Source organism: Sciurus carolinensis, chromosome 5 (genome assembly GCF_902686445.1).
Source record: "Sciurus carolinensis chromosome 5, mSciCar1.2, whole genome shotgun sequence".
NCBI classification, from domain to species: domain Eukaryota; kingdom Metazoa; phylum Chordata; class Mammalia; order Rodentia; family Sciuridae; genus Sciurus; species Sciurus carolinensis.
The window spans coordinates 166,716,484-166,788,572 of NC_062217.1; positions in this window are offsets into that span (position 1 = coordinate 166,716,484).

Genomic DNA, 72,089 nt, shown 5'->3' on the forward strand with positions numbered 1-72,089 from the left:
GCCCGCCCTCTCTGAGCCCGCCAAGGACTAGGGTGTGGATAATTAAGAGACACACACGTCAAGAATGTAAATTCCTGTGGTTCCCAGCCTAGGAAGGGTTCAGTGGGTGCCCGAGGACAATTGCAGGCTGAGGGACTGAAAGAGCCAGTGTGACTGTTTCAAGTGTTATCAGTTTAATGAACTGCTTATGGAGTGCTAAATGCGCGCGAGTGTAAACGCAGCATCTGGGCCTGTGTTTTATTTGTTGACTTCAAACTGGGTGCTTAGTGTTTGGAAAACGCCAATTAATGGTGTAAAATCAGAATTTTTAATGGGCAGCCAGAAGATTCTTCTGCGATGGCTCCCTAAACTATTTAAAAATGTATCTAAAATATGCACACATTCACATACACACAATGCAAACCACAAAGACTCAAAAGATTATTATTATTTAATTAAAGAAGCCAGAATTTGCTGCTGTGTGGTTGTACGATTTGGTATATTTCTTGCTGGAGGGAAAAATGAAAAGCTTAAAATCAGAAGCACCATCAACACAAATTTCCCAGAAGTTGTTCTAGGAAATTTGTCATTTCTACCCATTAATTCCAAGTTCAGAAAATAAACTGTCTTTGGGACTATTTACTGTGCTTTCATGAGAAAAATTTCCAAGCTAACCCTTGAAGCAATGGAAGCAAGTTGGATTTGAAACAAGTGGAAACATTGTGAAATTGCTTATTTTCTTCCAAAATTTGTTATTTTTCTTCCTTATGTCCTGTTAAATCAGTGCCACTCATTAGCAACCATATTTTTGCATTATATACACCACAGAATTTTTACTCCATGACTGCTTTCCAAATTAAACTTTTAATTTTCCAGGGAAAGTGTAACAAATGTTTAAATCGGTCAGAAGTTAAACTAATGAGAGGAAGGGAGAAAAAACAGCCCAACTTTCTTCTTTCATACTGATGTTGCTTTTTATCTGCTTCATGCATTGGGGACACTTTCATCCCACGTATCTTGAAAGGACTGTTCACACAGCAAGAAGGCTCAGGAGAACGCAGAGCCCTGTGAACCTGGTGCCATTGAGGAGTTCTGACAAATTCTGGTTGAAGGGAAAGGGAGGCAGAACCGGAGGATTTCACTGCAGGATTTGGACGGGGCTGGCAGCCACCAGTGGCATCGTGTGAGAACTGGAAGAGTGTCCAGTCTGGAAGCCGTGTTTTTGCAGATGGTGCAGCAGAGTTCCAGGGTATGACAGGAGCACACCCGGATAATTCAGTGATAAAGTCACAAGGAGACCCCGTATCAATGCTGAGGGTTCTTTAATGAGCAGCTACTAGTCTCAGTAATGGGCATTCCCCAGCCTCCACACGTCGAAGGCAACTGAATGAAACTTACTGCTTTCTGGCCACTAGCAAATAATTCCTTTCCTAAGAAGAGGGTGACCACAGAAATTAATTTCTCAAGACCAGTATGAGCAGAGTGGGAGTAGGGGTCCGGTATCTAAAGAGCAGTTTCCAGAAGAAAGTTGTAAACCTGACTATCACCATGGTAAAACAAATCAGCTGCTCAGGTCAACAAGAATTATATACAGACCATGCCTGCAGTAGCCTGGAATGTTCCTTTTAAGAAAATTTTGGTAGCTTGATCCTGTCCAGAATATTTTGAGAAAGTATGCTAAAAGTATTGTATCACTGGGGAGAAAGAAGAAAAATAAAAGGTATTATAAACTTCAATGCCAAATTAAACCATGAACAGATGGGTCAATATAACCAAACGTCTGAAACACAGACCCTAATAGAGATAATATAGATAAAAAATTAGTACATGGTAAAGATCCGTGAGGAAAGGGAGATTAGTCAATAAATGATGTTAGGACCAACCATGTGGAAAAAATTAGAGCTAATCCTTAGCTTTCCCCATATACCAAAATAAATTCCACATGTATTTAACTGTTATATGCAAGAAGTAACATGAAAGTGGAAGACACAGGTAAACTTCAGATCCTGAGAGAAGGACTTTGTAGATATAAAAACTTTAGAAATAGATTTAAAAGTAAACGATTATTGGATTTGACCACAGAAATATTAAAGTGTCTAGATATCAGTAACACTAGATGATGTTTATGATAAATATCACAAAGAATCCATCTTATGTTTATGTCAAAGGCAATTGCAAAGTGAAGAAAGGGTTAGCAATGTTAAAATGGGCAAAGAGTGATAAATGACAATAACATAAAGGTTTAAGAAATATGTAAAAAAATCTTTAAGTTTATTAATAAAAATATAAACCAAACCAATAATGAAAATTCATTTTGCCCATCAAATCCCTGTAAGATCTGTTCTCTTGCCCAACACTGGTGGGAGTTCACACAGACAGAAACACTGTGAAATAAGAATAGTCATCCAGGGCCTTAAAAAGGCCCCCATGCTAACATCACATCCTCCTGTTTCTGCAAATGCTGAACGAAAAGACAAGAACACAAGGACTTATTTACAGGGCTGTCTGTTTGGGGATTACTTTAAAATGTTAGGCTACTCATCTAGTCTTCAGTAGTAATTCTGGATGATAGAATATCATGCTACCATTACTTTTTTGTAAGATCTAAGGATATGAGAGGACAGAATACTAATGAAGGACTTTGGATGTACAATGTATTTATATTGTTTATTGCAAAAGACTGAACAAAATATCCAAATAGTTTCAGTGGGTTTTGTGGGGATTGGATGTCATTTTAATTTTCTCCTCTTATGAGTTCATTTGTCCCACAGTAAAATCTATTAATTTGGAAAATGACAGAGCCATCCGTCTGATCTTTCCTGGGGGCCCTGTTGGCATGGCACGGGTGAGACAGATGTTTTTCCGAGTTGGTGAGCAGTGAGTCTTCTTTCTCTCCCTGGAAACAGGGACCTTGTTCTCACAGCGGGCCCCACATTCCCCAGGCTTCTTGGGGAAGTGCACTTGCCAGATTCCTCAGGCTGGGTCTCCCAGCCTAGACCTAGAGGGGAGGCAGGGTCTTCAACACCCCAAGGTGCTACGGCCTAATTAGCCATCCACCTCTCAGCAGTGATAGGAAGATACTATCAAATTAAGGCCTCAGGTGGACAGAGGTGTCAGCGCTCTGGGCGTCCCCCGTGGACTCCAGCCTCAACCTTGGCACTGGTGTGCTCCAGCGGTCTCAGCACACCCTGGCTCTGGGTCCCCTCACATCGACTGGGGAAGGACCTCCAGAACCTACTCAGGAGATCAGTGGTCCTCAGGGTCAAGCTACCAACCTTTTCTTGCAAGGAATGTTCCAAGCTGCTGCAGGCAAGGTCTGTATATAATTCTTGTTGACCTGAGCAGCTGATTTGTTTTACCATGGTGATAGTCAGGTTTACGACTTTCTTCTGGAAACAGAACCTCTTTTAGGGTTTGCCCTAGTGCTCCATCCAGGGGTGTTCTGGAGCTGCTCTTGTGAGAACCCGTGGTGCGCATCTCTCTTCAATTCTATTCACCTTGTTGGTAGCTTAAGTAAGATTGGTCTTTGTGGGAGTATTTATACCACAGAAATAGGCAAGTACTACAAATCAGGTCTGTTTTTAATTCATTTCCTGGACATCCTTACATTAAATAAAAATCGACCTGCACACCCGTGGCTGTGCTTAAAGCAATTATCATTTTATTATCTCTTACAGTTTCTGTGAGACAGAAAATGGCAAAGGACTTGCATGGGTGGTTCTAGGTCTCTCGTGCACTTGCAGACAGTGGCTAGAACTGGGAGAAGGGAGGGCTGGAACCTCTGGGGGTGGTTGGGAATCTCTCACTCCTGGTGGTCATGCTGTTTCTCCACAGGGGATGTGGGCTTCCTCACAACATGGCTGCTGCGGAGCAGCCAGAGTACTTGTGTGGGGTCTCAGGGCTCCAGGGAGGGTTCCCAGTTCCCATGGCAGGGTGACATCACTCAGTGATCTTGCCATGAAGTCACAGCATCATTTCTCCTGCTTATCTCTTATGACAAATAAGTCAGAAGCCCACCCAGTCTCCAACCCTGGGTGGTCGAATGAGAAGTTTCTCCAAGAACATGTAGGATAAGGGGAGCTGTGTTTGGCAGGTATAATCGGTCACAGACTTTAAAACAGACTTTGGGATTGACCTCCAAAAGTTTAGCACATTTTTCTAGATACTTGGCATGTGCGACTACTCTTCCTCTGTTGATCGTACATCTGAGTTCTAAGAATAGACAAAAGACCAGCTCCTGGAACTATCCAGGGCAGATAGTTCTACTGGATAATAATCCTTCCAAACAGGAGATGGCTCAGTGATAACCGTCAGCTTTCACAGGAGACCTTCCGTGGGGCCTGGAGATATTTTCAAAAGAGGGTGGCCCAACCCTGCCTGGCTACATCTCAGAAATGAGTGCACAACCTAAAATTAAGGGGACTAAGTTGGTGAGGGTTTTTTGGACTAAAATTACAAAAGTGGCATGTTTTACTACAAAATCTGTCCCATTGCCTTTTAGCCACACTGTACCCTTCTTTGATGACCAACAGAGTATTAGCATTGTCCCAGGCACAAAGAGGGACCAAGTAAATATCTGAGTGATTGGTTGATAAAGTGTTCAGAGTGAAAATAAGCCAGCCCTGGTTCAAGAAGGCCCTTAGGTCCCGGCTGGACTTGACCAGCCATGGAAAAGAACAGTTGGCGCCTTCTCCTCAAAATTACTTAAAGAAATTCCACTGTGTTTAAATTGGAGGACTTGGAGTATTTAAAAAATGTACACTTCTCACGATACGCACTCCTGCGCTCACCCCTTCGCAGACTTCACGAATCTGGATGCCTCTTTCCTCCCCTCCCTGCCGCTGGGGCTGGTAGGGCACGGCAGGGAGGGGACCCGTGCTGCTCAGGGTTCTTCAGGACTTTACGGCAGCACACCTGCCCCAGCCGGCTTTCTCCTCGGGCCATGATCAACCTCTGAGTTCTCAGGCCCTGCTTGGGCAGCTGCTCATCCTCCATCAGCCACTCATCAAGACCTTAACTTATTTTTTTATTGGGACAGAGATGCACCTGGAAGTCCCTATGCATCTGTGCTTTCTCATAATTGAAGCTTAGAATTTCCCCACTCACCCCACCAAGGACTAGGAAGAGCGTTGAGGTTGAGTAGTTCTCGTGGTTGTAGATGTTTCTGCTGACAAGCAATGGCAGAGGCACTTCCTGTTCCCCAAATATATTCCCCACCCCCCCTATTTTTTGGCCCTTTGTAGACAGATGGAGCTCAATGATGAGATCTGACCAAAGAACCGTGAGAGGAAGTTATGTGCTCTACTTCCAGGTCAAAGTGTCATTCCAGGTTGGGGGGTGATATCCAAGCGCCCTCTTTCCCTTCCATGCTGGTTGTGGAGGTCAGATATTCCACAGTACATAGCTGTAAGACCCAGGGCTGTCATCAGCTCCTGAATGACTACATAGAGCACAGCTCCCTGGCTATCCTGCAGACCCTGACGACCCACACTGATCATGGGGTACACACACCTCTGTCACGTTAAGGCTCTGAAGTTTCAGGGTGAGTTAGTTATTGCAAGATATCCCTGTCTAGCCCAACTAGGGCTCTGGCCATGTCCTCACTCAAGGCTGGAACAGGACACAATTGGTGACCCAGATGTGAGAAGCTACTTCACTGGGGACAAGAAATCCCACCTCACTTTTGCTTTGGGGAAAACAAATATGGAACTCTTAATGGCCAATGAATGATGTTTCCTTTGGACACAACACAAGCACAGTAAATAGTTGATTCTTGGCATGTATTAGAGGGTTCGGGATCACCATCGTGTGTGGACAGTCTAAAAGCCAACTTCTGGCAAGCTAGGTAGGCATTTGATCACTCACCATGAGTGAGATGAGTGCATAACCATCAGTGTGTGTGTGTACCTGTGTGCATGTGCATGTGTGTCTGTACATCTCTAAGTGCAGAGGAGTTGAGAATAAAATAAAAGGGTTTTATATCCACCCCATTTTGTAGTTGGCCGACCAGTGGCTCTATCCTGGGAATAGACATGAAACAGCAACAGGTTTTTAGGAAGAGTAAATGAAGGCGACCAGAAAATCAACCCCCAAAAAGGAGAGGGCCCGTCATGTGCTGACAGATTGCGCAGCGAGGGATACTGTTCAAGCACAGGCTGTAACTTCTGCTGGCTGGGCTGGAATCTTGGCTACACCGCTCCTTAGTCCCATGACTTTGGGCTAGTTAGGAGAAGAGAAAGCCAAGGCAAAGTGCTCCTTCCGTGCCCCTCACTGGCCAGCACTTGGTCCCATAGCTGCACCTAGGTGCAAGGGAGGCTTGTAGATGTGGGTCCAGTACTGGGAAGCCATAAACCTATGGGTTCTATAACGAAAGAAGAGGAGGAAAGCAGATACCAGGTCTACAGTTTGCACTGCGTTCCAGATGCCAGAAACCATGCTGGGTGCTTAGTGAGTGGACGGTAATTGTGGGCTGGTACTCTTATCTCCCATCCTGAATGGAGCTGCTGGTACTTTAAGCTCGTTGTAGCCCTGACTGTGTGCTCAGAGAAGTCTGGGCTTCCTTTTGTGCTCAGGTTGAGTATACCGGCTTCCCTTCTCCTTATCAGCTGCCCTGCTTTTTTTTTTTTTTTAATTATTTTTTAATTTTTTACAGACTGCATTTTGATTCATTGTACACAAATGGGGTACCTCATTTTGTCTCTATGGTTTTGCACGATGTAGATTCATACCATTTGTGTAATCACACATGTACATAGGGTCATGATGTCTGTCTCATTCCACCATCTTTCATACTCCCTCCTTCTCATTTCCTTCTACATAATCTAAAGTTCCTCCATTCTCCTCTCACTTCCCACCCCCGTCCCCATTATATATCTTCATCCACTTATCAGGAAAAACTTTTGGACTTCGGTTTTTTGGTATTGGCTTATTTCACTTAGCATAATATTCTCCAATTCCATCTATTATATGCAAATGCCACAGTATCATTCTTCTTTAGGTATGGGAAGAGAACTACCTGGTCCTTCCCAGGACCACAGGTGGCATGTCACGGTGGCTCCTCATCCCTCAGCTCCTGGTTAAGGGCAGAGGGAAGAAAGGGAAACCAGAAGGAAGACCGAGGGAGCTTTGGGGAGGCTGAAGCCTGGGGAGGGACAAGTGCCCCAGTCGCTTTGGTTGCCAGGACTTGGGATGAGCAGTGGGCCCTCCCCAGGTGGGCGTGACGGTGAGGCTGCCCTTGTCCATACTTGCCATCTCTGACTCTAGTGACCCCAGCCTAGCAGCCTACCCCTGTTGCCCGGAAATTTCACCCTGTGGGTAAACCAGAGGTTCTCAAGATGGGACTTGGGAACCTCCATAGTTCTCAAAAGACTATCAGAGGATTCACTGAGGCAAAACTATTTTCATAATGAGACTAAGCTGTTCTTGTCTCTTCACTCCCATTCTCTCCTGGGTATGTGGTGGAGCGCCCCGGGGGCTGTGCACTGTGCAGGGTCTCATCAGAGTGAACCCCGGAGCAATGAGAATCCATCTGTCACCAGACTTCAAAGAGGGTTGAAAAAACGTCAGCCAATCCCACTCTTCTCAGTGGATAAAGGTTTTTAAAAAGAGTTGTTGTGTTTTTAACAAAAATGTATTCCTTATATAATAATTTAATGGATTCATTAATATTATTTTCAACTAATTACTAAATAAATATTTTAAGTATTCATAGTTTTACTTTCTGATATGACAAATAGCAACAGATAGGACTTCAACTCAACAAAAACTCTTGGGGACCCTCAGTGATTTTCAGGATTAAAAAGGTCTTGAAGACCAAATACTTAGAGAGCTTCTACTCCAACCCCAAACAGTCGCACACATGACATGCACTACAAAGTTTTGTGCTCAAGTGGCCTTTCCTATCCAGGCTAAGGGCTGACAAACTTCTTGTAAAGAACTAGAGAGTAAATGCTTCAGGTGTGCAGGGTCTCTGTAGAAACGACTCTAGGGCCTCTGTAGAAACGGCTCCAGGGCCTTAGTCCCTCCATCAGACACGGACAAGGTGGCAAGTGGGCATGCTGTGGTCCAAGGACATTACTTAGGAACACTGAAATCTGATCTTTGTGTGATTTTTCACATCACAAAATGTTATTCTTCTGCAAATATTTTTCTTCTGTCACATAAACACACTTATAAATCAGATGACAACTTTGTTTCCTACCACTCAGATTGGGAAATATGATTATGCGTGCCAGGTCACCGCTTCCCTCAAAGTCATCCATGGCCTTCCGAACCCGTGGGCAGCCAAGGTCAAGGGTGCCACCTGGAGCTTGCTTTTCAGGGAGGGGCCATGTGAGCTGGTGCTTGTGCCTCTGAGAACTGGCAGTGAGGAGCCCAGCCATAGGCAGGGCTAGCTAATCAGGAAAAAGAGAAATTCAGCATACTGAGCTAGAGTCAAGTTGGTAACGGCCTCTGACATTGGGTACACACAGTACTAAGCGAGTGCTTTTTATGAACAGGGTAGGGGGCCTCTGAGAGTTTAAAAAATTAAAAACGTGCATCATATTTGCCATTGATCAATTTCTGCAGAGGTTTCTGGAAAGGATGCACGTGGGAAAAGGAGGTTGGTAACACACAGTGAAGACTTCTGGAGGTGAGGTGGAAACTCACACCTGACACACAGCCAGCCATTCTGGTGGTTTCTGGCAGTTAAGGTCTATGGGGTCACTGTGACCCCAGAATTGGCGACCACTGGACCCTGCTCTAGGGAAATACATGGTTAGGTCCCGAGAGCCTCTGGCTGCCATATCTGTCAGCAGATCCGTACTGAACCCCGCAGCAAGCACGGTTCTAGTTAGGGACCCCTGATGGACCTGCATTGCCCATCCTCCGACATTGAGTGCAGAGCCTCAAAGAAGCTCATCTGACTGGCACTTGGTCCACGAGGCACGTCACGGCCCTCCTTCACTTGGGAACACTAGAAAGCATGTCAACCTTGCTTGGTGGCCATTTTCAACAGTGAAAATCAACAATAAAAAGCACAAAGATGCAAAACATGCAGCACTGAACGGCCCAGAAAAGACCCCGGTGGACAGCAAGACCAAGGCCACCGAAGGTGATTGGCGTCGTCTCCTAACTCAGAATTGATGAGCAGCTATTAATATGAAGTTTATAAAATATTGTAAAGTGAAAACACAGTCTGCCCTCTGTATCCATGGGTTCTGCATCTGTGGATTCAACTAATTACAATTCAAAAATATTTGGAAAAAATTGCATCAGTATTGAATATAGATTTCAATTTCTTATCATTTCCTGAACAATACAGAGTAACAAGTATTTACCCAACATTTACATTGCATCTGGTTTTATAAGTCATCTAGACATAATTTACAGCATAGAGGAGGATGTGAACAGGTTGCATACAAATGTTCTGTTGTTCTATAGAGGGACTTGAGCAGTCTCAGATTTTTGTGTCCCTGGGAGGTCCTGGAACCAATTCCCAGTGGATACTTAGGGGTGACTCTACAGTCAACCCTCAGAGTTCTATTTTTATGAATAAATGTATTTTCATTTATGAATTATGCTACAGACATACTTAGTTTATGATAAAAATATGTTTTGTTTATGGGTAGAAAGAATCTGGAAGGATTATATATCAATAAGTTACCATGTCAAAGAATTAAGACGACAGGTGAATTTAGTTTTGTTCTTTATACTTTTTTGGTGTTTTCTAAATTCTTTCATAACGACAGAGCTACCTTTTTAACTAGAAAAGCATTATTTTTACAACAAGCATTTAGGGGGTTGTTTACTCTATGCCAGGCACTGGGGTAAGTTCCTTAACTCTTGAATTTCTATTTAAAAATCTATCAAACAATAGTTGTTTATATTTCACAATTTATAATAAATATAGAAATCAGCTCAAGATCCCCTAGCCGCCTCCCACAGATCTGGAAGGCCCTGGAGGGCCAGCTCCCTCTGACACGTCTTGCTGACATTCTGGGAACAGGAATCAGAGGCGGAGTCTCTGGCCCAAATCCCCGGTGCTCAGAAAAGTGCTGAAGCCCAAATCTTTCCAGCCAGGGCAGGATTCCTGGGGCTTGGCCACAGAGACCAGGCTAACAGATTCAGGCAGGAATTTTGTCTGCCTCCTCTGTTTTTAAAAGAAATAGCCCCTGCCTAAGTTGGGTTGGGCCTCACTTTATCTGGTTTTCCTCAAAGCTGGAGCAAAGAGGAGCTGGAGCTTCTCAGGGATGGGGCTGGTGGGGAGTGGGCTTCTGGGAGACCAAGTCAGTGGTCAGCAGGGCCCGGCACGCGGGATGAGCTTCGCAGATGTGAGCTCATCAGCCCGAGGGTTTCTCCTCGTAGCTTGCCCCCGGAGCATTGCTTTGTGCCAACCTGCATTTTTCCAACGGTCCACAAATCAATAAATGCCAAAGGGGACAACAGGAGCCGGTTCAAGCTCCAGCCCTTTTTGCACCGTGCCCTTTCCTAGTCCCCGCTGCTGTGGCATGGTGCTGGGCAAGTCCCCAGCTCCCCACTTTCTTCTTCTACTCCACAATTTGAAAACTGCAGCAGCTGCTGTGTTTGAGACCCGAGGACTTGGGTGCAGGACCCATTGTGCCTCATCTGCCCATGTGACAATCGCTAAGTCACTAATCCTTTCTGGCCCTCATTAGAAAAATTAGGTGTAAAAATAAGGTCATGTTTTGATTCCCTGATTTATAAAACACAAGTTGGGGACGTAACGATTCGACCCGACCTAGGTTTGGAACGTGGTCTTCCCACTGAGGTGTGGGTCTTCCACAGCAAAGCCCAGTGCTTGGAATTCCACCTTGCCAAAGCAGAGATAGGACTGACGCCCTGCTCAGCTTCAGCACCAGTGAGCTTCCAGGGAGGCAATTCTGCAGGCCAGAGTGGGGAACCTTCCCAAATCACACCGGGCGGGGGTCCCTCGACCTACAGAGAACAAGTCAGACCCCCTGGGGCCAGCTGATGGGAGCTCCTGGGATCACACTGCAGAATTAGGCACGGTCTGTGGTTCATTTCAGGGAGCCAGATCCTGCAAGAATGGTGTAAATGTCAGTTTCATGGAAATCCATTCTAAAAGCCCGATCAACTTCTCAATCACCTGCTCTCTTCTTTCCTCTCCCAGAGCACCCAAGGCGGTTCTGAGATCAGAGAGCATGATTACAAAGGAGCTGGGGCTCTGGGATGGCCTACAGCTTAATTAGTTCCCTCCCCGCGCTCTCTCCGTGGCTGGCCTCAGACTTGCTGGGTGAGAGTCCTGGCTGCCAAAGAATTCAGAGCAGAGCTTCTCAGCTTGTTAGCACGCTCGGCTTGGTCCCTCCTGACACCGCATCTAGGTTGCTGCAATTAGGCCCAGCAGAGGAGAGGAAGAGCTGAGCGGAACCTCTCTCTCTCTGCTTGTGCATCCAGAGTTGGCTGGGGAGCACTTGTCTGGGCCAGCCCGGGCTGCGGCGTGGAGGAATGTGGAGGGGCAGCAGCTGCAGGAGCTGCACCTGCCGGGCCCAGCCCAGGTCAGGAGGCTGCTGACTGCAGGTGCTGTTTCCAGGGGCATCTGTCAGGGCAGGGGCCAGGCATTGAGAAGGCACCTGGGGCCAGAGGGACCTGTCCCACACACTTCCAGTACCAGCAAAGGGGAGGGATGTCTCAAGAGATAGGGGCTGGGAAGGCCGCTGGGCAGGAGCCCCTCTGAGCAGTACACAGTCAGTTCCCCTAGAAAGGCTTTGGGCTTGTGGCACAGCAAAAAGACAAAGCCATACGACCACACCTGGAGGCCCTCTCAAGAAGAAATGCAAACCCTTAAACTGATTTCTCAATCCGCATGACTTCCTGGTGCCTTAAGACCTGGCTGCAAGAATGTCTGGCTTGAAGTGAGGTACTCTACTCTAAAGTGAACTCACGCCTCTCTCTCCTGGAGAGGCGAAAGACTGGAGGAAGAATCACGAAGGCAGAAAAGAGACCATCAGCTGGGCACTGAGCCTGTCAAGAAGACAATGGAAGAAAAGCCATGTGCCACCTCCCTGCTCCCAACCCATCTCCCTCTGCAGCCAGGCAGGGCTGCACAGGCTGATGTAGGAGCCCAGACCCCACAGAAGGGCATGGGACATGCCCTCCTCCCAGAGACGGGAGAAGCAGCCAAACTGCGACTTATGCGCGTTGAGCTGAACGTCTCCAAAACAGTCTTCTTTCTACAAGTCGACGGTCACTCGTGTCGAGCACTATATGAAAGGCTGTTCCAGGGTAATGGGAAGAATTTTAGTCTGATGGAGTAGGGAGCAGGTTCCCCAAAAGCACATCACACAGGCCTGTCCCACACAAGGAAACCTGCCAAGAGAGGAGGAAACACTGAATCTAAAAGCTCTGAGGCCCCGCATAGATCGCAGCCCCTGTGGCCGGGCAGGGATGCCAGGACCAGCGCCTGCCCTGTGGCTCTGGGGATAAGCTTGCAGGTTCAAGAGGTCCTCAGCGTTCCCATCCTGAGATTCCCACTCACCTGCCATGGGCACAGCCAGAACCCAGGAGGGAGGCTGGGAGCCCATGGCCATGAGCACAGCCAGGCTTTATTCTTTGGTAGAGAGGATTGACGGGAGCGGCAGAGTGTGAGAGAGAACTTCTTGTGGGTGCCCTCCTGTCTCAGAGCGATGACGATGACGCTCTGCCTTGCTCTTCCCTTCTCGGAGAAGCGCCCTCTGTGCTTCCTGCAGCTCTGAGCCTGCTGCGTTATTGATAAATTGCTAGGGAAGGATTTCATCCAGTCCACGCGCAGTGTGAAGCCAGAGGGCCAGTCACTTGCTCTATTTATATTTTAAATGAGCATTGACTGAAGGCCACGTACCTGGCAGGTGCTATTTTTGAGGTGCTGAGAAGCCAGCGGGGGAGATAATTATCATACAACCAGGAAAGCCCCGGAAAGAGACGGGGCAGTGTACAGAGGCTTGGGACCATTCCACCGATTCTAGCAGAAGGTAGTGGGGCCGTGGAGAAGGGGTCTGCTGGGCTGAGCCTCTGAAGTGGGAGGGGTGTTCCTGGGCCCTGGCCTGAGGGAGGAGCAAGGCCTGGGATGCGGGGAGGGGCCCTCCGCAGCTGGCAGGTGTCCCTAGGCTACGGGAGCTACCGAGCATCCAGCAAATGGACAGTTTTGGTTTCTAGCTCACAGTGTAAAATTGGAGGGAGGGAAGAAGGAAAGGAGGCCGCCTCTGCCAGCTGCTTTTCAGCAACATCATCCCTACTGGTTCAGAAGAGGCATGACGGGAGACACCGTGGTGCTGCCCTTCCGGTGCACCTGGCATCTCTGTAGCGTTTCTGTCTATAAGCCAGGGGTGTTTTCATGAAGGGCCTCACTAGCTTTGGACCTAGATCTGGGGCCAGTTGACTTGTTATTTGAGATATGTTCCAGGGCCCAGCAGCCTCCTCACGGCCTGGGAGCTTGTAAATGCAGAGGCTCAGGCCCTGCCCCAGGCTCACTGAGTCAGATTTCCCCAGCTCACCAGGGCCTTGAGTGCTGTTGCGAGGTTTCCTGAACCGAGGGCTGCTTCCTGTGGTAATGCTACCTGACGGGGGACCCTCCCGCTCCCAGGCTCAGGCCACAGAGGAGGGGGCAGACAGCAAAACCAGGAATCGTCTCCAGGTTCCAAGTAAGCCTTCAGCCTAGATTTCTGGATATTCCAGGGGCAGGTCCAGCCAGCAAGGACTCAGTCATTCTGGGACACACAGCATCAGGCGGGCAGTCAAGAGACGAAACCACCTAGGAATGCAGGTGAGCTCAGGTAGCGGGGCAGCAGGGACTCCTGTTGTGACAAGCTCCGTGGGTTTACCAGGCAGTGGCCTGCACAGGTACAGTCATGTGCCCGAACCTGTCAGCAACTACATTATCCATGATTATCTGGATTTTCTTTCCATTTGGCCCCAGAGAAGGAGCTGCCACACAAAGAGTTCAGCAAAGTCTCTGGTCTCGCACTTGATAGAACTGTATCCACAGAGGCCAAGAATGAGCGGCTTCCGAGAGTGTGCATGTGGGCAAGAGCGGGCACGGCCTCTGCTGAAATCATGTACCTAGATGAGCGACGTGCAGAAAAGCTCTTCACCTTGGCTGATACACCCATCACCGCGTGAGAAAACTGTCCCAGCACACTTCAGGGTCTTGAGCATTTGAAAATAATAAAAAGGAAAAGTTTTGAATTAAAATTTATGGTTGAGTCTGCCTGTCTGGGAGGAGCTGGCTTAGAGGGCAAGGCAGACGCCAGCCGGGCTGCAGGGGCTGGAAGAAATCAGACACCAGCGAAGCTGTCAGTGAGGAGGGACGACTCTCACAGGCCAGTGCGGTGGCTCTGTGGGCCAGCGGTCCCCTACTCGGGCCACACATTGGATGCACCTGGGAGACTGTTTAAAAATAGTGATGCCCGGGCTCACTACAGACCAAGCCGATCTGAAGCCCTGGGGGTGGGACTGGTCCCTGGAAGATGTCTAAGTCTCTCCGGGTGATTTTAACATGGCACCAGTGCTGAGAATCACCAGCCAAGGCCAGAGGCTAGAGGTGGAGGAGAGGGGACCGGCCCTTGCATCTGGCTACCTTCCCAATTCTCCCCACTGTCCTCAGGCCTGGGTGTGGGGCAGGAGGGGTGATTTTTAGCATTCTGCTTTTGGGGAGTTTTACCAACCTTTGGGGGGCCCAGAACGGACAGGGAGGGTTGTCTTCACGCTCCTCTGCAGGGACGTGTTGTAGGCACAGCAGCAGCCCCACCCAGGCTCGCTCTTCAGCAGCGTGGACACTTCCGGATCCCCCAGAGGCTCTCCTTCAAAGAACTTGCACAACAGGGACCTCATTTAACCCTGTGCATTCATTTTCTATTACCAATATAACAAATTACCACAAACGTCACGGCTTGAGATAGCCTTTAGTTCTGGAGGTCAGAAACTTAAAGTCACGATGTCACCTGGGCTGTGTCCCTTGGAGGTACTGGGGCAGGAGTTGCTTCCTTGTCTTCCAGTTTCAGAGGCTGCCTGCATTCCTCGGCTTGTGGCCCCTTTCCCAAGTCACCCTGACCTCTGCAGCCATCTCTCCGCTCTTTCTCTGACTCTGACCCTCCTGTCTCCTCTTCTGAGGATCCTGTGCCCACCAGGATAATCTTCCCGTCTAAAGATCCTTAACTTAGTCACCTCTGCCAAGTCTCTTTGGCCATGGGAGGTCACATTCCCAGGCTGTGGGATGTGGATGTAGACATTTGGGGGGCTGATTACTCTGTCTCCCACCTCTGACCACAGCTGCGCGAGTCAAATGTGCATTGTTACACTCATCGCAGAGAAAATGGACGGCTAGCCAGAGGCAGGCATTTTCTGGATGAGAAAGGTGAGGGTCTATCCTCATGATCCTGCACCTGCTGCTGCCTCTGCACCCAGGAGCCACCCATGGTGACACCTTCCCTCCCGAGGGGGCGGTTATTCCTGCACACTGGTGTTGACAGCTTCACTGGCACCGGCTACTCATACAGAATTGCTGCCCCCAGACCAGGTGTGCCTCACAGTGGGCGCAGGGCCCCCCTCTGGGTTGATGGCTGTGGTTCAGGGCTCCTCTCATCTCCTTGACTAGGTCCTGCGCCCTCATCACCTCAACAATCAACATGTCTGCCCCTCTGACATTTGCAGAGTTCTAATACCATTTATGGCCTTGGGTACTAACTTTGTTTTTCCCTTTTAGAAGTCAACTCCAAGAGGACATAAAATATACCTGCTTTTCCTCTCCAGTGCCTCGTGGGGTGTAGGCTGCATTCTACAATTTCTGACAAATACAGAAGTCCTCAGGGCACATTCAGCCTCCCTTCCTCCCAAATGGAGACACAGGGTCCAGCCCTGGTTCTGCCACCTGCAAGGTGTGTGATCTTGAGAAAGTCACATAACATCTTTTGACCTTAATTTTCTACACTTGGAGATAAACAATTCCTCCAGCTTCATGATGAGTGATTCTGAAGAGCTGGGTGATGTGGGCTGCATCTTAGGGACCCCAAAGGCCATGTGTTAAGATCTTGGTCCCCAGCCCGTGGCACTACTGGGAGGTGGTGGGGCCTTGAGGAGATGAGGCCTACTGGAGGGAAGCCAGGCCTTTGGGGGCATGCCCTCGAAGGGGATATGGGGACCCCAGCCTCTTCCTGTCTTTCTTTGCTTTTCAGCCACCAGGAGATGAGAAGCTGCACTGCCCTCCCCTATGATGTGCTGAGCCACCACAGGCCCGATGGCAACAGAACAAGTGACCAGGGACTTAAACCTCTGAAACCATGCGTTAAAATAAAATCTTCTTTCTTATAAGTTGTTTATCTCTGGATTTTGTCACAGTGACAGAACATTAACTAACAGACTAGTTCATTGTTTGACACCTGACCTTTGTCCTTTAGTTGTTATGAATTGCATATGGCAGCCAGGTGCCAGGGAAGTTGCCCCAAATTTTGAAATCAACAGCGACGTGTTCTTGGGAAATCTGTTAAATCTCTCCTTTTATTTACTAAGTCTTCTTATCTGTAAAGGGAAAATTTATTATGCAGTGTTGGGGTATGTCACCTCAATCACAGTAAGAGCTCAATAAATCTGTGTTCCTGCCTTTCTCTCATCCTCCCGACCAGAGCAAACCTTCAAGGTATCCTCTCTGCGTCTCGTGTGCTCTAAACGTGGGTGCTCTGAGGAAGGGAAAGTCACACGGAGCTGTATCCGGATGTGAGCAGCAGCTTCACCCATCACTGCCCCAGGCTATCAACAGACCAGTGAGTGACCAGAACGTGGTGAATCCACAACATGGAATATTTCTCAGTCACAGGGAGCAGTGAAGTGTAACTAGCTGCCACCGGATGACCTTGGGAATCTTAGGCCACATGGAGGAGCGCAGTCACAGATAGTCTGGGCAATTCCACTAGCACTAAGTGACCAAAATAGGCCAGTTCAGAGAGACAGGCAGTGGATCAGTGGTTGCCTAATCCCCTGGGAGGCTGGAGAGGATGGAGGTTGGGGAGTGATCGCTGATGGGCAGGGGCTTCCTTTCTGGGGTGATGGGAATGTTTGGAAGTGAGATAGTGGTGAGGCTGCACAGCCTTATAAACATGCTGGAAAACACGGAACTGGAAGCCTCTGAACCGCACACTTGGAAAGCAGGGCTTGCAGAGCATTTTCATTGTTCAGAAATCCCTCCACGGGGCGCAGGGATGAGCAGCCAGGGTGGGCAGCTGCTCTTGCAGTCTTCTCTTGCTTTGGTCTCCTGATAAATCTCTCTTCTTTCCCGCAGATGCCACACACTTAAGGAAGGAGGAAATTCTCTTGTTGCTTAGCTCCAAGGAAACAGTTAGGACTTTTCAAAGATAATTTTATTAAAAAGTTTGAAGGAGTGGAGGGAGCAGGGAATAAACATGTAAATGCACAAGGAGATGGAAGTGTTCTGGAGACTGCAGTTCATACTCTAAAGCAGCCAGGAGCACCAGCCACCTCCTATGTCCCCGAGTCGCTCCCAGCCCTTTAGCTCTGTCTAGGGAAACCAGTGCTGAAGTCCCCATTTGGAAATGTGGGGCAGTGTCCCCCAGCCCTGCTAACCTTTTATGCTGGGCCTGACCTGCAGCTGGTCACAGTCTAGAGGGAACGTCTGGCAGTGGGTTGACAGTCCTCTCCCTATAGAATGCCACTTTTCCACCTGTAGGCTCAGGATCAAGGCAGGTGAATGGAACATTCACGAAGACTCTTGGCTCTTCCAACTTACCCCATCAGAGCAGAAGAGGCTGTTTTTGTTTTAACTGTTTTTAAATTTCTCAGTTATTTTTGGTTTTGTTTTGTTTTTTTAACAGTGATCTACAAATGCTTGTTGATGGCCCATCCCCCAAAACCCCAGGAGCTCATAACAGTCCCTTGCTTCCCAGGAGAGGGTAGGTCCCTTGCTTCATGTTTAGTCCATAGTTCAAATGTCACCGATTCCATTTCTAGGGCATCCTAGCAAAACAGAGAGAAAGAAGTAATTACTCTTGCCTGGATTTGCTTGGGTGATTTTAGATCAAAAGGTACTGTGCCAGACCAAACCTGTGGCTGTGCTCTGGGTTGGTCTGAGTCCTGGCAGCCACGATTCTATGGGCCCCTGAGTTGACTGATGGGGAAAAGTCCACACTTCAGGATGGTGGGTAGGTAGCACCTTGGAGCCCCCCCAAGGACCACCACCATCATCACCAGTGTGGGGGACACTTGGTTTTCCCTGCCAGCCCCCACTTACCTCTAAGGGGGTGGCTGGCATCTCTAGAGTTTGGAATATGAGAAGGTGACGCGCCCCTTTCCTGAGCTTTAGAAGCTTATTTACCAAGCTCTCCAGTTCCCAGATTGAAAGGCTCACACATGATGTAAGATATTCTCAAAATAATCCAGGGCTCGGTCAATATTTATAACCAGGGGCTTCAGCTCAGGTGGCTTCGAGAAACTGTTTGAGCTGCACTTAACCGCTGTGCATGGATCATCTGCGGAGACCTTCCACCTGCCGGCTCCTCCATGGTTATTGTACTGCGCCATTGGGAATACACTTGACTTTGAAAAGCTCGACCTGCGCCATTCAAAGGGAAACGTCCCACCTCATTTTTAAGCCCTATCTTGTTCTCCTGCAGTCTGAATAAACATTACTCAAGAGCTGGAGTTGCTTAAGCATCAATCATTTCCACTTCAAGGAGAAGGTAAAGGGAACAAAGATGGAACCGCACAAAAAAGATTGAAATTTAACCTCCACTGCTGGGTGCATTCCACGCTCCCTCAGAAAAGCAGCCCCAGGAACTGGTGATACCTCAGGTCCGCTGCAGGTCTTTCTGTCAAGGATCGCACTTGACAATGAAGCAAGCCACCCAGGACGCCCGGGGCGGTGGTGAACTTCCCACTAGTGTGGAGTGTGCTCTCTCCTCTCTCCAGTGGTTTCCACAGACCCTCTGCCTTCCTCCTCTCCTCTGTGTGCCCTCCCACCCCGCAGGTGTGTCTCTGGCCCCGTCCTCACCACAGTGCTGCCAGCACAACTCCCAGGGCCTGACCTTGCACCAGCTGGCCCTGAAATCCTCCCTTCTGTCCGTCTACCCGTTCTCTCAGTGAGGGGAAAAAAAAAAAAAAAAAAAAATGCCCTCTATTTAAAAAAAAAAAAAAAAAAAAATGGACTCCCCAAACCTCTCATTTCTCTGATCTCATCGACTTCCCAAATGCCCTTTTTGGCTCTGGGATGCAGAAGTCCTACGCAGAGCTGGCCAGTGTTTTTCCAGGTGTGTCCCAGACCACCTGTGCGCGGCTCACCAGGGGAGCTTGTTAAGCACGCAGATTCCCCACCCCCAGCACCTCTGCCAAACGGACTCCAGGAAGGGAGTCTGAATGTTTAACAAGCTCCCCTGCGACTTCTTCTGCCCAGGGACACTGAGGGTCACTGAGGGGCAGCATGGCTTTGCCATCAGAAAAGCCCTTGCTGGATGCTGTGCTTTGCTCTCTACAAGTAGCATGATATTTACAACAGCTTCACTGAAACACGAGAGCGTGAACCTGTGCATGTCAGTGGTTTCCAGTTCATTCACATAGGTGTGTGACCATCACCACAATCCACTAGCGTGAACTAGTGAACACTGTTACCACCCCCAAAGAAACTCTGGATCTGTTAGCGGGCACGCCCCACTTGCCCTTTCCTCCCACCCCAGCTCTAAGCAACAGTACCCCTCCCTCTGTTTCTGTGGAGTTGCCTGTTCCAGACATTGCGTGTCCATGGAGTCATACGATATGTGGCCTTTCGAGTCTGGCTTCTTTCACTTAGTGGAATGTTTTCAAGGGTCATCCATATTGAACTTCATTTCTTTTTATGACTGAGTAATATTCCGTTGTACAGAGAGCATTTTTATTTATCCATTAGTCTGTGGATGGGCGCTTGGGTCATTTCCAACCCATGGCTAAGATAAATAAGGCTGCTGTGAACATTCGTGCACGGAAGCTTGCTTCCATTTCCCTGTGCATGGGTTGCTGGGTCATATGACGACTCTGTGCATGACATTTCGAGGAACTGCTGGGTCGTTTTCCAAAGTGAACGTCACCATTTCACCTTCCCACCAGCAGTCCATGAAGGTTACAGTTCCTCCACATCCTTGACCATGCTTCACTTGCCATCTTTTCTATCCTGTCCATCCGACTGGAGGTGAAGAAACTTCATGTGATTTTTTTGATACACATTTCCCTAATGAATAATCACGTTGAGCATCTCCCACTCTCACTGGCTGTTTGTGTATTCTTGGGAGTAGCTGCATGGTTTAGAAAAGCATTTAACCCCTCTGAACTTCAGTTTCCTTGCTGGTAAAATGGAAGTAACTGGCGATGTGATTAGATTAAATGAAGCAATGAAACTGGAGTCCAGTCCCTGACATGTAGTGGTCCCTTAACAGATGTCAACCTCCTCATTGATTTCAAAACCTGTCAACCTAGATAGGATGAAACCAGGATTCCCCGAGTTCCTCTTCCTGTCTGGTTCTGGGTTAGGACAGGCCCCTGGGATAGCAGAGGACACGAGTGGCTTGGTAGCCACTTTATGCTCTGAGGGTGGGCTTGGGCACCATGGGATCTCCTGCTTCTGCTCTGTAGTCAGCTTCCCTGGCTGGGAGCTGCATGTGCTGCCCTGTGGGTCCCCATCGAACTTCCTCCTTCAACGTCCCCAAATCCTGGGTCAGGTACTAGTGCATTCTGTGACAAAGGGCACAGTGTCTTCTGCAGATCATCAAGCTATCAAAGCTGGGAAACCAGTTAGTCCTCACGGATTCCAACTTTCCTTTTCTCCTAGTCTCAATCAGCCTTTGCATCCCTCACGGCCAGTTTGACTGAGTTAAATTAACTTTGGGCTCAACCAGAGGCAACCGCCTTTCATAAAATTTTCTACCAGCTTCTGGTATTTTATGACATATTTTCTGCAAAAAATTCCTGATTCTCAATCACTCAGAGTGATTCTGCTTTTCTGATTGAACTTGTGACATTCTATCACAAAGGCAGTTTCTCTCCCTCTTGAGAAACAAACCAGGGACTGGGACACGTGAGATTTGTTCTCTCCAGAGAAAGTAAACATGGCGACCTGGCATTCCTTCCACAGTGTAGTCCCAGGTCCAAGGCAGAAGAAACCTCCGCCTGCCTCTTCTGTGTAATTTCCCTATGCTGCTGCAACAAATGACCACTGACCTAGGGACATAAACAAAATAAATTTATGATCTTGCATTTCTAGAGGTCATAAGCCCAAAATGAGTCTCATTAGGCCAAAATCAGAGTATCATCAGGGCCACACTCCTTCTGGAGACTTTATGGCGATATCTACTTCTTGTCTTTTCCAGCTTCTAGAGATCAACTGCATTCTGGGGTATGTGGTCTCTTCGTCTATCTTCAAAACCAGTAGGTAGGCACTTGGAATCCCACTCTGTCCAATGACCCTTTGACAGGGACTCCTATGAGTATACTGGGTCCTCCTGGCTGATACAGGACAATTTCCCCATTTCAAGATCCGAGAAGACCCATCTACAAAGTCCCTTTTGCCATAAGGGAGTACATTCATATGTCCTCAGGGTTAGGACTCACACATCTTTGGGGTTTTCTGCTGGCCACATCTCCAGAGCCACTCTCCCCTCCTTATCCCCCTGTTCTGTGTGGAGAGACTGACCCGTAAGACAGCATTCGCCAGCCCTCTTGCCCTGTCCCTTCTGCTAGGATTCAGCCAATGGGGGCGGGGTGGGGGAGGGTACCAGCAAAGATCATAACACAGAAGAGTTCCTGGTTCCCTCCTCAGGGAGGCGCTGCGGGTTGGATGTCCCTCTGCCAAAGGACGCTGTCAGCCAGCCCTCCGTGCACAGCTCCAGCATGCTGTCTATTCCACTTGTTGCCCCCAGTCCCAGGATGGTAACAGGGTCCCTGCCTGGCTGGCCCTGAGGCCCCACACCGTTCCTCCTTGGCTCCGGTTAGCCACACCTCTGTAATCGCTCCTGCTGGACATAAATCGAACAGCTAAAGCTATAAAACTCTGAGGACATAACAGAGACAGGACTCGTGGCGCTGGATTTATTGATGGCTACGACACAGAAAGCACAATCAATAAGAGGAAGATTGATAAACTGGATTTTGTTGACATTAAAAACTTTCACTAGCATGAAAGTGAAAATCCATAGAACAGGAGAAAATGTTTACAAGTCACACATCTGGTAAGTCTGGTTTCTAGACTACCTTAAGAACTCTTAAAAAAGCAACAACAAAAAGACAATACAAGCCAAAATGAGCAAGGGTCTCGAATAGACATTTTTTTCAAACAAGATAGACGAATGGTCAAATAGCACATTAAGAGGGGTTCACTGTCATTGGTCAACATCAATACTGGTTAGGGCAGCAGGTGGTGGCACATCATACCCACAGCCTATGAAGAGTGAAATGGTTAGGTCTTGAACTGGAGGAGAGAGAGAGAGAGAGAGAGAGAGAGAGAGAGAGAGAGAGAGAGAGAGAGAGGACGAGAAGAGAAGAGAAGAGAAGAGAAGAGAAGAGAAGGGAAGGGAAGGGAAGGGAAGGGAAGGGAAGGAAGAGAAGAGAAGAGAAGAGAAGAGAAGAGAAGAGGAGGGGAGGGGAGGGGAGGGGAGAGGAGGGGAGGGGAGGGGAGGGGAGGGAAGGGAAGGGAAGGGAAGGGAAGAGAAGAGAAGAGAAGAGAAGAGAAGAGGAGGGGAGGGGAGGGGAGGGGAGAGGAGGGGAGGGGAGGGGAGGGGAGGGAAGGGAAGGGAAGGGAAGAGAAGAGAAGAGGAGGGAAGGGGAGAGGAGGGGAGGGGAGGGGAGGGGAGGAGACCAGGGTCCCTTTTGAGGGCATGTCCTCAATGACCTAAAGACCTCTCACTAGACCCCACCTTCCAATAACTCCTCCCTGAAAACCAAGCTTTCAATTACAGTGGACCTCGGGGGCCACTCAAGTAAGTTAAACAATAAACCATATCCAAAGCACAGCTCCTTTTTAAATGTCTTTAAATTTGTCAGATAACTTCCGCCAGGACCAAGACCCCAGACCCTGATGATTCCACCAAGACGCCATCATTGCCAAGGCTGAGCCCTAAACCTTGGTGGTCCTGCCCATTTTGGGAGCAGTGCTCTCCTGCTGGGAGGGTCCTTCCTGCACAAGCATGACTCCTTCTAGAAATGCAACAGAAGGTCAGTTCCCCTCAGTGGCCAGTGCTGACTGGAACATGGAATGAAGACCAGAGCAAGAACAAGAAGTCCTATGTAGATTCCAGAAGTTTCTTAAACATTAGAGACATACCTGAGGCTACCTGGGCACTCCTTCCTCCTTCCTCTTATTCCTTTTTGAGTGGGGGTCTCCCTGTGCTGCCCAGGCTGGCCTTGAACCCCTGAGCTCAAACCATCTTTCTGTCTCAGTTTCTGTGTGGGAGGGACTACACAGTGTGCCCATGCTTCAGACACTTCCCCTGGGGAATGAGAACGGTCTGTCCTGGATTCCCTTTGGGGCTGGAGGTGAGTAACCAAGGGATCTCACTCCCATTCTTATGGGGATGTGACCTGGGCAGAAGGTCTGGGGGCAACTGTTGGTTCAGAGTTGGGTTTAACAGAAACATCCGTCTCATCTTCTAAGTTACCCAGGACTTGTTGGCTGGGCCTTTCACTCTTTCTCTGTCCGCTCCAAAGGACACCAGGTTCTTGGGCTGGTTCTCCAAAGTGGAAGCCCTGGAAAGGCCTCCTCACTCACTGATTCTCTCTCTCAGAATCTCCAGAAGACCTTCTCCCCGCAGGCTCAACCTCAGACCAGTCTCCCCCGGTTTACAGCTTCCACCTCCTACCTTCTCTCCCACCTGGCCCCTTTCCTCCCTCTGCACTTCTGACCTTCCTTGCATTAGGATTTTCTTGCCCCCTGGCTGTGAGGACCAACCCCTCTGTTCCATTCCCCTAAATCCCCTCAAGCAGCTCCAGAGTAGGGGCAGAAAGCACCTGCTTTTAGACGCTCTTACAGCAGACAGTGGGGTTATTGCAAAAGAGCTAACGCGGGAGCCTGCAGAGGGAGGGCTGTTCATTGTCCAAGAGCGTTCTTCACAATGTGACACAAAGTTCAAGGCTCCTGCCAGCCAAGCTATTTCTCAATGTGTTGCTGGAGTCGGGTACCCTTTCACGTGCCTAGAGAGGACCCCAATTTATGGGACTTTCAGATCCAAACAAGGTCAGAGGAAAATTGGCTGACCCCCTGGGAGTCTAAAGTGATTTCAACTAAAATAGGTAGAGAAGGTGGAGATCATGGCAAAGGGGAGTTCGGACCTGTGCCTGAAGCTCCATCTCCCACAACGGGCAACTCCCGACTTTGCCCTTGGCCTTCTCCTTTGTTGTCTGCACTTGCTGTGTGGACACTGTTGTGTGACATTTCTATCTGCCTGGTACAGACTGTGCTGGGAGGCAGGGCACACTAGAACACAGCACATCCCAAGTTGAGCACCCTTCCTTTCTTCTCTGGGACCCTCTGGTCACCATCATCTCCAATCCACTATGCCCACTGGTTCCCTATCTGTGGCACTGCACTGCCAGTTTTCCCTCCTGGGCTCTGTGATCCTGGTCTTTGGGAGCCCCTTCTCCTTCCCACAGACCACAGGCCCCCCTGCTAGCCAATGCCAGTGGATCTCTGTTTCCTGGTTCCCCACTCGGGTCTACCCTCGGACCCAAAGTCCAAGCTCTTGGAAGCCCAGCTCCAAGCTCTCTGTCACCTGCTACAAGTCTTCTGTGCATTATAATAAAATTATTAAAAGCCCCGTTGACTCTGCGTCCAGGATTTCTTGCATAGCCATTACACTCTGGGCATGGCGTCAGAGGCTGGGACTACAACAGTGCACCAGATTCTCAGGAGCTCACGACACCACAGGGAGGACAAACGTGACATTGTGCCATAGAGTGAAAAGTACTGTGATAGTGTGGGAGCGGGAGTGAACTCTGGGACCACAAATAAGGTAACTCGGTGGGTCAGAGAAGGTCCCAGGACTGGCAGGATCGGGTCTAGACTCCTCAGCAAGAATGCAAGCTCGTGGGTCCCTCCCTGGCCTGTGGTCCTCCCGCTTCCCATGAGGAACCCACTAAAGCCTCCTGCCTCCGTCCCAGCTCCCAGCGCCCTGTGCAAACATTTTCATTCACTCTTCTTCCTCCCTCCATCATCCTGGCTCCTCTCCTCTACCTGCCAATCTCCTACCAAGACTTTGAGGACCGTGGGGGCACCAGCTCCTCCCTGAAGCCTTCCTGGTTTCCAGAGTCACACATCATCTCTCTCCATGTTGCTCTTGCCACTTTCTAAATGCTGTACTGTAGGCGACCCTGTGCGTGTTGTTGGCCCACGGAACTCAGTGGGGGCAGGACCACATTTTATCCATCACAGAGATTTACCTACGACAGTTCCCTGCACCAAGGTGGAGGTGAAGGATAAGGCCCAACAGGATTTTCTGTCACAGTTACAGTGAAACATGAAAGGGCCACATGCAGACTGGTAGTGTTCTGTGTGCACTGTTCCGTCACTCACCTGCTCCCTCCCCTGTCCAGGGCAAGTCTCAGTCATGACCAACACACCGTAGCACCGCAGTAAACATTCCCCACTCTGAACAAGAACAAAAATTGTTAAGTCTTTCCCTTTATCCACAATGAGACTGAATGAAAGCTCTCGCGAGTCTCATCACATTGCTCTCTCGCGCACATGGGAAGAGCGGGCTGCATTCTGCGATGCTTGCTCTCTGCGTCTTTCTCCACCTACCCTCCCCATTTCCCAATCTGCTGGCAAGCCTCCACCTCCTAACCCAGCTCGATTTGAACTGGCCATCCGCCCAATCCATACGACCTCCCTCCCCTCCCCTCCTCTTGCACTTGGGCCCTCACCTTGGCTTTGCTTTGGAGAAAGTTAAGGCTTGTTTCCTGCATCCCCTTTAATCATATTGTTATCTTGATCAACATTTTAGTTTTATATGTGATTGTCTTGAATTCTGACATTGTTGGGAGGAGGGGCGGGATTGTTGATCATGGCTATATTTTATGACGTGTCATGGTCATGGGTGAGACATCAGTTCCTCAAGCTGGAGGCGGGGGGTGGGGGTGGAAAGGACACTAAATACCGTGAAGTCACAGTGCAAAATATTTTTCAAGGAGACATCAAAGACCTTTTCCATGGTGTCTTGCCTTGACCCCATTTCACACTGGCAAAACACAAACTCAAATTAAAATAAAAATACCAGGCCGGCTCCATTTAGTCAGTGTGCTGCTGGGCTAAGTGACCGATTTTATTAAAGTCACCAAATGCAAACATTCCAAGATTTATTTTCCTTGCTTATAATTTTTTCTGCCTTTCCACTGGTGGGCTGTTTATTTCTAATAATTTGGTAGGAAAAAACATTTGCTCATACCAGTGGAGGTCTTATATGCCAAGCTGCAAACCAGAGCACATTTTATTGCGGAATAAAACCCCTGGAAAACAGGCTCCGGGGGGCCCGCTGACGGCAAGTTTACAAGCACAGTACAATTGACGCCATTATAATTAGTTCCCCCCAAAAGTCTTATTTTTCAAGGCAGAGATCTGAATCTTTTTCTTTGCACATGAATATCTCCGGACTAGAGCAAAACATTATGGAGAGTGAGTCATAGACCGGCTTTAGGCTTTAAAGACTAATGCAGATCCTATAAATTTAACCCACATTCTTTTACTGGGAATGACTGACTTTTATGAAAACCGAGGACTGTAAATCAGAAACTTAAATAGCTTACTTTGCAGCAGATAAACACAGATTTATGTAGTGACTGAGCCCTAAATTAACCCTTTCATGGTGCCATGGAACATTTGGGGTGGGTGTGTGCAGAGGGGGCTGGGTTCATCCAGCAGTGATGTTTCTTCCTGAGGCTGGAACTGGGGAGGAGGACTTCAGGGTTCTACCTCCTGTAGGTGGGAGGCAACCTGGCCAAGACTACTTCCTACTGATCCACCTTAGCTGGATTAAGCCTCCAGGATTTGACCTCTGATTATTCCAAAAAGATAAGCCCCAACTTGAAGTGACACATTCAGGAGAGCTCCCTACAAGGTTTTTGCGGGGGTTGCATGTGACCCTGTTGCAGCCTGGGCTTCTAATCCCTAGATAGGTGACTTCTGAAAGTCACTCAACCTTCTTCTCATCAGCAACAGGATGCATCTGACCGTGAAAGGATTCGATTGGGCAATTACATCAGGTGCTTAAAACAGTGCTGGGTCGGTAAGCTCTCAATACCTATTAGCCAGCATATTGCTGTAATGTGAAGAACCACTGGTAATGTGGACCAGCCTTCCCAAACTAACCAGCGCTGGTCACCTAGGGGTCTAGTCATAGGGCAGACTCCATCCAGTGCACCCGGGATTCTGCATTTCTAACAAGCTTTGCCATGCTGCGGATCAGTGATCCTGCGGCCCTGAGTAGTGTAGGTGTGCGCACGCGGGAATCGCCAAGGGCACCCACACCTTTCGCCTTCAGTCCTCTTTAAGGCGCACTTTGTCGCCTCCAGCCTTGTCCTGCTTGACGGGGCCATCAACAGCAACCTTGACAAAGAGAGGGGTGCGGGCCTACTGGCTCTCCAAATCCTGGGCGGCCCTGGGCCACGGGCCGCTGACGGGGACAGGGCGCCGACCCGCCCGCCGCGGTGGCCCTGGGGACCGCCACGCCCCTGCAGCTGCGCGACTTATCTCGGCGCGGTCCTCCCGACGGCCGCTCCTGCGCCGCCCAGGTCGGCCTCACGCTTTTGTGATTAAACAAGGCGCGCCCTGTGCTGCCCACGACGACTTTAAAGGGAGACAGGACCTGGCGACCCCGGGAGGGAGGGAAAGGGCATCTATCATTTTTATGTGGCATTTCAAAGGAGGAGGTGCCCAGGCGGCCGGAGACAAAGGCCCGCGCGGGTTAATGAGAACCCCACCGAATCACCGCCGCTTGGTACTAAGCCACCGGCTGGGCGCAGGCCCGGAGCTGCGGCTCCGCCCTGAGAACGGCCGGGGTCAGGCGGACCTGGGGCTCTCGTGTGTGGCCCTGGCGTCTGGGCCCAGGCCCTTCCCTGCAGATGGTCTCTGCTGGAGTCCGGGGTGGGAGCAGTGGACTCCGGAGCGGGGTCACTTAGGCGGCACCGCAAAGGGAACCAGGCCCTTTCCACCAGCTCCCTTTGTCCTGGAAAGGTGGCGCCACTAATCCATTTTCTGAGATCCAGGAAGTGAACCGCGCACAGCCCTGCACACCTGGCCGGTGGCGCCCTGCGAATTCAGTTCCCAGAGCCGGTTCCTCCGCAGTGCAGCTGCGGTGACAAGGCCACCCCACCAGGCACTGAGGCTTCCGTTCTGACCCGGCTCCCCCGCCCCCACCCCACCGCAGCCTGTCCACCTGCTTCCCATCCCGCACGGGGTGTCTCCAGCTTGCCTCCCGATCTCATTTTAATCATTTACCTAGAGCTGGGAGTGAGGTCCCTCCAATATTTTCCCAAGCTCTAGGACTTGGTGAGAAGTCGCTTCTTTCCCAGCTATCTGCAATGCCATCTGATTAGGAGGAGTGGAGACCAGGCCACTGTTGAAACGTGGGCACTCTCTTCTCCAGGTAGCTTCTGCCTCAGGCCTCAATCGGACCATAGTTTCTGGCTAGAGTCGAATTCGCCCCACAGTGTGTGTTCTGCATTTCTACTTATTTAAACAAAAAAATTTTTTGGTATTGAAGTTTAGCACCAATTGGTGTTATCTGGATGTTAAAGTGGGTGAGTTTATCACAGACAGAGCAACCCGGAAACCAGCACCTGATGGAGAAGCAAAATTTGATTATTTTGAATCTTAGAAAACAGAATTTTCTAGGCTCCTGGAGCTCCTGCCGGTGTCCATTCACTATCCCTGCTCCCCAGGACACCCTCTCCTGACTTCTAACAGCAGGCTAGTTTTGCTTTTGGGGGGCATCAGGGTCTCAGGAAATCACCTGACTGTGGCTTCTCTCTACCTAATGTGTGTGGGACCCACCCACACTGCTGTTTAGTGGTCCATGGTCCATTCTCTTTGCTGAGGAGTGGTCAGTAATTTTGACTGTGACTTTCTATGTATAATACTTTGAAACTGGCTTTCCATTTACCTCTGCCAATACTTTTTCAAATTATTGAAGAATAAAACAATGGTTTAATTTAAAATTGCATAACGGTACTGGGGGAACACAGATAGGGCAAAAGCAGTAATGGAGGTGGTGCGTGAATCCCGAAGATGGGGCATTCCAGACCCACTGGTGTAGGGTGAGGGTTACTACCCAGGGCCCACCCCCAGGAAGAGCCAGTTTTAAACTCCATCAAGTGGAAGCTTAATGAAAGCCCCTGATATACCTGGTTTTCAGCCATCTCGCAGGCCAGGCACCCTGGTGGCCTCCCCCAGAGTCCCTGGTATGTTTAGGGACACAAGGACCCACCAGCACCTAGGTGTGTGTGTGAGCTCAGGGGTCCCTGCAGCGGAAGGAGGTAGGCCTGCCCCAGGGCTCCCAGGACATGCTGCTGACCTTTCCTGTTCCTTGTGGGAAAATTCCCTAGGAGGAGATAAGATCAGGGTAGTTAGGGCCTTGCAGGGGGCCTCAGGCCTGAGGGCAGGATAGAGGGAAACTGCTCAGCTGTGGCCAGGTGACCCCCCCAACCCCCTCTCTGGAGTTGCTGCAAATCCTGTGCCTGCTAGAAAGAGCATCCGCCAGATCCCAGCGGGCTGGAAACAAGAGATGACCCGGAGAAACTTGAGCCCCTGCCTTGGGCTCAATTAGGTGTAGATTACCCTTTTCTCACCCAGGGGAGGAAAAGTCATTCACAAACCCCAAGGAGAAGTGATGGTGGCTTGTTTACCTTCAAGAGTGATTTGAAAGTCTTGTTGACTCATTAATCCTGGTGATCTGATCATCCGGCAGTGGACGGCCACTCTCAGGAGGCCAGGGAGAGACCCCTGTTCTTTCCTGCAACTCCAGATCCTAGCTGCCCTGTGCCTTCAGAGCTGCATGACCTTTTGCTAGCCCCTCCCTGCCACCCCCACACCTTAATTTCCTCGTCTACAGTATGGCTGTGAACATGTGTCCTTGCAGGGCACGAGTGTCAACCATGGGGACCGGTGTCGTCCAAGCCCCAGCACAGAGCCCCTCAGCAGAGAGGCCAGCCTCAGTCTGGGCACGAAGGCATGGGGGTGGGTACATCTAACTTGGTTTTAGCCCTAAGCTCGAGTGCGTCAGCATTCAAGTTCAGTTTTTTCTTTGAACAGAAGGCTGAAGGAGGCAGAGCTGCAGAAGCAGGGTTCCAGAAAACACTAGCTGAGGGCAAAGCTCCGCCACTCCAGGAACTCACTCCCTGTGACCAGGCACCGCCCCCTCTGCTCTGGGACTTGCAAACATTTTTCAAAATTTCTGATGCTTAAAAAAAAAAATCTAATTAAATTCCAGCCTATGGGCACGTTGGGTTTCCTGTCTTGAATGGAGTGGCCAACAAGACCCGACTTGCCTGGTTTTAGCAGTGAAAATATCACAGCCTGGGACTGCTCTGGTTTTAAAACTGGAAGCGCCTCATTTCAGAAAGACCCCTATTTCCCAAATGGGACGATTGGTGGCCCTACTTAAATTGCTCTCTCACACTCTGTTTTGGTGATTTTCTCCGTCACTCTAATTGATAGCTACATTCATTAGAGACACATTTCCCAAATAATCTCACTGAACTTTCCTAAAACTCCTATGAGAGAGGCTCATTCTTGTTGAACCGACATACCTTCCTGTTCCTGTGGGAAACAGCACTGGCACAAAGCATGCGTTTCCGGTTTTGGTGCTAAAAGACCAGGTGGAGGTAAAACCATTGAGCTGATGACTTCAGGGGGCACTTGTTGCTGGAAGCCAGGCCTAAGAAGCCAAGAGCCGCTGGTCAACAGCCTGGCCTACCTGTGCTCCCAGCCCAGGTGCCATGTCCTAGATTTGCCCACCCAGCCAATCCTTCAAGGGCTGCCTTGAAACCACACAGTCGAGAGCTTAAGACCCTGCCGACCCCCTCCCCTAACTTCTGCCTTCAGAGACTAAGACCTGTGGGGAGGGGCTCCCCTATTTTGGTAAGTCGAATAAACTTGCATGATTGTTTTTTGAAGGAGTTGACAATTTTATCTCCCAGATTTTAGTGACGAGGTGTCTGATGCTCAGAGAGATGAAGTACCTTTTCCAACGAGCAGGGAGTATTTGCTGCTGAGGACCCAGTGTGTGCTGCGCACGGTGCTGAGAGTCTTACATGGTTTTTGAGCCCTTTTCATTTTTTTAAATTGAATTTGTGTGTGTGTGTGTGGCGTGGGAGAGGGAAGCCGGGGCCTCGTGCCTGCCGAGCAAGTGCTCTACCACCCAGCTTCGCCCCCAGCCTTCCTTTAATCACGACAATAATTCCAGGGATATTAATTCCTCGTGTTAAGCCATGTTTTGTAAACGAGACTACTGAGGTTTAGAGAGGTTAAGTAACTTGCTGAGGGCAAAACAGCTAGTAAGTGATAAAGCGGGGGATTAAAACCTCACTCCATCTGGCTCCGGAGCCTGTTCAAATATCTCCGGAGACTTCCTAATACGGCAGATTCTGCTCCCTGTCTTAGTTGGGCATCCGAAGGCCTCTGGGGCCTGCTCTTGGAGCCGGCATCTCCCCACCTTCTTCACATCACACCGGGCTGCTGTGCATCCCAGCGCTCTCCCTCCTGCATGCCCCAGTCCACCTGCTCAGGTCCCCCTGGCCCCTTCCGCCCTCCCCAGCCGTCCTGCTTTCCAGCTTGAGCTCTCTCCTTGTCCGTATTTAATGTTATCCTCCTGGCTTTTCACTCTCAACTGATCTCCCCAAGAAGACCATGAGCTTCTGGAGGCTTCCGTGCCTCTGAGCTCTTTAACTGCCCCTCCTCCTGCCACCCCCAAGAGGAGTCTTGATTTTTGGATAGCGACACACCTTGGTCAGTCCTTCTAATTCTCTGAGCCCAGTTTCCTCATCGGTGATATTAGGACAATGGCACCCGCTCACAGACGGAACGGAACGCGAGACCCGGCCAGGTGACGGCTGTGAGCAGACTTACTGTGTGATGGACAGTTTGATGGGGTGTCTTTCTTTCAGCAAAACCCAGCAAGGGAGGGACAGGAGAACCTCCCAATGTATCTGCATTCACAGACTCCTCTGGAAAATTCTGTTCCCTCTGGCTTTCCACACTGCCACGTGGCCAGCCAGGGCGTGAGGTGGAGGCGCTGCAGACCCTGTCTGTGAGGGTCACCCCGGAGAGGCAGCAGAGTGTGAGCCCCTGCCGTGCAGCCCAGGGCTTGAGGCATTAATCGTCTCTTTTTATTTTGTGCTTTTGAAGTTTTGGCCTCTTCAGGCCTTGCTGCCCCTGGGGGACGGCCCCTCTCAGGGCTAACCAGTCGCCAAGGACAGCAAGCTACTTGCCTGCGAGCAACCTTCCATAAGCAGAACCTGCCTTTGTGGAGGTACCAGATGCAGGAACAGCCGGGTACCAGGTACCGCCAACAGCACTGAGCTGGCTGAAATGATTCCAACTAGCCACTCGGGCACCCGCTTAGCCAGCCTTGCCTGTGGGTTCCCTCGGAAACTGCAATGGAGGCCTTTGCCCTGCTTACCTCTGCCTGACCCTGGTGCTTCCCCGTGGCCCCCATGCCGTGGCCCACCCTCTTCTCTTGAGATCTGTGCGTCTAACAAACTCTTCGCCCAGTGGCAGGCATCTCCCAAGCTGTTGGCCTTGCCGTTCCAGAATAATGCGAAACCCACATTTTGGAACACTTGCATCTGAGGGACAGAGGGCAGCTCTGGTCACGAGGATCCCAGCTAATGAAACCCAAGGGTGAGCATGAGGCCAGCCCTAGAGACGCTATGCTCTGTGGCCACAGCAGTTGGAGCAGCCCCTTCTGTGACACTGGCAGGGTGACGGTCTGGGGGCTGCTGGCAAGCGCCCCCCATATGTACCCACCCCTCCAGGGGAACTGTGAACTTGTTTCTGCCCAAGTTCACAGAGGCCCAACCCAACCACCTGGCTCAGCTCTGCACCCAGTTGGTGACCACTGAGTACTACTGAGAGCCCGGCAGCTGTGACATCCTCCCTGGCAGGACCGGGCACTGGAGGGTCCCCAGGGGGTCCCCTCTCCATTTTCCATGTTGCCATCGGGGGCCCAGAGTGGGTCTGCCCTGTCTGGATTGATTACACGAGGGGACAGAGAGCAGGTAGGCTGCTTCTGTTCCTGCTCAGCCTGCCCGTCCAAGCTGGCGTCCTGAGGTGGTCCCAGAAGACCATTTCCAAGTCTGTCAATGGGGCAACCTGACTCAGTGCCCTCCTGAGAGGACAGGAGACCAGGAAGAGAAGGCACGGGACAGGCCCTGCACAGAACCAGCCCACACAGAGGGAGGACTGGCCGCCTCTCTCCTCCAGTAGCTCACAACTCTATTTGCAGGGAATTGTTTTTTTTTTTTTTTTTCATTTAAAGATTTTACGTGCAGTTAAATTCACTCTCTTGGGTGTTCCTTTGTGGGCGTGCAGTTGCATGGCAACCCTCACACTGCAGACCCGGAGCAGCCGCATTGCCCTGGCCTTTCCTCATCCCATGCTTCCAGGTATAGTCAGCCCTGCCCACCTGCCCTCGGACAGACCAGGGTCCTGCACCATGGCATCCACCATCCCAGGTGTTAGAGAAGTGCAATTGTGCAGATCGCAGCCTTTTGAGAAATCTTCCACTTAGCACCTTGCTTTTGAAATCCGTCTAGTTCGTCGCTCCTGTCGAGAGGAGGCTGTTGTCTGAGACCAGTTTGCTACACCATTTTCACCCGTTGAAGGACATTTGGCCTATTTTCAATTTGAAGTAATTTGGCATAAAGCTACTCTGTTTATGTTCTGGGTTTTGAGTGAACATAAGTTTCATTTAACTTGGGTATACACCTAGGAGTGGAATTGATAGATCATATGGTAGGTGCGTATTTAACTAAACAAGAAATGTATAAACTGTTTTTCCCAAGTGGCTTTGTCATTGCAAATCACCCCCAGCAATGAATGCAAATTCCTCTTGCTCTGCATCCTGCCCAACACTATCATCGTTTTCCTTCTCTCCCTTCCCCACCCCCTTTTTAGCCATTCTAGTAGGTACGTATGGATTTGATGTTCAAGATTAGGGCAATGTATTGGTTTTCTAGGGCTGCCAGAATAAGATATCCCAGATTGAGTGGCTCGCACAACAGATTTGTTTGCTCACAGTTTTGAGGGCTGGGAATCTGAAATCAGGTGCCATTCTCTTCCCTGGGCTTGTGGATGGCCACCTTCTTGCTGTGTCTTCACAAAGGCGTCCCTCTGCGCATGCTTCTGTTGTATTAGCCTGTGTCTGTTCTTATATAAACACTAGTTGCATTAGACTAGGAACTGGCTTAAAGATCTTATTTTAACTTCATGATCTCTTTTAAGATTTATGGTCAAACCTGGTTATGTTGTGAGGTGCTGAGAGTCAGGACTTCAACATAGGAATTCTGAGTGCTTGGGTTATAACAGCCCATCATGAGCAGTCAATACATCTCAGCCCAAGCACAGAGAAGTGAGCTGCCTCAACATGGGAAAATTAGAGACAGTTTCTTCATCCATGCAACTCAGGTAGGAATCCATCACCTTGGGGAAGAACACCTGTCCCTCCATTGACTGTGAGGGGGAGGTGCAGGCTGTCCTATCAGATGCCAGTCGTGGGGTTGCTTATTTTCAAGGCCACACTTGGATCATCTGTAACATGCTTGCCTCAGAGGCAGGTGGTAAGGAGGATAATTCACGTGTGCACCGATTTAGGTGCCTGAGAACCTCAGCTTCCATTCTTTTTTTCTCATTCATTTTTGCTTCTTTAGCTGAGCCATAAGGAAATTTTTGGCCTTTCCCTACCTCTTGGGATTTGTGTTAAGGTCTAAGTGCTTAGTAAATGTCAGCAGTTGGATTTAAAGATTCTTGCTAAAATTAGCTGCCAGAGATCCGAATGTGCTCTTAGATTTGTATGCAGTTAGAAAACTGTCAAGCACGGTAGAAAGTAGCCTTTGGGATTACTTGCCTAAGGTCTCTGCTGTCCCTACTGCCCTGACTTCCTATGGGCAGCCTAGGCTCACCCTCTGTTATGGGCTGCATGTTTTCCCCCAAATTCATATGCTGAAATCTCACCCCCCAATGTGATGGTATAAACGGATGGAGGTTTTGAAGGTGGTCAGGCCGTGAGTGGGATGAGCACCCTCATCAGGAGACATGAGAGCGTGCTCACTCTCTGTGCTCTATGGGAGGACACAGCAAGAAGTTGGCCATCTGCAAACCAAGAGGAGGGCCTTCGCCAGCACCGGACCACGCTGTCACCTAGATCTCAGACTTCCCAACCCTCCAAATTGGGACTAATCATTAATGTCTGTCGCTTAAGCCACCCAGTCTATGATAGTTTGTGATAGTTGTAGAAATCCAGACACCTGCTCTACCTGCACATCTTGAGGGAACATGTTCAGTGAAAAAGATGAGTGAGACCCAGGCCTGTCCTGGGTCAATTAGCTTGGAGCACAGTAAGGCAAGCTGGGCACAGCAGTAGGCAAAACACAAGACAGAATGAGATGTTTGCACCCCAGAAAAAGCCAAGCCAGGCAGTGAGCGACCTTGGAGAAGAGCGATACTAGATCTTAATACCAAGCCCAGTGACCTGAAAGTAGACTTGAGCGTCTGTAGACTGGCCATGGAGGCCACATGAGCCAAATCGGGGGCAGGGAAAGGAAGGACAGGCAGAGAGAGAAAGCCAGGATAAAGAAAGGTTTGGCTAACCAAGAAGAAAATCGGCTTGTGTGCCAGGTAGAGGTATGGTACATGCTTCTTGTTGCAATAGGAAGTCAGAACCAGTTTCAAAGTTGGACGTTTCCTCATCTAAACTGAGGTTTTGGAAGACAGTAAAGAGGGAACAGCTTTAAACAGGGAACCCAGCCTGAGGGGAGGCTGATCATTCAGGGAAGCAGGAGGGAAGAGCTGTCTGAGTGGCGGTGGCAGGGACAGCACAGGAGAGAAGCACAGAGATGCTGGAGACGGGGAGCTGGCTGGTGGCGGCTGGAGTGTGGTGGAGAGAAGCGGGAGAAGCTTACGAGGGGCCTTTACTGTGCGGCTTTCTGTTGCTGCAGCGGTGAATGACTCCAAGCCTGGGTGTCACTGGGCTGAGAGCCGGGGTTGCAGGCTGTGCCTCTTTCTGGATTCTCCGGGGAGGAACCCATGTCCTGTTGCCTTCAGCTCCCACAGGCTGCCCCTCCCCTGCCAGGGCCCTTCCTGCACCCTGAGCCAGCTGCCCTCCAGCCCTCCTTCCAGAGTCACTTTTCCTCTGACAGGTTCTCAGACTTACGACTCCTGTGCTTAATGGGACCCACCTGGACAGTCTAGGCTCATCTGCTCGTCCCCAGGTCCTTCGTTTAGTCACATCTTCGGAGAGCCCTTTGCATGTCAGGCTGCAAATCACGGGCTCCAGGGACTGGGTGTGGGTCTCTTTGGGGATCCTTATTCTGCCCACCACACTCAGCCACCAACTCTAAATGCTGGTCAGTTACCTCTCCCAGGGATGCTGCTGCCTCCATGCTGGACCTTTGTCCTCTCTGATTATTAGATTCTGAACTTCCTGAATGGTCCTGAGTCATTGGTTCCAAACTCATCTCTCCCGCTCCTCCTTCTAAATAAGCTGATTTTAAAAAAATTCTTTTTCTCAGATCCTTCTCTTGGACTCCTGCTCTTGATACAACCTGTGTCTTCTAACATGTCTTGTCCCTCAGATTGGCAGCTGTCTACAAGTCTCTGAGTCTTAGTGATGAGCCTCCAGATGTCTGGGATGTAGAATGGACTTCCTTTGACCAGTTCTTGGGATAGTCAACTTCCCAGCATCCCTCGGGTTGAGGGAAGAGTCTTGTCCTGCAGACACAGGCTGGCATCTCTCGCCCTTGCCTGGGTGAGACCATCACTCTGACCAGCACTCAGAGACCCGCCGCACGCGGAAGGGAGGCTCCTTCTCCATCCGCACATGGTGGTCGCCACCTCCAAGGTCTGGAGGACTTGGCATCAGCTCCGGAATCCACCCCACTTGAAGAGCTCGTGGCCAAGGAAACTGATTCCTTAGAACAAGACTAGGGCTCCTGTCTGTCCTTCAAGCAAGCCCGACTGCAGTATGCTTTATCTTTCAAAGTCTCAGGAGCAAGAAATGTGGAATTGAACCAACAGCTCAGCCCTGACCACAGCATGGGTGTGCTTGTCCCCGACTGCACAAATGCTCCCTTACGTTCAAGCCCTTGCAGCTGGCTCGGCTCAAGAGGGCAAAGTGAGCACACTCAGTGGTTCAGCACAAAAGAGCTGCCTGCGGCCTTTGGGCCTAGATCCTATTTGGAGAAATGTGGGAGAAGCCAAAGTTCTGCAAATGACATCCATGGCTGTGAGGACTGTCATGGGGACTAGCCACCCCTCCGGGAACACTTGTCACCTTGCTCCTGTAGGTACCCTCATCTCCAAGAAAACCCAGTACCGGTCACCAGCCACAGACCCGGCTGCTCTTCCTTTTCCACAGCTCTGCTCACCCCTTCTCCTCCACGGATGGATAAACCTCACCCTGACGCTGTGGACTTCCTGGTCCTGTGCTGGGCGACAGGGACGGAGGGAGGAGGAAGATGCCATGTCAGCACCCATGGAGTTCACAGTCTAGGAGAGAGCGTGGGGTCTTACAAGGACCATCAGATGCCTTGTGCTAAGGGCCGAGATGGCGGGACATGGGCATTATTAGAGATGAGTGTCCACCCCAGTCTGGAAGGGGGGAAATCAGGGGAGGCTTCCTGCAGAAGAGGCCTGAGCAGAGTTGGGGTCGGTCAAAGAGCAGGAGTTGAAAGGCACCAAGGTAGAGGGCTGGGTGGAGCACCACCTGGAGGGGCCTTTCTTCCCCGGATCTCTCCCCAAGGGCCGAGAACAACTCTATCTTCTTTCAGTTCCTACTCTAGGGTCCCGGCCACCAGGCTGCGTGCAGCTGGCCTGTGGGCCCTCAGATCCTGCCTGCTTCCCTCCACACACACACCCAGCTGGGCAGCCAGAAGCTGCAGGATTTACACACCAGATTCCTGCCTCGGCCTCTGCCCTTGGAGTCGGGGATGAGGTTGGCCATATTGTTGGCCAGCCCTGCTCCATGGGCAGTTCTTGGCCACCCACTGCTGCTGCTGAGCATCTTCCCAAAATCACACAGGCTGGGGAACCAGAGTCCCTCAGGAAGGCTGTGGCAGGCAGGACCCAGGCAGGCAGTGTGGTGTGGTGTGTCCACAGGGCTTCTGGGACCAGCACACCCCCATCCAAATCCCAGCACTGCCCTTCCTGGGCACAGAAGCCCAGACAGGTCACTCACCTCCCAGAGCCCCCATCTCCCAACTGTAAAGCTGGGAAATAATAGTGCTCATCCCCCAGGGTGGGTGACTGTGAGAATTTCACGATGTTTGTCCTCAACCCAGTGTCTGGTCTATGTCAAGCCATAAGACATGTTTTCTTAAAAAAGACCTTGCAATTAGACCAAAGCCACGGATCAAGTGCCAGAAGCAAATGAGTCATCTCCTACTCACAAGAAGTGGCTGTCTTGACTGCTTGGTCTGGGGGCCCAGGAAGGTGGGGGACATGAAGTGGACCAGAGGAGATGCTAGCTGGGCCCACAGGAGGAATGAGGGTGCATCCCTTAAGGAGCCGACGAGGGGACGCACCCCTTTGGGCCAGCCCTGGAGGGGAGGTGGGCACAGGGTGGGGCCTGGCTATGGGTTTCCCTTGGGCAGGGGGATCCCTATACTTGACCCAATAGCAGCACTGAGCAGAGGGGTGCGGGGCAGGTCACCTTCGTATCTGAATGATGGGTTCAGGTGCCAAGCTGGTCCCTGGAAAGCTTAGAAACCACTTGCTGGTAGCCAGAGTGACACTGGACACATGGTGGCTTATGCTGCCACTCGGGTTGACATTTTTACTAGTCAACTGTGTTCTTATATGTGGTTGTGCCATGGTGCTGGGGACGGGGTAGGCCTGGGGTTCATCGTGTGGGTGGGGAGACAATGGTGTGTGTGCCGGGGAGTGAGGGGGCCCAGGACGGTGTGGGCCGTGCCTGCTGGAGTCCAGGAGGCTGGGGGTGAGGGGACCTGAGGACACAGTGCTGGCAGCAAGGAGTTCGCGTTGCTGCCTCTGCAGGAATGTCACCTTCTTATCTTCCCTGGGCAGCCTCTCCCCAGCTCCTCTTTGGGGAGCTGCTTTTCCCTCTTTCCCGGGATTTTAAGGGAGAGAGGGGGCTGGTCTTCTCTGCTCGAGGCTGCAGGCCAAGAGGAGGTCCAGCAGCAGGCTGAGGGGAGGAAGCCCTGTTCTCTGGGTCGTGACAGAGCTAGGGCTGAACTCTTGGGAGGGGCCATCCCTGCCTCTGGGCAGTCACTGCAGAGGGGTGACAGCTGGTTAAAGCTGCAGGTGTCATAGCCCAGGCCGGGCCCTCTGGCCTCCACAGACACCATTCTGAGTGGGGGAGGTGTGATGGTGACAGAGGGGCAGGGGTGACGGTGGGGGAGCTGGGTCACTGCTGAAGGTCACCTCAGAGGAGCCTTCCCGCACAAGTTTCTCAAACCTCCAGTTCCTCCAACTGCAGTGCATTTCTTCCATGGTGAGAGATACCTTGGTAATGACCTACTCATCTGAGCCTTTGTTCTCCAGGATGGAAGCCCCTGGGGCAGGGCCTGGTGGGCTTGTCCTGTTTCCCCTGAGCACTAATGGCCAGAAGACAAAGAGGAAGTCAGGGCCTGGTGTGGGGAGGGGAGCATGGACCGACAATTCTGGGTAGAGGACATGCATGGACAGCTGGGCTTGGGGGGGGTTCAGCCTGCAGCAGAGCCGGGGTGGGTTTGGAGGCAGGAGACTGGCTCAGAGGGTGTGGAGCAAGGTAGGGGCCTTGGAGAGCTGGGCATGGCCAATTGTGAGAGACCAGAGACTCTTCCAGGCTACAGACCCGACAAGGAAAGGCCAGTGAGTCACTGTGCATTCCCATTCATTAGCTGGGCAGTGCCACTCCCCAGGAGGGAGGGGGCGGTGGACTGGGACAAGGAGGACCGCAGTCACTGTAAGGACAGGTGCTTGAAGCTACAGTTGGGCCCTGGTATCTGCAGGTTCTGAATCCACGGGTTCAACAGGTTGTAGATAGAAAATGTTCAGAAAAAAATGGTAACAAATATATACAGACTTCTTTTTTTTTGTCAATAGTTCCTAAATAACATAGTATGACAACATTTACGCAGCATTTACATTATATTAAGCAGTATAAGTTTTCTAGAGATGATTTAAAGTGTGCGGGAAGATATGTGTAGTAGGTTCTATGCAAAAGTGATACCATTTTATATAAGGGACTGGAGGGTCCTGGAACCAATTCTGCATGATACTGGGGGATAACGCCAGTGCAATCCTAAGAAACACCAGGAAGACTTACACCACAGAGTTACACCCTACAACTCTGGGACTTGAGACCTGCTTCCAAATGCAGGGCTCTCTCAGGCCCTTCTGCTCATCCCGAGCCCTGGCTGCCTGCGGGGTCCCGCTTAGCTTGCCCTCCTGCAGTTTTGCATTTGCTGCCAACAGAGCACACATTTTCCTGCCACAGAAAGTCCCTTCGAAGCCCCCAGAGCTGAGGGTAGTTAGTGCTAGGTTTCCGCAGCACCTTCCAAGCAAGCCTGTGGGCACGTGGGCAGGAGCTTTCCCTCTACTGCTATGGATGTCCACGTGTGCCCCTGCCCCGCTCCACAAAGTCCCAAGAGTGATGATCTAGGGAAGAGGGCTGGAAGCAGAGTGGGGACAGAGATGGGGCACAAGCAGGGGCGTGCCCACGGAGCCACAGGACGCGCACGGCCCAGGCTGGCCCCTTCCTGGCATCTGCAATGTGGCTCCCTCAGCAGGCAGAGCGGCCGCCCCTGAGCAGGGCATCTCGGGCTCACAGTCGCCGCTCAGTGGCCTGGGCTACTTCCCAGGCCTGGACCTCACAACCCTTTTCAGCAGAGATGCCAAGGACCTGGGTCTTAAACAAGGTCCCCTTGTCCTTCATTGGCCACTTGTGCATCCAGCTCGGATTTCTGGCACTCTCTGGGCTCGCCTGCTGGCCACCGGCTCGGGATCTTACGCCTCCCAGCGCCTCCCCACTTCCTGTCCTGCCTGCCACCCCATGGAAAATGGGAACCTTCTGTGCTCAGTTGTCCATCAAAATACAACTCACAGACAAAAACACCATCGCTGTGGGTGGCTTCGGGGCTGTGACTGCCAGAGCTGCCGAGTCGACGGGATGTGGACTTCCTTCCGCTGGGCCCAGGGCAGCCTGCCGCCTGGGCTCCTGTTCTGGAACTCTGGGTAGGGGAGGGAGAGAGTGCGTGCTCTGTGCCTGTCTTCATGCTGGGCTTTGGAGGCGTTATCTATTTCCTCATCAGCATCCTGAGAGGTAGACTTCGTGATCCCCATTTTACAGATTAGCAAACAGAGGCTCCAAGAAGTCATGTGACTTTCCCAGTTCTGACCAGGGCCAGAGTCAGGATGGAACCCAAGATTGACCCTAGCACCTGGACTCTTTTCCAAGTATTTGACAGTGCCACCTTCTGACAGTAATAGCTATTAATGTCAGCAGGACACAATCGAATAAGTGGACAAAATACTTGAAGTCAGAGCTGACCTGGCGAATTTCATTGTCAGGATGCCACCTGCGGGGCTTGGTGGGGTCCTGCACCTCCTAGGGAGGGGGCACCTGGGACCCTCGGCCTCCTCCAGGCAGATCCCACGGTTGGGCTTAGATGGCACCTCTTGGTGTCTGCCCGGCCGGGACGCTGCCAGCTGGCACCTCCTTCATCCTCATCTCACCGTCATTCATGCCAACATCATTCACACCTCCTGCTCCTCCGCCAGTCGCCTTGCTAGCCCCACGTGTTTCTGGACCCTGGCTCCATCCTGGTTCTTGTAAGCCAAGTCTAGACCTCTGGCACCAATTGTTGCTGCCAAGGGGCTTCTCAGAGCCTGGGAGTGCCAAGTGCAGACGCCTCTGCCTCTGGAATGTGTCTGCAATGCCATCTGCTGAGTCCCCCCAGAGACCCCAATGCTGTGAAACTCCCTCCGTCCCAGGGACTGGCATCTGAGCAGGCTCCCTGGGTGACGCTGATGCAGGTGGTCTGGGCTCTGCACCTGGAGAAGCTGCTAATGGCACCGTGCGGAACAAACATAGCCTTTCGAGTGACTTAAACGCTGCTCTGAAAAAGGAGGTGGAAGAGCCACTGGGAGATGCGGAGGGCAGGGGCGGGACGCAGGTGTGGGAGGGGCCAGGAAGGACAGATATGGAGTTCCCACTGGCTGCAGTTCTTTCAGATGTTTCATCCCGGGATTCCCCAGGGGCCTTGTAAGTCAGACCTTATAGCCCTTTTCACAAAGGACAGAAACGAGGCTCATGGAGGTTAGAAAAGATGCCCCAAATGACAAGGGCTGTCAGTAAAGACTCCGTTTGAGGCTACATCTGCTTGGTTCCGGAAGCCTGAACAGCCCTCCTTGCTCTGCCAAGGACTGAGCAGGTACCAGGAGCCAGATGCCTTTCTGCAGGGCTGGGGACAGTCAGTGTTTAAAACCTATCGGTTAAATGGGTGAAAAATGAATGAGTGAATCGTGAATGGGTGAGTAAATAAGAGAACAAAACTGCTTCGAAATCATGGAAACTGCCCAGGAGGCGCCCTCCATGACCTCATGCTCTCACTTCCCCTCCCACAGTTTCCTTAATCTGAAAGGCGACCCGGCTAACCTGGCCCAGTTGATAAGGCCGCCCGGCGCACCTGCACTTGTTACCCGAACCTGGATTCAAACCGGAAGCTGGGGCTGAGATAAGGCGGAGGTGATGCCTGGATTCATTTCCAGGCTGGAGTTGCCATTCGGCTTGACGCTGGTGCTGGGCCCCCAGGAGGAAGAGGCGGGACCCAGACAGTCCCCACCCTTGCGGTTTGGAAGCCACTGGGGTGGGCAGGCAGATGCTTGGGAAGTCCTTGTGAATGGGATGAGGTGTGTGAAAAAGGCCAGGCGGTCACCTGGGGGCAGGGCCCGGAGGCGGGGCCTGAGAGGAGGAGGAGGGAGTGTCGACCACTCAGCTGCCGAAGCAAGACTTCCACGCCCTGGCCTCCACCCTGCGCCTGTCCTCCACCCTGCGCCTGTCCTCCAGCTTGACCACGGTTCTGCCTCCAGGAACAGTGGCCTCTCCCTCTGACTCCCTCCCCGCCCCTCGCTCCCTCAGCCAGTGACCGGCGAAGCCTCCTCGTGCTGACCGGGTAGTTAATTGCTAAGCTCTCGAGGATTTTGTGAGCTGATTAAACAAAACCATATTAAAAAATTAAGTTACATATATAATTATATCATATATTTTATTAAAATCAAAGGTAATAAATATGCAAACCTCATTTCTTTCTAGCTATTTTACATTTTATGTTATTTGTGTTCTGGAGGATATTTTTATCTATTGTATCATAGACTAGAAATACTAATGGGTGTGACACTGTGCATCTCTCCCAGTTCTTTTTTTTTTTTTGCACTTAAAGAAAACTTTGTGTACTTTTAAAATCTTACCTGCCAAACTGTCATTAGATTCTAAGTACATATCATAGGATTAATGACTAATGTTAAGAATTTGCAATAGAGATCTACAGAAGGAGGTAACATTCTTGCTAAGGTTATGTAACTCCTTTTTGTAAAGTCTAGATATCTCCTAAATTCTTTTTTCTTTTGGTCACTGTTATTTACTTATTTTTATTTTATATTTTTTATTTGTTTTTATTAGTTATACATGATGTATACTGGATGTATTTTGACATATTATACATATACATATTATACCTATACAGAGTATATAACTTCTCATTCTTCTGGTTGTACGTGAGGTAGGTTACATTGGTCATGTAGTCATATATGCACATAGAATAGTAATGTCCAATTCATTCTCCTGTTTTTCCTATTCCCATTCCCCTCCCTTTCCTGCATTCCCCTTCATCTAATCCAAAGTACTTCTGTTCTTCCCCGTCCTCCCCCTCATTGTGAGTTAGCATCTGCATATCAGAGAAAATGTTTGGTCTTTTGTTGGTCTTTCTCCCCACATCCTTGCCAACATTTATCATTGCTTGTATTATTGATAATTGCCATTCTGACTAGAGTGAGATGAAATCTCAGTGTAGTTTTAATTTGCATTTCTCTAATTGCTAGTGATGTTAGACATTTTTAAATACATTTGTTGACCATTCACATTTCTTCTTCTGTGAAGCACCTGTTCAATTCTTTTGCCCATTTATTGATTGGGTTGTTCTTCAGTGTTAAGCATTTTGAGTTCTTGATATAACCTGGAGATCAATGCTCTCTTTGGCCTCTCTCTCTGTTCTGTGTTCAGTGTCATCACCTTCACAGTTGTCTTAGTTCATTTTGTGTTGTAACAAAATACTTGAGGCTAGATACTTTATAAAGAAAAGGGGTTTAGTTAACTCAGTTTTGGAAATCCAAGCACATTATTCCAGCATCTGCTCAGCTCTGTTGATGATTTCTGATGACATCTCAACATGGCAGATGACATCACACAGGAGTGTGTGTGAGAGGGAGAGACCGAGGGTGAGACAGGCAATAAGAGAGATTCAGGGGACAGTCTTGATCTTTGTAAGGCAATGTACTCTGATGGGAACTAACTGGGGTTCCAAGAGAATGACTTTATTCCTACCTGAGGGTGTCATCCCAATGACCCTTTTACTTTCCACAAAACCAGCTGTCCTAATAGTTCTACCACCTCAACACTACCACATTGGAGACCAAGCTTCCATCATGTGACCCCATGGGGGACCATATCCAATATCCACATCCAAACCATAGTACAAGCTTAAAATGGCCCTGATAGGAGTGTTGTTACCAGAATTAATGTGATTATTTGTTTGGTACTTTGCCTCCATTTATACAAAGTGATGAAGAAAATCTAGTGATGGAGTTAAAATTAGGAGTGTCAAATACAGCAGTTGCACTATGAATAGCACAAAAAATGGAGGAATTATTCTTGCAGTACTAAAAAAATTGAAGAATTGGCTCACATCACTGACAAATGAGTGAATTTCCAACATATGTCATTTTTGTCTCAGGAAGATACTAACCAATTGGTTGTTCTTTGAAATTTTCAAAATATTCCTAATGCTTCCTTTCAATCCTTAAGTCATTGTGCCACTCATTTCACTTATATATAAGCACATGAGTATATAATGTAAACATATTATGAAAAACATTGATATTATCCTTTTGAATAAACTGCTATCTGTTAGATCAATTGAGAATAATAAAAGTGAAAGTTTCTTTTTTACCCTCACTTAATTATTTTCTGATGGTCTTCTTTCCTTTATGGAGATCTGAGTTGCTGACACATTTTCCTTCTCTCTAAAGAATTACTTAGTATTTCTTGCAAGGTAGGTCTATTGGCAACAAATTCCCTCAATTTTTTTCTGTCTGAGAAAGTCTTCAATTCTCCTATACTTTTTTGTTTAAATTTTTATTTTTTGGTACCAGAACCCAGAGGTGCTTTACCTCTGAGCTACATCCCAAGCCCTTTTTATTTTAAGCCTGGCCTCACTAAGTTTCTCAGGGTCTCATTAAGTTACTGAGGTTGGCTTTGAACTTGCGATCCTCCTGCCTCAGCCTCCCAAGTCTTGAGGATTACAGGCGTGCACCAAGGAGCTGGCCTCCTACCCTTTCAATGGATTATTCCACAGGACATCAACTTCTAGGTTGGTGAGACTTTTTTCTCAGCCTTTTCAAATATGATTTAGGATTTGCTACTTTTTCACTTGTTACCATGGAGGCTTCTGCTCTGGTAAGCTGCGGGTCTCTGAATTCACAGTCTGTCCCTAACTTTGGGGTAGCTGCTTGTTCTACGTCTTCATCCTCTGATGGATGAGAGAGGTTGTTGATTTTCTGTTCATTCCCCTTTTCCCTCGTTGTTAGGATAGAGTGATTTCTTCGAAGCTCCTTACATACTGAACTGGAACCACAAGTTTCTCATTGCAACTTCCTCTACTTTATTTTATTACTTTTTTTAGCTTGAGGACTTATTTATTGTATTCTGAAAATTTGCTAAGAAAGTACCTCTTACTTTTACCACACAAAAGAAAAAAAGGGTAAATATGTAAGATGATAGATATGTTAATATACTTGACCATAGTAATCACTTAACTTTGTACACATATTTCAAAATTTCATGTTATATCCCTTAAATATACACCCTCACTGCTCCATACTTAGGGTGGGACTAGTTCTAGGACCCTGTCTTAGATACCAAAATCTGAGAAGGCAACTTCCCGTATATAAAATAGCTTAGTATTTGCATATAGCATACACACATCCTCCTGTGTGCTTTAAGTCATCTCTAGATTACTCATAATAACACAACATGAATGCTATATAAGTAATTCTTGTACTGCATTGCTTAGGAACAATGAAAAGATTGTACATGTTTAGTACACGCGATTTTTTCAGACTTTTTGGTCAATGGTTGGCTGATTGAATCCATGAATGGGAAACTAATGAATATGGAGCTTGGACTGCACAATTAAAAAAGGTCCATGCTATTGAAAGTAATCTGTAGAGTCAATTTCCTCTACTTTATTTAACCTTAAGTATGGTGGATCAGCTGTGTACAGACAGGAGGAATGCAGAGTCTCCATGTAACCTAGGAGAAAGGGTGGCCATGAGAATTCTTACTGTAACTGGTGTCAGATTGGCTTTGCCATTTGGGCTACTGGAAACCTGTGAAGAAATGGAACTAAATATCACTCCCTGAGTCACCTGGGTTCAAGCAACCATAGCACACCTGGTTGTATAATCTATTTATACCACACACAAAGTCAGACGATAACCAGGATCCCATGTAGAACATGGCAAACCTCAAACTAACACTACCGAGACGGAGAGGGAACACTCAGAGACTTTCTACTGCACGACTTTCTGGTGCCCACTCAAGATCGTCCTGCTGTTGCGTCCCCTGTGCTGAGCTGGTGTGGAGAGTGGCTTGGGAGACCGGTGCAGGAGGTGCTTGGGAAGCTGGCAGAGTGGGCATGGGACCTGGAGAGAGGAGAGGAGATCGCTGTGGTAGAGCCTGAACGTGGGTCCCCATCACAGGTTGGAGAAACTCAGGTAAGGTGTGGCATTCTTTTTTAATTTCTCTTCTGGCAGCAAGACTTTGGTTCCATGAATGCTCTGAGGTTTTGCAGCCTGGGTCCTGGGATTCGGAAGGGCTGCAGGAACAACCCTCCTCCCTCCTAGGCTGGCTCGCGAGCTTATCTGCCTGAACATGCCTCCTGTATGCTGGCCGACATCCTCCTAAAGGCAGGTAATTACTACAAGAATGAAACAGAAAGTAGAAAATGACACGTAATCTATAAAATAGTTTCTGAGAAGAAATATATTCCTGCTTGGCACAAATAAAAGGATTTTCTGTTGTTGTTGCCAGAGGAACAGGGCTGGTTTCCAGGACTGTGCAAACCTCAAAGCTTTGCCTGGAGGGATTTCCTCCTGCAGGAGGATTTTGAAAATCTTGACTTTGATCTGCCTTGTTTGATCCATGGAAAGCAATATCGGTACTATCGCAAGATTCACAGAGTGCCCCGTTAACCTGCTATCCCCAGGAAGTAATTACGCTGCGCACAGAGGCGTGCTTGAAAGGGGACAGTGCCCTCGACAAAGGCACCTCCCATGTGCTGAACACCCCTCTGGGGTGGACACACGCTCATCCTCCATGAACCAAGTAATTCGCCCGGCCTTATGCTGAGCTGGGCATGTAGCGGGGCCTCACCACCAGGCTTGGCAGAACCTTGCACACAGGGCCGGCTCCAGACCACCACTACCTCGGCTGTACCCATCCATAGGACAAAATCTATTAATATCTAAGTCGGCATGTAGGATGTTATTTGAACAAAAGTTTCTGTGGGATCTGGTTTGAAACCCATGGGTGTCCCGTACTACATGGGCTTTGGTTTCAAATGACAGGTAAGTCATTTACTTGGAACTCAGAACACCTTTCCCCTCCCCCAGAAATAATACCATAGGATCCCAAAGTCCACCGCAGACACCTGGTTTGGTCTCCACTGTGCCCCAGCCAAGAACGAGAGCTGGTAGAAGATCCACGGGTGTTCTAGAAGCCTAAGGCTCATGGTAACGTTAGCTGTACCGAGTACTATTATTGATTGGACGCAGGGTAAGTGCCACCTCTCTCCTGGGTGCTTTATAAGTGTCATCCAGTTATGATTATCCCGCCTTGACTCCACAGGCACTTTGACAAACTTTTCATTAAGGTTTCTTAACCTATTTTACAGACAGAAAGACTAAGTCAGAGAAGTTCACTAATGAACTTTCATTTGTTCACGTTTCCTGATACCTGGCTGAGCGATCCTTTCAAGCCGTGTGCCCCATCCAGGTTCATTTTCTAGAGACGTGACCTGTGGCCATGATGGGAGGGGGGACAGCCCCGAGGCTGCGACCAGCTGGGCATCAAGGCAGGGCTGGGAGAGCGAGCAGGTTTTTATCCCGGGTTTCCACTTACTGCTGACATGCAATTCCAGCGCACTCCAGAATCCTGTCTCCTTGTCCTCACCTGTTTCCTGGGATAATTGCAGGAGGCACCTCTTGGGGTTCCAGGGAGGATTAAGTGGGAAGGCATTAAATGTCTGTGCAGTGCCAGGTGCTCAGTAGCTGTTACAACTCATCCATTCCTGCTCCCCGAGTCACTGAGCTGAAAGCAAAGTGCCTCACCTTTGGGCTCTACGGATTCCCGACCCACCTGAGTCTTTGCACACTACTGGTGATTTCTAGAGAAACTAACATCACAACGGAAAGGCTGTGGTGTCCAGGGTAGTAAAAATGGTAGGAACATGCCACCTCCCTCAGATTCAACTCTGCAATGCTATCCTTGAGCCTGGGCACCTGGAACCCTCTTATTCTTTTCCAGAAACCTCTAGAAACCTCTAAAACAAGTGAACTGGGCATTGAAGCAAACACTATAGGAGAGGGAGGGCCCTCAGGTTTTCCTGATGAAAAATCTGCAAGGGGGTGTCAGCTGCAGAGGCTCCGGCATGGGGCCTGTGTCCTGGTACCAGCACTCCAGAGCTCTGGGCCCGGGTCCCTCAGGGCCCAGGACAAAGGAAGGCCACCAAAGCTCTGCAACCAGGACATTTCAGATTCGCCGTGGGCCCTGGGACTTGCCTAGAGGGTGTTGTCTACACGCCATTTCTTTTTAGACCCTTTCTTTTTAGACCTCATGGGTGTGAGTGGAGGGCAGGGAGCCTCAACTTTAAAAGGAAAACTAGTCTGTGAACCCATGAAGGGAGGGAGCGCTGCCCGGGCAGGGGAGTGAGTCCTTCAGCAAGGCAGGTGGGCGGCTTCCCCAAACGCCTCAGGCCAGGGAGGGAAAACAGGGCAGAAGGGCCAGAGTCTGCCAGCTCTCCAAAAACGCACACCTAAACGTGAACACAGCTATTACAATTGACTGATAGAAGGGATGGAAGCTTACAATTTACAAATAATAAAACACCCAATAACCTTAATTGCTAATTCTGTACACTTAGTCATAACTTGAGTGTGACTTTCTCTTTCTTGGAAAACACTCCCACACTCCCTTTCTCCCTCTCTCTCTCTCTGTCTCTCCAGTTCTAGGGATTGGACCCAGGGGTGCTTTACCACTGAGCTACATCCCCAGTTCTTTTTATTTTTTATGTTGAGACAGACCTTGCTACATTGCTGGGGCTGGTCTTGAACATTCTACTCTCCTGTTTCAGCCTCCCAAGTCGATTACAGGTGTGCACCACCCCACCCCATGTGGCTAAAATCCACTCTTTTTTTTTTTTTTAAATAATTTGCAACTCTGTAGTGTCACAAAATCAGACTATCACCTATAGGTGACGTATGAGACCTAATGCAATGTGAATGCTATGTAAATAGTTGTCACGCTGTATAGTAGAGGGAATGAGGGTAAGGGGGAAACCTGGTGGTGTTCAGTAGGATGCAATTTTTTTCCCTATTTTCTATCTGGGTTTGATTAAATCTGAGGATGCAGAACCCATGAATACAGAGGACCAGTTGTGGACGTCTTGATTCCCCGCACACCCACACACACCCTATTTCAAGCCTCACCTATAGAATCCTGTCTCTTCCAACCCACCCTACCTACCATCCCATAATTTACACACAACACACCCACACGCCCAAACATACTTGCACCCATTCTCTCCCTCTCTCTTTGAAGTATGGCTTATTGAATGTTAGTTAGCTAAACGTATGACATTGCCATTATTATGACTGCGTAAGTGCTGTTCACACTGAGCCATATAGCGCACTGCCATTTCTGGAAGTTTCTATTTCTTCTACCATTAATCTTTTCTGTGTTTTATAGTTTGTTCCGTTTTCTCAGAAATCATCACTGGACTTCCTACCAGTGGTCTAGGTATCTTCTCGAGGTGGATGGACACCTTAGGTATTTTACCTGTTTCATCTTGAAGAATTTCCTCTGGGCTTCTGAGCTACCCTGGTGGCTGGCTGGCTGCCCTCCAGCCCTGGTGCCTCCTTCAGCCCCACCTTGGAAATCCCCTCGTCTCCTTCTTGTGTTGCATCCTGCTCTCTGTATCCCAAGTCTTCCTCTTCTGGGCTTACTTTCTGGTCTGTGTGTGTGTGTGTATGTGTGTGACTTATACCTTCTAGGACTGACCTGAGAAAGGATGCATGCCAGGTAAATGCTCTAACATCTTAATCTCTTTATCATCACACTGTTTAACAGTGTCATACGTTTAGCTAACTAACATTCAATAAGCCATACTTCAAAGAGAGAGGGAGAGAATGGGTACAAGTATGTTTGGGCGTGTGGGTGTGTTGTGTGTAAATTATGGGATGGTAGGTAGGGTGGGTTGGAAGAGACAGGATTCGATAGGTGAAGCTTGAAATAGGGTGTGTGTGGGTGTGCGGGGAATCAAGACGTCCACAACTATTCTTCAAGATTTTGAAGGTGTCCTTTTCTTATTTCCCGTGTTTCTGTTTGGAAGACTAAAAACTTGCTGATTCCTGCTCCTTTTCCCTGCCTCTCTGAAAGTTTCTAGAATCTTCCCTGCATCCCCAGTATTTTTGTATTTCTCAATGATCTGCCTGGGTCTATTTTAAACCATCGTGCTGGGAGGTTATTAGATCATTACAGTGTAGAAACTCATATTCTTCATTTATAAATGAAATAAATTCATTTTCCTGAATTTTATTAATAATTCCTTTGCTCCTATTTTCTTTCTGGCACTTGGGTGATAAACTACTTGAACTGGCCTCTAATTTTCTCATCTCTTCTCTCCGATTTTCTATTTTTTTGTCTTTTTGTTCTACATTTTGGGCGATTTCCCCAAGTTTATCTTCCAGCCTTTCTGTTGGCTTTCAGACCTTGTGTGTGCATGTGTGCATATTCAGAAATTCTTCTAATTCTCCATTCCTTTTAATTCACTCCTGTTTTTCATCTATGGATCCAATATCTTCTTATAGCTCCGAGAACGTTAGGTTGAAATCTTCATTACTTACATTTTCTGTTTCTTCTCATTTGTGTTTGCTGTTTCTTTATTTTGATTTAATTTTCTTATGTTATGGGCCTTAACTCATATAATCTGGTGGTTCAGGTTTTCCTCTTTTATAACTGTGAAGGGGGCATTAAAAAGTTGATGGGACAAAATAACTTTGAACTAGAGCAACAAACAGGAAGAATTAAACTGCCTGCTTTGGGAACTGCCTTAAAACCACAGAGATTAAGACACTGTAGTATCAGGTGAATAGACAGCAGGAAAGAAGTCTTGAGACTGACTCATATACCTATAGTTAATTTTGACAGAAGGAACTGAAGTCATTCAAAAGGTAAAACCATCTAACAAATGGTGGCGAATCTCAGCCCTTATTTGACCACACTTGGAGACCTGGCCTCGGTGGATCACAGATGAAAGATGAAAGCTACAATTACAAGACTTCTGTAATCAGGGAAGGAAATCTTTTTGACCTTGGGGTAAGCAAAGACTTCTTAAATAGATCTCCAAAAGCATATGACATTTAAAAAATTGATAAGTCAATACTATCATTTAAATGTGTCCCCTAAAATTCATGTGTTAGAAACTTAATCCCCCAAATAATTTGTTAATGGTATTTGGAAGTGGGGTACAGGATGAGACAAGGTCATGAGCATGGAGACCCCACGAAGGCATTAGTGGCTTGATGAGAAGAGAGCTGGGCTGGCACTGTTGCTGTTTTGCCTTGTGACACTCTCTGCCATGATGCTGCACCAGCCCAGAGAACAATGAGCCAAACAAACCTCTGTTCTTTATAAATTACCCAGTCTCAGGTACTTTTTTATAGTAAGAGAAAACAGACTAACACAATCAATTTCCCCCCAAAATCAAAGACTTCTGCTCTTGAAAACTACCTTTTGAAAAATGAAAATGTAAGTTGCACACTGGAAGAACATGTTCACTATAAACACATTCGATGGATTTATGTCAAGAATGTATCAATAATTCTTACAACTCAGTAAAAATTTTGGATCAAATTTTTAAGAAGGAGCAGGGCCTTAAAAAAGATATAAGGAAAACTGACATACTCAATAGAAGTTCTTCAAGATCATTAGTCACTAGACAAAAGCAATTGAAAACCCCAGTCTTTGTCTAACACACACACACTACACACACACACACACACACACACACACACACACACCAATTGAATGGTGGTTTTGGTCTAATTGCATACCTTAAGATCTTGATCTTGATCATTTTAAGAAAACTTTTATTGTGCCCTGACATATGATAGACACTGTGCAAACAGCAAGTAATTCTCACAGTCACCCACCCTGGGGGATGAGCACTATTATTTCCCAGCTTTACAGTTGGGAGACGGAGGCTCTGGGAGGTGAGTGACCTGTCTGGGCTTCTGTGCCCAGAAAGGGCAGTGCTGGGATTTGGATGGGGGTGTGCTGGTCCCAGAGGCCCTGTGGACACACCACACCACACTGCCTGCGTAGGTCCCGCCTGCCACAGCCTTCCTGGGGGACTCTGGCTCCCCAGCCTGTGTGATTTTAGGAAGATGCTCATTAGCAGCAGCGGGTGGCCAAGAACTGCCCATGGAGCAGGGCTGGCCAACAGCACGGTCAGGCTCATGCCCGACTCCAAGGGCAGAGGCTGAGGCAGGAATCTGGTGTGTAAATCCTGCAGCTTCTGGCTGCCCAGCTGTGTGTGTGTGTGGAGGGAAGCAGGGAGGCTCCTGGCCAGAGGCAAAGACTTCTCCCAGGCCCTGCAGGTCAGTCTGCCTTGGCCCCATGTCTTGGACTCCACAGTGGGAGTGGAGGAGAACCTGAGAGCTGAGCTCAGCCCTCGGGGAGGGTAGCAAGGAGCTGGAAGTAGGAACAAGCCTCTGACTGCCGCGCTGAGCCCAAGTGCGGGGCTCGAGAACCATGGGCTTCCTGCAGGATAATCAGGCCTTTTGGGTTGGGGCCTTCACACTCCCTAGAAAAGGATCTTCCATCTCCTGCCCAGAGGACCTAGTTCTGCCTGCCACCGTTCTGGGGACTGATCCCAATTTTGCACTTAGCCAGGTAAAGTAGAGTTCCCTCCACTGAATGGCACCCAGCCCGCTGTGCCTAGGAACCCTCTTCATCCATCTCTGCGTGGTGGCTGCGGGTGGTGATGGGTCAGGGGCTCGGCCACTTCTGCAGCACTGTGTTCTGCAGTCCCGCTGTAGCTGCAGGACACTGCTGCACCTGGTGCATTTTTGCATGTGCTGCCTGGCTGTCCCCCTGTGCCCTTGGGAGAGAGCTTCCTTGAGTCAGTTACCATCGGTCCATCTGCTTTCCAGCATCCAGCTTCACTGAGATGCTGCTGCCTCTTCCCCTTGGCTGGGGACAGACATGGCCCCATCTCTTTGGACCCTGTGTGCACTCACGGCCTCTGTCTGAGTGTAAGGGTCTGGAGGCAGGTCTCTGTGAGGGGCAGGTATGCAGCGGCTCCGGGCCTCCCTCCCCTTCTCACATCATGGTCCGTGGTCTCCCAGCATTCTTGGCCTCGCCCTCTCCTAGAGACGTCCTCCTGCAAACATCGGAGGCCCAGGTTCTCTGCTGGCTTTTCCCATGTTGACCTGATCCATTTGGTTTCTTTCAGGAGTGTGTCAGATTGCTTGTCTGGTGATAGTGCTCTGATTATAATTCAGATAAGGCTTAGTATTGTTTTAAAGTACACATTTCATGGATTTTAGCTGAAGATGGGAATCATAGCTCACCTGGCTATCTTATCCAGTCCTGCATCCAGTCAGTCCTATTTGCCCTTTCTTGGTGGTTGGGAGTGGAGTTTATACCAAACTTAGGACTTTGCCCCACTAAAATTACTTACTCATATTGTCTTCTGGTATTTTATTTTTTTCATATTTGAAACTTCAGTTAATTTGAAATTTTTCTTGGCGTAGAGAGAAATCTAGATCTTTTCCCCCAAAATGTTTAGCCATTTGTTCAAACATTTGATATTGATTGGTTTTCTGATTTGAAAAAATATTCTTTGTTAACTCAAGTTCCTTCCTATGTATTAACATCTCATGGGTTAAATTTCTTGATAATCCCTTTTTCACTCTTTCTTGACAATTCGTATACATTTATGTTCTATTAAATAAATTTAAATATGATTTGGACAAATTAAAAATCCCACTAGAATCTGGGTGTGCTTGCATTACCTTTAGATTCAGTTAGGGAACACTGGCGTTTTAATGATCACAGGTCATATTTCAACTTCTGGGATGAGTCTGAGTTATCCAGCTAGCTGAAGTAATTGTTTGCTTTAAGATGTAATAAAGCTGTCTCAACATCCCGAGTCACACCTGATAGAAGTCCCAGTGTGCTTCCCAGGTCCTCTGGGTTCCATGGCAGTGGAGGGTTTGATGTTTATTTTGTCCCAAGTCAGTTCCATGTTCTCCTTCCATGGAATTCTTGATCTCTGCTTTGGCTCTGACCCCTGCACATCTGTCCCTTCTCCAGTCCACAACACTCCGCTGGAAACCATCTGATCTTTTCACTGGCACCAGTGCAAGACTGTGAGCGTGCTAGATGGGCAACAGCGGGGAGAGTTACAAGTCGGCCCTGAGCAGGAACATCTGGACCAACTGCCAGGCCGCGCCCTCCCAAGCTCTGCCCTTGGTCAATTACTCAACTGATTTTCCTTAGGGCCTCATCCTTAGGAAAGAAAGACTGGAAAATAGAATTTTTGTGATCATTAAATGTATAAAGTAGGTGAAATATTAGTGCACTGTTTGGAAAGTAAGTGCTCAATAAATTATCACCATCGCCATCATCTTCACCACCATTATCATCATCACTGACGGGTTGGTGACTATAGAAATGGGTTACAGAGTAATGCCGAACAACGACTTTAAACCAAGTGCCGGATGTGTTTACTCTTAAAAGCCATTCTATTTGTCCTTTACAGGAAGCCTTCTTCAAGTCCCACTTGTGGCCCTTACTTTGATCTTTTCTCTTCTCCTCCCTTGTTTATCAACTCCAGCCCAATCTCACTACCTCCATTATAGTGGATTATAGCAGGCACCAGATTTATCTTTCCCAAATTAATCCAGCTTAACAAGATATTTGACTAACCAAAACCAGTTTTTTTTTTTTTTGCTCCCAAGAACAGCAAAACTTAACTTCTCTTTAAACTATAGACAAATTTTATAGTCACGTCTTACAACTCAAAGACACATTTTTACACCTTATATACCTTGTATCTAAAAGGCAACCTTGCTCCATTTTTACAAATCGCCTTTACTGCCCATCAACAGGATTTTGTTGTTTTCTTAATATAGCACGTCTTGTTATCTCTTCTATATAAATTGTTATTATTCATAGGAATTCTCATTTATTATACTTTCTAACTCTTTATTGTTAGTATGAGAAAAAGTTATTACTTTTTTGTACATTTGTTTTGAAACTGGAATTTTATTACCACTGCCTCATATTGCTTCTAATAGTTTTCTCAGCTTATTGTCTTGGGTTTTCTCCGGTAGATAATCACTTTATCTGCAAATAATGTTGATTGTGCTCGCTCCTTTCCAACACCTTACCTCCTGCTTGGTTTATTGAGCTGGCTTGGACAGATGTAAGGTAGCACTGATAACAATACCCCACTGACATTTGGGGACTTTACTAGTTGATATTATGATTAAGATTTATAATGAAATGAGTTCTGTAGTTTTCTTTTTAGTATTGTTTTGATAGGTTTTATTACAGTGCTTTGCTGGTTTTATAAAAACAATAAAAGCAACCCTTCTTTTTCCGAGTTCTGAGACACTTAAAATCATTCCTGTGTCACCTTCTTTTCCATGGTTTGATCTTGGGAGCTGTTGCCACTGACCCTTCAGGAGCTGCCGATCCATAGAACCTCACAGTCAATCTGAAGTTACTTTTCTTGATAAAGGAAATTATTTTTTTTGAATAATTACCCATATCATCCAAATTTTAAAATTTATCTATGTGGTTTTACAAAATACTCTGTTATACTTCAGGAACGTTCCCCTGTACCTGTAGTGATTGATGCTTAATTTTGGCCAATTTTGGATATTTATTTCTTCCTACTCCTTTTCCCTCTTAGATTAAGTGGATTATGACTTTTCTTTCCTATTTTTCCCCCCAAATCTCTTGAATTAACCAATTCTGCTTTTAGGTTTTCTAGTCTAAATACTATTTCATGTTTTATCCTTTGCTTCTGCCTTAGGTTTGATAGTCTTTGCCTAAATTCTTGAGTTTTGGGATTCATTTACCTCATTTCACTCTTTTTTCTTGAGTAACAAAAGAGCTTAAATCCATAATCTTTTCCTCAAGGACTTTTGCTTCCACACATACATTTTAGAGTTGTAGTAATTACTGTGGTTTTAGCAAAACAGGAATTTGAGAGAAAGTGGTATATTTCCCAAGTGGTTGTGAACTTACTGCTTGCTTGCTTCTGCTTATTTATTTTTAGATTTATTGAATTTTGTTTAGAAAGTGTGCTCTGTCCTTTTCCTATGTTTTAAGAGATGCTGAGAGCTGGGGACATAGCTCAGTGGGTAGAGTGCCTATCTCTCATGCACAAGGCCCTGGGTTCAATCCCCAGCACCAAAAAAAAAAAAAAAAAAAAAGAGAGATGCTGAGTTTGTCATTGTGGCTTCAAGTGGAGCCCATACTCACTGTCCAGTCAAGATCCATAGTGTTTCATGAATATTTGGAAAGAACATGTGTCTCTAACATAATAATATAGCAAACATATGATCTGCACACACCCGTCACAAATGAGAGAGATGTACAATTTGATTTCTTTTTTTAACTTGCCCTTTCATTGGTCTGTCATTGATTCTACAAGGGAATGGTTCCCCAAGTGTGGTCCCTGGACCAGACATATTCAGCATCACCTGAGACTTTGTTAGAAATGCAAAATCTTGGGTTCAACCCCAACTCTGTGAATGAGAGACTCTGGCTGGCACTAGCAATCCATATTTTTCAAGGCCCTCCAGGTGATAAAGCTGCACACTCATGTGTGAAGACCACTGGGAGGAGGTATGAGCTGTGGAGTTCATTTTGTCTCCCTTTGTCCTGAGGAATTATTCTTTTTTTTTAAATCCAATGACTCGAGAAAATGTATTACCAAGTGAAAACATAGACTGCACAAACTGTATTTGTAATATCATCCCAACTTTGCAAAAGAATAATTATATGTGCTTGTTTTAGTCAGCTTTTTCACTGCTGTGACTAAATGATCTGACCAGCACAATTATAGAGAAGGAAAGGTTTATTTGAGGGCTCACAGTTTCAGAGGTCTTAGTCCATAGAAGGCCAATTCCATTCCTTGGGGTTTGAGGTGAGGCAGAACATCATGGTGGAAGAGTGTGCTGGAGGGAAGCAGTTCATATCATCAGGAAGCAGAGAGAGAGAGAGAGAGAGAGAGAGAGGGACTCTCTCCACTCTCCAGATACAAAATATATACCCCCAAGTCACACACCAATTCCAATCTCCTCCAGTCACATCCTACCACTTCAATTCATCCCATCAGGGATTAGTTCACTGATTGGGTTAAGACTCTTACAACCCAATCATTTCTCCTCTGAAGATTCCTGTGTTGTATCATGTGTGAGCTTTTGGGGGACACCTCGCATCCAAACCATAACAGTGCTCATACGAAAACGCTCTTCAATCAAGAAAAGGACTGAATGCTTGAAATGCCTGGAAAGTCTGTGAGAGGCTCCGAGCAGCTCGAAGGGTCAGGAACCTGCATTTGTCCTCATCCAGCCTGGGCCAGAGTCTTAGCTCAGCCACTGAGAGCCACATGATGTTGGCAAATTTACATTACGTTGGTTTCCTTTTTGCATATTTATGAAATTTTCTAAAATAAGTACATAAGGTTTTTATGAAAAACTAATCATAAAACCACAAAGCAGTAAAGGAAGAAGTGATAGAGAAGCAAAAGAAGAAACGACAGAGCAATTAAAAGAAAAGTTGAAGTGGTGAAATTTCCTACCCAAGGCGCTGAAGCAGAAAAGAAGTCATTGAACTTGTATGAAGGACGGTCTTGGGCTTGACTTGAGATGCCCCTCATGCCTCGCTCCCTCTGTCTCTCAGCTCACACTCAGCTCTCTCCCCCGCAGAATCCCCAGACTTCCTTCATGCTGGACAGGCAGAATTTCCCAGAATTCCAGGGGAAATCTCATCTCATCAGCACTGTTTGAGTCATATGCCCATCTCCTAACCAATCAGTGACCAGGGAAAAGACAATATTCTGATGAGTGTAAGCCTGGATCACTCAACCTTCTGAATTAGGGATGAAGTCAGCTTTCCCAGAACCCTCTAGACTGATAGCCAGTGAAGGGTGATGCTCTGATGGGAAATTCGGGATAGCAGTAAACAAAAGATGCTTTTTGTTCATGAAAGGTGGTGGCTATACAACTCAGCCAATTGCTTCAGGCACATCTTATAGCATCCCTGTGATACCTGGAGTGTAGTTTTAGGGGGTGTTCCTTTTTATGTCCACAGTAGCAATGGCTATATTGGTTTGTGCTGAACCAAGCCTCAGCTAGACAACAAATGACAGGTGCTCAGGACATTGGGACCATAGGCTCATTGTCAATACAGAAGGAGAATTTCATAAAATGCCCTTCTTAAACTTTTCAAAATGATTAATTGTCTGAATTTCTGTTAGGATGCACACAAAAGGCAACCTTGTGGCAGGGTCAGGTGTCGGGGGATCTTCATTTCTGTGTAACTCTAGTAACTCAAGTGCAGCTCTTGGACATCTTTTATGACCTCCCAAAGAAGACTAGAGACTGGTATAACAATGCTCTTGCCAATTCGCTGAGAAGTTTTATCGTTCTGTTTCACAGCTGGATATCTTCACCCCAATTCAATATCCTTGGGCTAAACAGAGTCTTCATTTTATGGCTGTTGTGAAACTGTATTCTTGGAACAATGACAACCTCTGACTCCTCTAAAATTATGGCCAGTTGAACCCACCATGTTACTGGGATTGGTGATAAAAAGAGGTTGGACATTAAGCAGATATACCTGCCTTGCAGGCTTCATTCAGGTGCCAAAAGATAGACCGATTATGTGGACCACGTCCCCTGCATGGGGAGGAAAGGAATGGAATGGATTCCCTTGGGAAGCTGGAGCCTCAGGGAGTGCACATCAAATAAACGTCCCTTGTGAGCAGGTTGCCCTTCCATCTGACAGGGAAATGATCCAGTTCCCTTGGACTATAACTACGGAGAGAGCTTTAGCCTTACCTTGGTCAACACATGAACAAGTGTACGGTCCTGGCAGGAACCCATGTAGAAAGAGGCACTAGCCTGGGTCACATCCACCTTGTTATTTCCTTAATAAAATGAGATTTCATTACCTGGGGCTTGTCCTCATTTTATCTTGCTTTGCCTCTTTTCTATTTCCTGGGCTTGGAGAGGGTTGCTGGGTTACCTGAAAAGAGAATTTTTCAAAGCAAGACACTACATTACAATCAATATCATCGTTTCTTCCACTGCTATTCCAATCGCTGTGCCTTAAGTACACCATCTTGAATCCGCACAACTCTCCAAGGTAGGTTCCATAGTTAGCATTTCAACAGGAGAAAACTAAGGTTCTGTCTTGGTGGGTAATTTTCTCAAAGTCTTACAGTTCTCTGTGATGAAATGAGCTATGGAACTAATTCCACTAAAACAAAATACTATTTCTTCCCATCATTATCTGTCAATTAGTCTTGGCATAATGTAACCTGACTCCATGTCTATTTCTGATTTCTGAAATCTGCCGTCTTGGGAATTAAAAGCCTAATCCTTGAGGTGACTGGTCGTCTGAGGGTATCCAGCCTTCTCAATGTATAACCACAGTAGCCTCCTGGAGATTTCTATGGGGATCCTTGCCTTGAGATCTTGGCACAACCAACAGAAAGAACAAAATTTCATGCCCTTTCCCATCAGAGCATCTCTGTCCCCTCTGTCTGGCCTCTGTTTTCATTCAGCTGTGCTGATGACCAGAGAAGTCCAGTCGGGCCTTGTCCGTGGCCCACCTCCATGGTTAGCACTTATCCAATATGAAATGCTAATACTTGCTTTGTGATTTTACATTTCGAGGCAAGTACAAGGTTAAAACCAGCAGCTTAAAATACAAATAGCTTTAAAACCCATTGTGAAGAGACAACCCTCATGTAGGGAACTAGATGGCTTCTGCCCTTGGAAGGAATGGTGTAGGGTCCTATTAGACAAGCTGTTCCTCGTGAGTTCCATGGAGGCTGGCTGACCCCAGCTTTGGATGTGCTGGGCGAGTTACGTCTGTTTGTAAATCTTCAGAAGTGGGGTTGGTCTTTCTATTTTTCAAATATGGAGAAGAACAAACTATTTCCTGTCTGTGAAGTCCTATGATTCAAGCTGTGACAACTTTTCTTTTATTGAACAAATGCTTTTGAAGAACTATTCCAAAAAGACTGTTCCAGGATTTGTAACTGGCATCTGAAAATGCTGCCTCTAGGGAAACACACAAAGCCACAAATCATTCCAGAGACTACTGTTGGCTCTATCCCTACATTGTATGTTGGGCACATTCTCATATCTCTTTATTTCTCAGAGGACCCAGGAGGGATCCCTCCGCTCCCTCTTTATACCTGCTGAAGGTTAGGTATGCACAGTGCTCTATCAGCTCAGTGGAACCTTAAACGAACCAACAAACTCCTGAGCAAAACTGATAAACTTTCCCATGGAGAGAGACAAAGCTTCCCCATCTGCTTAATGGCTAGTTCCTTCATTCAACAATCTTTGGAGTCCCTACTATATGCCAAATGCTGCCGTAGGTTCTGGGGATTTGAAGATAGAAGACCCATCACCAGTCTACAGTCTGGCTGAGGAGAGAGAGAAGCAAAGAGGCTTATAACAGAGAGATGCTCTTGGGTTACTGGTCGACTGACCTGGGGAAAGTGAAGGAAATGACGGCCAAAAATGGCTTCCCGAAGGAGGTAACCCTGATCTGAGTTCTGAAGGACATGAAAAGAGCCAGCAAAATGTTTAAGACAGAAGGAGCAGCCTGAGCGAAGGTAGAGTGTGAAGGGAGATGCATTGTGGGGGCTGTAGCAGTGTACGTAATGGCTCAGGGGCAGAAGGAAGACCAGGGAGCCAGGTGTAGCCAGGGCGCCATGCTAGCTTATGACAGCTTTGCCTCTGTGATCAGCCCCTCATCTCTGGTCCATGGGAATGTTGTAGCACTAAGGGGCGTCTGCATGGAGCTCCTTGTAGCTATAGTAGCCCATCCAAAGACATCTCCAAGGTTATGGCAATGTTGGTTATCACCAATCACTGTCTATTTTGGATTTCCCAAAGCACATGCACACACATGCATGTATCCACACAGGAGCTGCAAACTCATCATTATTTCGTGACTACAGTAATTCGTCCAGAACTACAATACCAATTGAGTGTGAAGGGTAATTAAAAAAAAGTCAGAGTTTGTACTTCTAGTGTACCTACCTGTCTGTCTTCATTCATGACAGAGAAAAGTCTCACCAACCAACCTATCAGGATGTTCTCCCCAGGCCTTTCCCTGGCTGGTCAAGGAAGCTCCCCCACCTCCTGGCTCCTCTCCAGAACATCTGATATTTTAACTCTTCCTCCAGCAATGTCCCTACCTCCCTTCTCATTCTGGTCATTCTCCCTACCTCCCTTCTCATTCTGGTCATTCTCTCCTGCCACCAAAAGTCAGGAGTGGTTTAACCTGCTGGTACCCACACCTCCCTAGTTCAGTGATGAGTGAGGGAAGGTGAAGGCCATAGAACTTTGGATCTGAAAGTTGTCTGGGGGCTGGAAGAGAAGGTCTTCTAGCTTGGGTTGCATTTTCTCTGTTTTCCTTTTGCTGCCCACTGCTGTCTTTGGAGAAGAAAATAGAAAGCACACATTTTATACCAACAGCACGGGATTCTTGCCAGAAGGTTTTGCTGAACTCATTCATAAAAGCCAGAATCTGTTGGAGTAAAATGACTGAGCCTGACTCATTTACCCCTCTGCTCACCTTCAGTTGCTTTATGCATCCCTCTACCATTCACATCACACTGCAGAAGTATCCCATCGTTCTTTCTAAATTCTCTCTTTTCAAAGGGGAGAAGAACTATTGTCCTGTCATCAAAAATATTGGTGATCTCAAGAGGGTCCATCCATTAATTCCTACCAGTTTCTACCCACTGGGCTCAACTTTGTGCAAGCATTATTCAGTATCTGGGCACACCCTAACCACTTCCTATTTGTTCAGTGAATGAATGATTCCTAGGGCTCTCCATTAGCTTGTAAGTTAGGTATGATGGTTTCCAACTTATAAATGAGAAGGTCAAGGTTCAGAAGGTAGAGTGCCCACAGTCATTTAGTTGAGAAAAGACAACTTCTGGTTTCTAACACAGGTCTCTCTGGCACCAAGGTCCTATTCATTTTATAAAACCAGACAGTCATCCACCCACCAACTCATTAAATACAGTTCATGTTGGTCAGAGTGATCCTCTGCATTGACAGCTATCGCAAAAGTCTTGGTGCCAGCTAATGAGACTGTGAACTTCGTGACACATTTTGTCACCTCCCAATTGTTCTGTCCCTGGAGTTGTCTCCTTCACCTATATTCCACCATGCTCACTCATTCCTCCATTCATTCCACAAACTTTCTTGGGTTTACTGTATTCTAGATGCTGGGAACACTGATGACTCCCATAGCTCCTGCCTCCAAGGACACTAGAGTTCCTCTTGGCGTTTCCATCGCCTCTGTGACACCTTAATGACAAAGACAGTCTCAGGAGTACTTTCATTTCAAGTTCCTGACAAAAGACCTGTCTGAGGTCAGGCCTGCAGTAAATGTCGGTTGTATTGGATGACTGTGGCGTCCAACATACGGACAGGTGCTATCTATAAAGATACGTTCCTTGGGCCACAGCCTTGCTTTGAGGACCATGAGTATGAACTAATTGTTTCAGGTCATTGAGTTATAATTTTATAAATGTCACAATAGCCTTAATAGGGAGAATTGCTTACAGAGTTAGATTCATGTTCTTTCCTCCCTCACACTAAGAACCAGTTGTGGTCATTTTTATGCAATAAGCCAGTAAAAACTCATTCGATTTTTTCTTATTATGTTTTTCAAACTGGGTTACACACAAAGATGGTACAGAGTTTAAAAATCACAAAAGGGCATAACATTACAAGTAAGTATCCCACTTGTGGTCCACAGCCACTGATTCTCATCTCCAAAAGGAGCTGGTTTCCGGTTTTTGGAGTATACCTCCAGAGTAATTCTGTGCACACACACGTGCTTCTGAGCTCATCTGTAGCCCCTTGCCTACCACAGAGGGAAGCATATTTTGCCCATGGCTTTATGCTTCATTGTGTCCACTTAATACCCTGCCCTAAAGACCTCTCTGTGTTATTACATAGATGCCATTCTCATTTCACATGGCTGTTATATGCAGTGTACCATATTTCATCTGGTCCCCCATGGAAGTACACTTGGCTGTTTCCAAACATTTGACTTATTACTAACAAAGCCATAGTAAATATCCTTATGCCTATATCATTCTGCACATCTATAGTGTCACTGTATGATAAATTCCTACAAGTAAAATCTACTTAAATATTTTACATTAAATTTAAAACATAGTAATTCTAATAAATGAAAGTAAATGAATTCCTAACACTAATGGTCAAAGGATGCATGCATTTTAAGATACACATAGGCTGACGTGTTCTCCCTAGACTATGCCAACTTTTGCCCCCACACGAATGCCTGACAGAGGCTTTTTCCCATGGTCAAGATGATTGGTCAAAAATTTGATCTGTTAATCTCATTGAAGTTTTCACATCCATTTTTCTTATTATGAGATCTTATTTTTCAACAAACTAGTTTAATGCTAAGATACCCTCATTCTCCTGATATTACAGGTTGTGCAACGACAAATTTTGAGTTCATTCTGATACTTAGTTTTATAAATTGCATTTTTTAAAATTTATTTTTATTGTAAACAAATGGGATACATGTTGTTTCTGTTTGTACATGGAGTAACAGCATACCATTTGCATATTCATACATTTACATAGATGTAATGATGATGTTTGATTCATTCTGTTATTTTTTTCCTTCCCCCCCACCCCTCCCACCTCTCTTTTCCCTCTATACAGTCCCTCCTTCCTCCATTCTTGCCCCCCTCCCACCCCCCATTATGTGTCATCATCCGCTTATCAGTGAGATCATTTGTCTTTTGGATTTTTGAGATTGGCTTATCTCACCTAACATGATATTCTCCAATTTCATCCATTTACCTGCAAATGCCATAATTTTATTATTCTTTATAGTTGAGTAATATTCCATTGTATATATATACCACAGTTTCTTTATCCATTCATCAATTGAAGGGCATCTAGGTTGGTTCCACAGTCTGGCTATTGTGAATTGAGCAGCTGTGAACATTGTTGTGGCTGTATCTCTGTAGTATGCTGATTTTAAGTCCTTTAAGTATAGGCCGAGAAGTGGGATAGCTGAGTCAAATGGTAGGTCCATTCCAAGTTTTCTAAGGAATCTCCACACTGCTTTCCAGAGTGGCTGCACTAATTTGCAGCCCCACCAGCAATGTATGAGTGTACCTTTTTCCCCACATAAATTGCATTTTTACATCACTGCTTATCCCAGAGTGAACTTGATACAGCTTAATAAACATACAAAATAAAAAGATAACTTTTCAAACCAAGACAACTAAAAATAGAGGCAAATGGTAAGATGAAATAAGAGGGAAACTTAGCAAAGCAATTTTCCTTCAGGTCCAAAACAATGAGTAATGTTGATCCACAATGTTGGCCTTCAACTTCCTGGAGGTCAAGGTAAACAGGAAGGTAGGAAAATACAATCCACTAATAAATGTTCACCATTCAAAAGGAAAAATAATTTAGAAAATAAAAAGTTTTTAAAACTTTTAAATCTATGAGAAGTTCAGGTGGTTTACTGCTAAAGGGATTTCAGAGGGTGAAACAGGTGACGTCTTCAACAAGATCCTCAAAATCAAAGAACAAGTAAGTGCATGGACTACAGCCCTATTGTGCTGTATTCACAGAGTGCTCTCCAGGACCCGGCCTCTGGAAAGGCACCCCTTTTCTTCTGGGGACCAACTCCCTGACTCTCCTGGGTCCTGGTAGGGGTCTTGATGGCCACACCCCACCCCTTTCTCTCTGAATACCACTGCTGCACACACCTTTCCAGGACCGCGTTAGCCCCGGGTCTGCAGGCCATGCCTTAGTCTGCCCGGTCAAGCAGTTCCTCTGGTCTTAGCAGTGTTGTCTCACAAGTCAGGGGGTCACGTGGCTTTTGAGCAGCTTCTGATTCTTTCTACTATGTTGCTCAACTGTGCTTTCAAATAGCCACATTTCCTACAGCTTAGCAAGGGGCTGCTTGCTGCAGGAGGGAATGAGACCATGTCCAAAGAGAAACAGGGACGAGGGCAGTAAGACTCATGAAGGGAGAAAGCCAGGTGGTGTAAAGTCCCTGCAGCTCTTTGCCTCCAGTCACTCCAGTGTCCAAACCTGAGCCATTTGCTACATCTGGTGGTGCTGGAGTGGACACTCAAGCTGGTCTGTCTGGTTCAAATCCCAGCTGTGGGATTTGGAGGGAAGTGGCCTCATTTGAGGGTGCCTCAGGTTCTTCATCTCTAAGATGAAGTGCATGATTGTCTTACCTCACAGCTTGTGAAGATCGAATGTTCACACAGGAAAGGGCTTGTTTATAGTGGTCGGTGCATATCACATGGTAGTTTTGTGTGTGTGTGTGTGTTTAGGTTAGTTTGAATTGTCTTTGTCATTTGCAATGGAAAGATTCCTGATCAGCAGAGTGAATTTCGCGGGTGGCAACTCAGTTGGATCTGAGAGAAAGATAAAGCTATTTCATGTGGCAGCTGGGCCTCTACATTCATCTGAAGCCAATGGCTTGCTTTCCCCAACGGCCAAAGCTTCCAATCAAGAAAACAAACAAACTGCATGCCATTAACTGGGATCACCCAAATCCATGATGCACACTGTGATTGTATCATCTGTAGAGTCATCGTGATCAGAGGACTTGATACCTGAAGGCCATGTGCAGGGACATCAGTGCCTCCCTTCCCAGATGTGGGGTGTGGTGTGCCAGAGTCCTGGACCCAGCAGGCTGCACCAGATTGCCATGTGGGTTCACGGAGAGTGGATGATTGGCTTCTAGATTCTTTCTATGCAGAGGCCGTCTCCCTGCATCCAGCCCATACTGGATCCCTAAAGGGAAACCTGAAGCCGCCTATGGCCTGCACTTCAGGGTCTGCACTGCCATTGGGCTCAGAGCAGCCTGGCTGGAGCCCCCTCACCCCCAGATCTGCCATCCGGCTGGGTCTGCTCAGTGAACAGCGGTTTACAGTTGGGCTGAGTGCAGTCTGACTCCAGGAGGGAATAAAGCCGAGCATTGTGCTGGGCTTCAACACCAATCCCGTCCCAGAGCTCCCGATGTGTTTGTTACCCGGATCGGCTCTGAATGTCCTCTTTGTCGCAGACCTTCGCGTGCTGAGGAGGGTCTGCCTTCTCCGTGGCAGTCCAGGGTTAAATAAATACATTAAGGCAACATGCTCGGCGTGACACTGGAGCCAGCCTCAATAACTCAAATAATTCATGGGGCAAAAGACAGAGCCGTGTGGTTTTGCATGCGTTTCAAGATGGATTTCTTTGTTCAGTGCCTTTGCTGGAGGCAGGGGCAGCCCTGGCCACTTTTCTCCAGCACGTCTGCTCCAGAGTCTCTACATCCCGTGCAGACGAATGCAGAGCAGGATCCCACGCTGACATCACCGCATAAATACACCCGGCAAAGAAAGGCGTGATTAAGCTCAGTGCTGATTTTTATCACTTTTCCAGCGCACCAGCAGTCTGCTTGTTCGTCATGCACCTTTACAAAACCCATAATATTTAGAAATGTGCTGTGTTAGCCCCAGAGGCTTAAATAAACTAAAACCTGCGAGTGTTTTAATGTTACGAATTACCTTCATGTGTGAAATTATGACTCGCTTGGATACTCAATAAGGCCAACATTGTACACACTCGGGTCTTTTGGATTTCATATATATTTCTCTTTCTGAAATATCTGTTTCAGACAGCTTTTTAAGTAGAAAATATTTCTGTTTCAATACTACCACATATGTCAGCGAGACTCAAGAATGAGGGAAACTGTACATTTACAAAAATCCTGAATCTCTCAAGGACTTTGCACTCGGGTCCATGGAGGAGGTACTGGGACATGGGGTCACTGTAATCTCCTACAAAAGGACTAGATTTTCATTTTCTTTAAAAAGAAGAGACAGCCAGGTGTGGTGGCACACACCTGTAATCCCAACAGCTTGGGAGGCTGAAGCAGGAGGATCACAAGTTCAAAGCCAGCCTCAGCAACTTAGCAAGACCCTGTCTCAAAAGGAAAACATAAAAAGGGCTGGGGATGTGACTCAGTGTTTAAGCACGCCTGGGTTCAATCCCTGGTACTAATAAATAAATAAAGATGAAAAATCCATTTTCTCTGTATAGCTGCAACCCTCCTAAGGGTAATTTTGTCCTACAGGGGACACTTTACAATGTTGGGAGATATTTTTGGCTGTCACAGTAGGAGGAGGGACAGGATACTACTGGCATCGAGTGGGTAGAAATCATGATACCATTAGACATCCTACCACATACGGGGAGGCCCCACTCAGCAAACCATCCATTCCAGAATGCCAACAGCGCCACAGGGGAAGCTGCCCTGCAGCTGTACCACTGACGTTTTCCAACAGGTCAGACGATTGCAAACTTTTTAAGGTGCCTATGGAAACACTAACCTTACCTTCCAGCACATTTTCTAGCTGCTACATATTGCTTCAAAATTCCCATTCACCACTTGACCCTTAGTACACTGCCATAAAATGCCTTATTAATGAGATTTGCCTGGCTCAAAATCCAAACGGTAAAAGGAGCTGCTCAATTCTTTTTGAAACTTTACATTTTTGAAACTTCACATATGTATCTGTAGGAAGGTTGTATGGGGCATGCAGTTCAGTACTGTCTGTGGTTTCAGGCACCTGCTGCCACCTGGAATGTGCGACCTTTGAGTAAGGGAGGGCTGCTGTAAACCACATATGATCTGGGTTTTGCATTTGCTCAAATTTTAAATGATAAGACTCTGAGAAATGTATTCCTCCAAAATACTTGGCTGTATTCCTCTAGAAATGCCTTGTATGGAACCAATAATGATCTTTTGCATCTAAGTGATCCTCACTGACAAGGTTCCCCCTGATGGGAGGAAAGGAAGTCACAGGAGTAAATAATTGGCTTCTAGTGTTATTAACCAAAGTCCACCCTATTCAAAACAAAGACCCAAATGATACTTCCTGGTTTTCCATCCCTTCATTTTAAAAAAAAATTTAATTAGTTCTAATTAGTAATATATGACGGTAGGATGCATGTCTTTTTTTTTTTTTTAATTTGTCAGTTTATAAGTCTTCCAAAAGTACAAGTATCAAACCTCAGGACAAAAATGTAATGACTGTCTCAACTTTCACCCTCTGGCACTACAGCCACCTGGAAGCACTCTCTAGCTGTCCCTGTCAAGATATATAGTGGTTTTTCTTTTTCTTTTAAGGGTCTTTTACAAATAAAAGTGGAGTGCCATGGCCCGGGCCCCCGAGGGAAGGCGTGGTCTTCACTGATGCACTGCTGTGACCACCCTCAGATGGAACCCATGGGGATAAGGAGCTGCAATGCTGCCTCTGCCCTTGGCATCTCCAGGGACCTCGAGAGCAGGCAGTGTGAGAGCCCTGGCCCCAGGTGGAGTCCACTGAATTGTGCTAGCCTCTAAAGTCACTAAAATACACTGAAAGATGGACAAAGTCCTAGAAGATGGGGTGTTAGCACTGTCTTTTAGAGTGCCATCTGAGGAAGCTAATGTCCCGTGGAAAGGAAAGTCCCAGATCAAGGAGTCAGGAGAACTGAATCCAAGTCAAGTTTTAGCTTTGCCACTTTCTGGCTCTAAGGCAGTCAGAATGCGTCCGTGAGTGGGGAAGGAATTGAGCTGAGCTCATCAGTTTCTCTCTCTCCCTCTCTCTCTCTCTCTCTCTCTCCCTCTCTCTCCTCTCTCTCTCTGAGTCTCAATACACACACACACACACACACACACACACACACACACACACTCATCCATTAACAGATTTATTATAAGGGATTGGCTTATGCAATTATGAAGGTTGAGAAGTCCCTTGAAGACCCAGAAAAACCAAGGGTGGAGTTCCAGTGTAAGCCTGAAGGGGAGCCAATGGTGTAAATTCTAGTCTGAAAGCAACAGAAGATGAGAGTCTCAGAACAAGCAGTGAGGCAGGGGAAAAAAAGGCAGTCGAATACTTCCTTCCCCCGCCTTTTGTTCTCTGTCCTCCACAGATTGGGTGATGTTCACCCATACCAGGGAGAGAAGTCTCCTGAGCTTAACACTCAGATGCTAATTTCATCTGAAAACACTCTCACAGAGATAATCAGAAATAATGTTTTGCCAGATATCTGGGCATCCCCTGACCCAGGCAAGTTAACACATAAAATTAACTACCCCATATAACATCGAGAGGAAAAAGTTGTAAAAGAACATGTCAGGTACTACACACATGTAAAGATCCACACTGATGTTGTGGAATAAGAAAGGTCTAGTGCAGGATAAATTACCTCTGGACTAAGGGAAGCCAGGGAAGGAAATTGAGGAAGGTAGACAAGGTAGGCTTCGCTATCGGTCCTAGCAATATTTCTTTTTTGAACTTGGAGGCTTCTTCCATTATTCTTGAGAGTTTTTGTAGGTTTTTAATACCTAAAAATGCTCCAGATTTGAAAAAAAAAATGTTTGCCATCATTCAAAGAGTCTCTGAGTATAAGAACAAGAAAATTGATCAACTGGGAACTGTCTGAGTGGACTGCATCACTCTGTTTCCTTGGGCAATTGCTAACTGCTCTAGGCCTTGGTTTCCTTGTTTGTCAACAGCGCCTCCTTCATAAAGATACTTGGGAGACTTAAATGAGATAATGTTTGAAACCCACTAACCACCGTACTTGATATATAATCATCTATGAATGTAAGACTTTTGCTACTGCACAATACTTTAGATTAGCCCATCATCCTGATGACTCATTCATTGACAATGAGTGGTACTGTGTGCAAACGATAGAGATGCTTCCATCTCTGGCCATTGCTATGTAATATTTAGGACACAGAATAATGTTATTATTACAACCTCAGATTTATGAGCCAGAATCTTACTTGAATAACTTGGGTCACTTCACTGAAATATCTTGTGGAGAGATAGTTGAATCTTTGTTTGGATTCCAGCCAATAACCATAAAAATTCTTTGCCACTCAGTAAGGTTATGCATTATAGCACTGTAGGCATCCTGGATATCAGAACTTTCACTTTTTGGCTGTGCCTGATAAACTTGAACATAAGACACCTTCAGCAACTCTAAGATTTATGGCAACAAATTCCAACTTCCTGGCCCCAGGCCCATGTAAGTCATTTTACTTACTACCATATAATGTTACCCTTGGTAGCCAACTCTCAAAGCAAGGTGCCTAGAACAATGCTAAGCTTCATTGCCAAAATACCAGTGAGATGGAGCCGACTTTAATAACTATAAGCCACATTTATGTCTCTGTGTTCTCCAGTTAGAACCAACATGGAGAAACTTTTCTTTGCCGTATTACTCTCAAGTCATTCTGATAAAATCTAAGAGATTTTCTATTTTAAAAACAGTTCAGTCCTCTGGGGATGGCCAGTCGATTACTGGGATTTCTGCTCAACAAAGAGAGTAGAGAGAGTGGATTATAACAAGAAACCTCAGATGTCTAAAGGGACATAAATGTCACCTAGCCCTGCCATCTGCAAGTCCTGGATCTAATCTGTTTTTAGAATGAAAGCGACTTTCTATTCTTAAACAGCACAATTCTCCTAGCCTTTTCTTGGGCCTATAAATTTACTTTTTAGATGTAGGTTTGTGAAGTATAGTCTTGTTGATTCAACATCTGGAACTACTCAGGTGGTTTGTCTCTGCCGACTTTATGAACAATAAAAGCAAACCACTGGATGATCTCTGGATATTTAAACTTGGGGCATAGGCATCCTGGCCTCACTGCTGACAAACACAAGATTTTAATTTTCTCTGCTGGAGCCAAAAGCAACAAATGTGGTTGTGACTAGAAGGCTAAGTGTTCTTCTCAAAAATAGACTACTTGTCTAAGATATAATTTTTAAACTGTGGAGCACATATTTCAGCAATTCTAAAGTTCTTGAAAAATCTTAGGTCTGTCCCCAAACCAAGCACAGTTCCACTTTTTAAAAAAGCAGACTACAGTTGATTACTTGCTAATTATAGCTTCCCAGAAACTGAGAAGAAACCTATGGAATTAATGTGGCAATATCATGCCAACCCCACTCCTGGAAGTAATTTTTATTATGTGGAGAAAGACTTC